The sequence below is a fragment of the Odocoileus virginianus genome, chromosome 30 (assembly GCF_023699985.2).
Source record: "Odocoileus virginianus isolate 20LAN1187 ecotype Illinois chromosome 30, Ovbor_1.2, whole genome shotgun sequence".
Lineage (NCBI taxonomy): Eukaryota > Metazoa > Chordata > Mammalia > Artiodactyla > Cervidae > Odocoileus > Odocoileus virginianus.
In genome coordinates, this window is record NC_069703.1 from 25450609 (window position 1) to 25522697 (window position 72089).

Sequence of the window (72089 nt, forward strand, 5' to 3'; positions counted from 1 at the left end):
TAACAGATTGTCTCCTTTGGTGGCTCTGAAGAAGCAAACTGGCATGTGGTGAGCTGCCTAAGGAGACAGTCACATGTCAGGGAGCCAGAGGTGGGGTGGGGGTTCTAGGAGCTGAGAGTGACGGCCAGCCAAGAGCTAGGAAAAAAGCGAAACTCTCCTTCCTACAACCACAAGGAATCAAATGCCTCCAATGAAACCACATGAGTGAGGAAGTGGATCCTTCCCCACACTAGTCTTGAATGAGACCACAGCCCCAGCTGAGACTTCAGTTGCTGCCTTGCACAGGACCCAGACTCCTGACCCACAGAAACTGAGATAACAAATATGCATTGTTTTAAATGTTTAAGCATGTACCAATTTGTTACACAGCACTAGAAACCTTTTACAGGAAGAGCCTGCTTATGTTTTTAGCCTAAAATTTTCCTGAACTTAAGAACTGAGTCTGCAATATTAAAGGATTTTCCAAGCAAGATTCATAAGATACTTTCATAGACCTATTCTTATAAAATGACTGCATCTCGGGGATAAAGAGATAATTTTACACTTCTTATGGAGAGAGAACAAATTACTTTAAAACAATAAAGGCTTATCACAGACCATAGAGCTGAGCTTCCTGTGCTATACAACAGGTTCCCACTAGCTATTTTACATGTACACGCAGTAGTGTATATATGTCAATTCTATTTTCTCAATGCGTCCCACCCTCTCCTTCCACCTCTGTGTTTATAAGTCTGTTCTCTTTGTCTGTGTCTCTATTCCTGCCTTGCAAATGGATGGGGGGGTTGGGGGTGGAAGACTCAAGAGGGAGGGGATATATGTATGCATATAGCTGATTCACATTGCGGTACAGTAGAGTAAACATTGTAAAGCAATTACACTTCAATTAAAAAGAAATAAACAAAGGCTTTACCTGGCACCACACTCTAAAGGCCACACTACCATCTAGCTCACTCAGGTACACTATTCCCAGCCTATATCTGAGTATTGGCATCAACAATACAGAATATCAGAGAGAGCTGTGGAGGGCTTTCTTCCCTATAGGCTGAGCTGTCTCATCATGGGGAAAAAGGCTCAGGCATTTATTTATTAAAGAATGTATTTAGAGAAATAATTTTTTAATAAATTTTGCTAGCACAACTGTTTATCTATGTAGAAGCAAATTAAATTGGACCCCAATCAGACACTGTAAAATAGTAAATTCTAGACATTTGTATGACTGAGAAAAAGACATATTGAGATATACACCACGATGGTTACTTATAACTTCAAAGAGGCAGGCATAAAGAAGGCAGAATAGAAGAGATTGCCTTTATATGTCTTTAAATGGCACAAAATAACTCATAAACATAAGTATATTTCAATTTAGTTTGAAATACATTTATTAAAAGTTTAAAATAAAAAAGAACAAGGTTTATTTTGCTTCCTTGCTTAAAAAAACACACACACGTTTCTCTTTTTATTTTATGCATGCTGTTTTTATTCACTTCATTAGAATTTGCAGATTGCAAAAGGAGTTCTTGGTTATGGAAACAAGTCAGTCTATACAAAGATGTTCTCTTCTTTTTCTCAATCTGCTTACTGATAACTCTCCTTGTTTCATTGTCATTGGAAACTCTTCAGCATATATTTTTCTAACTTTATATCCACACAAGCATAGAACATAATGGGGGAAAAATATTTGGAAAGTAAGGTGTGGAACTTAATATGTTCATTACTGCTGGATATCCCTACTTCTTAATCCTTTCAGTGGATGGAGCTAAGAATTAAGAGTTATAAATTACAAATTCATATTGATACTTTCAGATGCAGTGCTATAAAATACTTTCTTATCTCTCTTCATTCACATGTATATCTCCTTCTGCAGTTAGAATGCTGACTTCTAACATCAATGTATTTATTTATTTGTTTTGTTCTATAATACATACAAAATTGTTTCATATTTACAACACCAATACTATTATCAAAACAAACCTTCTAACTAAAGTTCAAGGTTTCTTTGCAATTCTTTTTAACCTTAGACTGTAACCTATTAAGGGTATACAATTAGATTATTGTGTGTAATCTACTTGGATTAATTATTTTATCTGTGTGATTATATTATCAGTTTGAAATATAGTCAGCTTCATTTATTTCTGCATACATTACATTTTAGAGTTGGCCCTTTTATCTTTTTTATTTACTGTGATTTTTGAACATGTAAAACATTTGCATATTTTGAAGGTCAAAACTATATAAAAAACATATGCTGGCGATATCTCACTACAATCCCTAGTCATTCTTCCATGTGACTACTTCCTCCCATAGATAGAACCATTTTTAGTTAGAATCTGAATTATCCATCCTATGTGTCCTTTAGCAAAAATAAAAACCCGCAGGTACACATACAAAATTATTGATTTTTTTTTCTGTTTTTTCTTGTATAAAACATAGCAACATGCACGTTTTATATTGTACCTTGTTCTTTTATTTGACAATGTTTTCTGGAAATCATTCCGTATCAGTTCACAATGGCTTTCCTCATTTTCACAACATCATGATGATGCACCATAGATAATAGATGTTCATATAGAGATAAATTTTATCTGAATTCAAATAGAGATAAATTTTAAAGTCCTAGCTGGAAAGAAAGAGGAAATGGAATATCAGAATGGTTAGCAAGTATAGTTACACTGCAGGTCCCTGGGAATGAACATACTAGTGGGAACCACAGGATTTGTGACCTAGAGGCATGAAATTTTATGCCTACAGTTCTTAGGTCTGTTTGAGACAGAGAGTTGAAACTTAGCATCCCCCGCCCCCCTCATATAATAAGGTCAAGATCCTCAAAGAACTGTACTCTTTATAAAAGGATAGGCCAGAGAAACGTTACTCATTGGTTTAGATGGACAACCAGAAACTTTATGTTTGCCTATGTATATGCTCTCGTTCTTTGATAAGCCTTAAATGAAGAATTTAACTTAAAAATAGATACTTCGACAGTAATAGCCAAGGTAGGTCCTAGGGGAAGTAATATAAAACTCATTCTTAAGATATAATTCCCCAAAAAGGTCACAAAGGATATTCCCAGGGGAAGGTTATGCGATGATAAAAGTAATTACAAAACCTGCTCCATAAATAGCAGGACCGGAATCTAATGAACTTCAGATAATAGAACAAAAATTGAAAGGGAGTATCAAATAAGGATATTTAAAATGATTGAAGGCAGAAAAGAGTCAAGAGTCTAAAAATGGATGAGGTATCATAAACAAAATACCAGTAGAAAAAGAGTCAAATGATACTTCTAGAAATAAAAATCTAAAGTCCTTGAAATGAAAAATTTAGTAAATAGGTTGAACATAATGATACAAAAAGTGAACACTGGAAAATAAATAAATTACACAGAATGAAGTTCAGAGAAATAAATAAATAAAAATTATAAAAAAGAAGTTAAGGTATATGTAGGACAGAATAAGAAAGTCTAGGATCCATTAGTAGCATTTCTGAAAAAAGAGGGTAAAGATAATAAAAAAAAAAAGGTAATTTTCAAAGATAAGAATGAAACATTTCCAAAACTGACCCAAAAAATTAATTCTTAAATTAAGGAAACAAAATAATTTCCTTGAAGGACAAATGAAAAATAATCCATACCTTGACTTCTAGTAACACTCCAGAATACCAAAGGTAAAGGTCAATCTTAGAAGTAATGATAAAGCAGATGTGTGTGTGTGTGTGTGTGTGAGTTGGTCAGTTGTGTCCAACTCTTCACAACCCCATGGACTGTAGCCCACCAGGCTCCTCTGTCCATGGAATTCCCCAGGCAAGGATACTGGATTGGGTTGCCATTCCCTTCTCCAGGGGATCTTCCCCACCCAGGGATCAAACCCAGGTCTCCTGCAATGCAGTCAGATTTGATACTGTCTGGGCCACCAGGGAAACCCATAAAGAAGATAGATTACCATCAAATAATAACTTAAAATAAGAATGACTTTAAAGAAAAAGCATAACCAGTTTTAAAAGCATTTTAAGAGATTCAGAAAAGCAATAATACATCATGCTAAAAAATATTATAAGAAAATTCCAAACTGATATGCCTCTAATAACACAGGCTCAAGAAAGTAAAGCAAAAATTGAGAGTCATGAGAGGAAATTGACAGATCCACACTCACAATGGGAGATTTTAACATAACTATTTTAGTAATAGGTAAAGGTAAATTAAATATTGGTATTATTTAAAATATAATCTATAAGCCTGTCAATAAATATTTATGAATACTGCTCCTAAAAATTAGAGCATATGTATTTTTAAAGCACATTTGGTACATATACACCATGGAATATTACTCAGCCATTAAAAAGAATTCATTTGAATCAGTTCTAATGAGATGGATGAAACTGGAGCCCATTATACAGAGTGAAGTAAGCCAGAAAGATAAGGACCATTACAGTATACTAACACATATATATGGAATTTAGAAAGATGGTAATGATAACCCTATATGCAAAACAGAAAAAGAGACTCAGATGTATAGAACAGACTTGTGAACTCTGGGAGAAGGCGAGGGTGGGATGTTTCAAGAGAACAGCATCGAAACATGTATATTATCTAGGGTGAAACAGATCACCAGCCCAGGTTGGGTGCATGAGACAAGTGCTCGGGCCTGGTGCACTGGGAAGACCCAGAGGGATCGGGTGGAGAGGGAGGTGGGAGGGGGGACCGGGATGGGGAATACATGTAAATCCATGGCTAATTCATTTCAATGTATGACAAAAACCACTGCAATGATGTAAAGTAATTAGCCTCCAACTAATAAAAATAAATGGAAAAAAAATTTTTTTTAATAAATAAATAAATAAATAAAATAAAATAAAATAAAATAAAATCTACTAAGAAAAAAAAAATAAAGCACATTTGGAATATATCAAAAAATTGAACACACATTATACCACAAAGGAAATCTCAAAAAATATTGAAGAATTCATACCATAGAGACTACCATGCTCTCTCAAAAGAAGTTAAAAAAAAAAAAAATGAGAGAGAAAGAGAGAGAGAGAGTGATTCTTGAATAGAAGTTTACCAAGATAGAGAAGAGGTGGGGAAGACTTGGAGAGCAAAACTATTCGAGGTCTAGAGAAAAGCTTACTGGATCTCCTTAAAGTGGTAGGGAGACCAGTGCAGTTGGAATTCACTAGTGAAGGAGGAAAGGAAGAGTATCGCATGGCTGAAAAGATCATTAGAACTAGACTAACAACTGCTTGCAAATCTTTTTTTTCTGATGAAGCAAGATTTGGGGTTTTATCTGAAAACAATGGAAAGGCATTAAGAGATTTAAGAAAGGAGGCAGGCATGACTCGATTTGGATGAGGAAAACTTGTTCTTTTATGCTGCAGGGAAATTGGATGACATCAGCTAAGAACGGAGGTCAGAGATCAGTTAGGACCCAAAGTCGTATTTCAGGTAAGAGTTGATGGGGCTTTGGACTAGGATTGGAGCAAGAAGAAGTGAAAATAAAAAGGGATAGATTAATGGGAGAGATATTTAGGAAATATTTACAGGATTCAGCCTTGCCTTTCCATAGTAGGAGGGAGGGCCAGAAGTGTCCAATTTGTTGAAATGAATAGATAATAAGTAATAACCAAAAAAGAAGACTGCCAGATGTAATGTTCCACAAACAGATTGAAATTTTTCTTGCTTCTGGGCCCTTTGTTTGGAACACTGAACTTCTTGCTTTTCTTTTAAATATACCACTCATCTCCTGCAAGACCCAAAGGATGTCTGATTTCTTCCATTCATAGTCATTTATATTCCTACAGCACAATCTGTCCTTTACAATTTCTCTTAATTGTTACAGGAATAGACTCAAGCCTGAAGGTCTACTAATGAGACAAGATGCTTAGCAATGTGAACCTGGGAAACTTGAGTGTTGATTCACAGTAAGCACTCAGACATTTACCAAAAATACCAGAGTTGTTCTGTTACTTGAGTCTAGCAACAAGGCGCACATATACCCAGTCTCCAGAAACACTGGGAAGGGACCAGAGACTATAAAACCCCTATTAAAATGACAAAGAGCTTCTCAAAGGACCTATGGGTTTCTTTCCCTAAGTGGTCGTAGCAGCAGCTTCTGGGCACCTTCAATTGAAAGCTGCCCTCTCACTTGCCCTGTGCAGCAGCCATCTGGGCATACTTAATTAATTTGTTTACCCATATTAAAGGAGCTCATATTCTTTTTGTGTCTTTTGACATTTTAAGGCTTCAGCTGGTGTTCAAAGAACTGCTGAGGGATTTATTCATGTGCAATCAAATCCTTGGAACTGCCTGCAACTTTAAACCATTTGGGTCTCCACCTATTTATTCAACTGATTAGTGATTCTTCTTTCTCCTTCCATGTCTATTAAGTTTAATAGTTTCTCATTTTTTTGTTGTTGTTGTTGATTATAGTTACCTTTATGTTGCTTCTTTTTTGTGATAATAGGGAGTGATTCCTTAATTGGAAAGCATCATGCCTGGGCTCAAATCTCTCCCAGTGGTTTTCCATCATCAGTTCAGTTCAGTTCAGTTCAGTTCAGCCGCTCAGTCGTGTCAGACTCTCTGCGACCCCATGAACTGCAGCACGCCAGGCCTCCCTGTCCGTCACCAACCCCCAGAGTCCACCCAAACTCACGTCCATCGAGTCGGTGATGCCATCCAACCATCTCATCCTCTGTCATCCCCTTTTCCTCCTGCCCTCAATCTTTCCCAGCATCAGGGTCTTTTCAAGTGAGTCAGCTCTTTGCATCAGGTGGCCAAAGTATTGGAGTTTTAGCTTCACCATCCGTCCTTCCAATGAACACCCAGGACTGATCTCCTTTAGGATGATTAGTTGGATCTCCTTGCAGTCCAAGGGACTCTCAAGAGTCTTCTCCAACTCCAGAGTTCAAAAGCATCAATTCTTTGGTGCTCAGCTTTCTTTATAGTCCAACTCTCACATCCATACATGACCATTGGAAAAATGATAACCTTCACTAGATGGACCTTTGTTGGCAAAGTAATGTCTCTGCTTTTTAATATGCTGTCTAGGTTGGTCATAACTTTCCTTCCAAGGAATAAGCATCTTTTAATTTCATGGCTGCAATCACCATCTGCAGTGATTTTTGGAGCTCAGAAAAATAAAGTCAGCCACTGTTTCCACTGTTTCCCCATTTATCTGCCATGATGTGATGGGACCGTATGCCATGATCTTAGTTTTCTGAATGTTGAGCTTTAAGCCAACTTTTTCACTCTCCTCTTTCATTCATCAAGAGGCTCTTTAGTTCTTCTTCACTTTCTGCTATAACGGTGGTGTCATCTGCATGTCTGAGGTTAATGATATTTCCCCTGGCAATCTTGATTCCAGTTTGTGCTTCATCCAGCCCAGTGTTTCTCATGATGTACTCTGCATTTAAGTTAAATAAGCAGGGTGACAATATACAACCTTGATGTATTCCTTTTCCTATTTGGAACCAGTCTATTGTTAGAACCATAATGATGGGTTATAAGACCCTCGATTTCCCTGGTGGCTCAGTGGTAAAGAACTCGTCTGCCAGTGTAGGAGATGTGCATTTGGTCTCTGGGTTAGGAAGATTCCCTGGAAAAGGAAACAGCAACCCACTCAAGTATTGTTGCCTGGGAAATCCCATGGACAGAGGAGTCTGGTGGGCTGCAGTCCATGGGGTTGCAGAAGAGTCTGACATGACTTAGTAACTAAAACAACAACATAAGACCTTACCTGATCTGACCTTTGACCATGTCTTGAAGCTCATTTTCCCTTTTCCTCTTAACCTACCATACTCTAGCCAGGTTGCTTACCTTCCCGGAACACAACAAACACATACAACCCTCAGGGCCATTGCAATTTCTGTCCCCTTTACTTGGAGAATGTTCCTCCAGATATTGACATGGCCGACTAAAGGGAATATCCCAGATATTCACTAATCTCTGGTTCTCTTTTACTTCCAGATGCACAAAGGATTACTTTGATGATAGACCAATGACTTGTGCGCAGAAAAATCATGTTACTTTTAAGTGAAGGCTTTAGTTACATTTAGTTGTGCTGCCTGACTCTCCAGCCTTCTGCCCTCTTGTCGTGGTCAGAAAGGCCACCTATTCTAGGCGACACTGCTACGAGATGACAGAGCCCGTCTGCAGGATGACTTCATGATGGCTATAGAATCCTCAACAACACAAGTGGGACATCACTGTGGGTGAGAAACAAATTCTCCTTTGTTGTTTTAAAGCACTGAAGTTCTGTGGTGGTTGGCTCCCCCAACATAACCAAGACTTCCCTGATTGGTAGATCTCATGTAAGTCTTTGCTCAAATATCATTTCTCCAAAAGATCTTTTTGTCCAAAATACTGGACTTCCTTCTGTTTCTCTCTGTGTATCAACTTGGCTTTACTTTTCTTCACTAGATATATTTTCCTCTAGAAAATCGAATGGAAGCTCTGTGAAGGTATGGAATTTGATTTGCTCATTGATGTACTAATTAACATTAAGAATAGTCCCAGGAACATAGTAGGCAATCGATAGTTATTTGTTGAATACATGAATATTTATTGTAAAAAGTAAAATATTGCAGATAAGTTGAATTTAGAAAGTAAACATGTAATTCCCTCTCCCAGAAATAATTACTATTTTTTATAGTTTTTTTCTAAATCATATTCCATTTATATACTAACTCATGTCTAACTACATGGAGTATACTGCTTTCTTTCTTAAATTAAAATGGAATATGCTTTCCAACATAAATCATTCTGAAACTTGTTTTCCCATAGAACAATCACTCATGGGTGGTTTAAGACAATGTTTAAAGATTTCTCACTCTTTTAAACTACTCAACAGTATTCACCTTCTTAATAACTATTAGTTTCCCAAGTTCCTGAAACCTATTATTCATCTATTTCAAATAAAATTTGTTGCATTCCTGCCTTTGCAGGATATGGATATTCAGCTATAAGTAAGAAGACGAGATTCTTACAATCAAGGAGCTTATGTTAAAGTTGTAAGAGACAGAAAATAAGCACACATAAGTCAAAATACAAATACCTCAGGTGGTGATAAGCCCGTCCAAGGACAGAAAAGCAAACATGGGAATGTGGCAGAGAGTGACTGAGGACAAAGATGGTCACAACAGTCTTCTGGAGGAATCTTCAAGCTCAGTTCAAAGGTGAGTGGGAGCTAGCGCTATATATATTCAGGGGAGGAGAGTTAGTTCCAAGCAAAAGGCACTTCCTGGTAGACTTGCCATGTCTGAGGAACAAAAAGGCCAGTCCAGCTAAAGTGTGGTTTGTGAGCAGAAGCATCACATGGAGCAAGGTCAACAAAGAAAGTAGTGATAATGTGGTACTCATAGTGGGAAAAAAGTGAAAGTGTTTGTCGTTCAGTTGTGTTTGGCTCTTTGTGACCCCATGGACTATAGCCCACCAGGCTCCTCTGTCCATGGGATTCTCCAAACAAGAATACTGGAGTGGGTAGCCATTCCCTTCTCCAGGGAATCCTCCCGACTCAGGAATCCAACCCAGATCTCCTGCGTTGCAGGCAGACTCTTTACCCTCTGAGCCACAGGGAAGCCTAGAGTTTAGTCGCTCAGTTGTGTCTGACTCTTTTGTGACCCCACAGACTGTACCCTGACAGCCTCCTCTGTCTATGGGATTTCCCAGGCAAGAATCCTGTAGCGGTACACATAGTAGGTGGTGGTAAAAAATATACCTGACATTCTTAGTTAACAGCAATACACACAATTTCAAGGTAAAATCCTACTAAATATTCAGAGTGGGAAAAACTTCCCATTTGAGTCTCTACTTATAGCATTCCACAAGCTATATTGAATCCAAAGTCTGAGCAGAACCTTAGAAGGTTTCAGCTCTTTTATAAGGCACTGTTAAGGTGGCCATAAAATGTTTAGCCCTTAAAAATATTTTCTACAGCTCGGCAGTATGTCTGAGATAACTTTAAATGTTAATGAAATGTTTCATAAGTCCACTGTTTTTTAAGGCTGTTAGGAGTTTAAGGAACTTCTTAAATACCATCTCATAAAAAAAAAAGATCTAACTTAAGATTAAGTTACATGGAGAAACTACATCACAGCAGATCTAGTATATGACTTGAATTCAATCATTATTTTCTTCTGAAAAGGAGACAGGATTGATTCCGTTCTGGCCTTAAGTAAGTTCTTGAAAAGGTTAATTTTTTTTTTCAAATAAAAACATATCAGTGGGAATAAAATTCTTTATAGCCTGTAATTCAGGAGTGAACTTTTATGCATTGTGGATACATGTCTGATGGAATCACATATAACTGAAGAATCTAGACTGTTTAGTTCCTTGTGATCCATTAGGGTAAAATTTGGGGTAGTGGAAACCGTATTTCTTGACACATCCTTCTATTCAACTTTAAGCAGAGAAAGGGAAAGAAAAGAAGCACTTTCTCATAGACACATTTTTTGTTTGTTATTGTTACTTATGTATTTAATGTGCTTTTTAATTTCCTGTGATGACAATGTTCTGAAGTAACACTAAACAACTAAGGGAGGAGTTATAGAAGTTTAACCCAGAACATTGAAGCTGAATAGCTGTTTCAGGAAAGTCAAAAACACCTTGAATTCCCTGGTGGTTCAGACAGTAAAAAATCTACCTGCAGTGCAGGAGAACCAGGTTCGATCCCTGGATCGGGAAGATCTCCTGGAGAAGGGAATGGCCATGCATTCCAGGGTTCTTGCCTGGAGAATCCTACGGACAGGGGAGCCTGGTAGGCCAGAATCTATGGGGTTGCAAAGAGTCTGATACAACTGAGCAACTAGGCACACACGTGAATTCATAAAATCTTTCATTTCTCTGGGAGAAGTTTCATGTGGATTTGCCTTGTTTAATTAACTTCCTTTAGTATACATTACCCCTTTCACACTGGAAGATGTATGTGAGTTAAATCAGGGCAGCATGACAGTAGTTTTGTCAATGCTGAAAAACCAAATTGCTCCTTTCAATTACCCAATTCCTTTCTCGCTGGGCCAATACACACAATCAAGTTAAAACTTACAGGAGACATAAATGTCATTCCTTCTTCCCCAAAGGATATTCTGACTTAAGAACTCTTATTTCCCTTCTGGTTTGGTTTGGTTTTGCTGCTCCCACTGAAGTAATGAAGGCGACATTCATCGTCCCTTGCCATTTAATAGAGGTAATAATTGCTAGCCAGCGTGGACTGTGATGCTGAAACCAAGAAAAAGCCTTTTCAATCATGGCCCCTGCATTTCAGTCCAAGCCCCCGCTGTAGAACACTGGAGAACAAGGTGTAAATCAGTTTAAAAACATAGTTCTGCATTCAAAGCATTGTGGTTTACAGCTCTCAAATGACCTCCATCTATCTTCCTTAGCTGTAGAGGTGTATAATTGAACTAAAGAGAGCCTTGAGTAATGAGGTTGAGAGTGGCAGCTCCATTGCTGTGGCTTAATAGTGTAACTGCCGCATGGTTTTTTATCTCCTAAAATGTAACAAAATAGTCCAGGAGGCCTGATTCTTCAGGGTGACACTTGCTGAGAGTCTATATTTTAAAATAAAAATAGGTTTTTTATAAGCCCCAAACTATAAATCTCTCTCTACAAGAGAGTTCCCCAAATACAATTATGTAAGCCATTCTCTGCTGGAGCAGAGACTGATATGAATACATGCAATAAGCTATACTTCCTTTTGTGGGGAAATCATTTTTAAGCCTTTATTTTTCTTATGCAACAAATGGCTCCTTTTTCGGGGGTTGGAGAATGATAACATTCTCATGTTATGTACTGCTGGGAGCTATAGCCAGAAGACACATGTTATTTCAAGTTTTCTTTTTAAGAAAATTTTATTTGGTTTAATCAGGGAAACTCAGGAGATATTGCTTTTAGAGGATCATTTTTTTTCCAAGGAACAGTTCACTTGCAAATGTATATATATATATATATATATATATATATATATATATATATATATTTTCTTTTCAGTATATATATTTTACATGCATTTATCAGACCCCAACCATACACAAATTACTGTGTGAGTAGGTTAGCAGAGCCTAAACACTGAACAAAGACATAACTACCTCCTCATGAAATCCTCTGGGAGTATTTTATTGACTGAACATAAAGAATGAGCTTATTAACATAGTCATTTCATATGCATAACTAGGATACCATGGATGACTTCAGGGGTTCTGAAATATCTGTCGTCCCCACAAACTAGACCCTAAAAAACTGAAAAACAAAACAAAACTGCTTGCTGACTGTGCTTGAAATTCTGTCACTTGGATATTCAATCCAATTGCACAAGATATTCCTGGCTAACATGAAAACTTCACTAGCAGGAGTAAATTATTAAATAGTAGTAACAGCAACAACTAATATTTGCTGATAGCTTACAAGTTAGGTATATCATAAACTCTTTTAGTCCTCAAAACAACCTATTACTTATCACCATTTTACAAATGCAAAAAAACTGAAGCAAGAACAGAGAAGTTAATTTGCCCAAAGTTGTAATTAATGTAAGGCAGAGCCAAGATGGTCCTTGGTCCGAATCAGTCTATTGGTGTGGATAAAATGATCAGTTACATCGGTGAGACGAGACAAGGAGAACTGGGACTGTTAAGAGAGATGATACTGGCACTGTACAGAGACTTCCTTCAGCACTTAAAACTCAGCCCGGGACAGGGAGTGGGGCGGTCTGTGTTGCACACCTGGTAATATCACCAAATTTTCCTTAAAACTAATACCATGTCATTCACACCATGTATGCCTAGTCCCTTGGTCGTGTCCAACTCTTTGCGACCCATCGACTATAGCCCACCATGCTCCTTTGTCCATGTGGATTCTCAAGGCAAGAATAATGGAGTGGGTTGCCATGCCCTCCTCTGGGGGATCGTTCCAACCCAGGAATCGAACCCAGGTCTCCCACATTGCAGGCAGACACTTTACCTTTTGAGCCATTGGAGTGTCACAAAAAGCTGGTGAGGTCAAAATTATTTTTATAATGATACATGTTATTTGCATTTTCACTTTGTTGATATTTCAGTGATGATACAAAAGCAAATGGTGGGTCAAATGGCTGACAACTCAGCATAAATGAAGGCAATGGAACCAAACATTGAATTCTTCTCCAACACACACTTGGAGTAAAAATGTGCCAGTTTCACTATGGAATGAGCTTAGTGAAGCAGTGAAAATCATTATTATTATTTTTAATATTGACCATAAGTCCATGTGCTTTTAAAATAGTTTCTGTAATAAATGGGGAATATGCATAAAGCACTTCTGCTAAGTAACCAAAGTTCTATGGTTGCCTTAAGGAGAAACACTCACATGATTATGTAAGTTACAAGCAAAACTAGCCGCATTTTTTCATAAAATAATTTTTTCACTTAAAAGAATGACAAACACATCAACTTGGATATGGTAAATATGTTATCTAAAACGAACACCAAGGAAAGTAACTGACAAGATTTGGTGCCAATGATAACACTTGAGGTTTTAAGTGAAAATTAAAATGCTGGAAAAACTTGTATTGGCCTTTGGGAGCTTCTCAGCTTCTTAACAGTTGAAGACTTTTCTGAGGAGCTCAGTGGTGGGATCAACAAATGTGACTTTTTAGTACTGCATAATAGAACATGTCAACAATTAGAATATATGCTTACATATGTATCCCAATGTTTATTGCAGCACTGTTTACAATATCTAGAACATGGAAGCAACCTAGATGTCCATCAGCAGATAAATGGATAAAGAAGTTGTAGTAACTATACACAATGAAACATTCAGTTCAGTTCAGTCACTCAGTTGTGTCCGACTCTTTGCGACCCCATGATCCGCAGCATGCCAGGCCTCCCTGTCCATCACCAATTCCCAGAGTCCACCCAAACCCATGTCCATTGAGTCGGTGATGCCATCCAACCATCTCATCCTCTGTCATCCCCTTCTCCTCCTGCCCTCAATCTTTCCCAGCATCAGGGTCTTTTCAAATGAGTCAGCTCTTCCTATCAGGTGGCCAAAGTATTGCAGTTTCAGCTTCAACATCCGTCCTTCCAATGAACACCCAGGACTGATTTCCTTTAGGATGGACTGGTTGGATCTCCTTGCAGTCCAAGGGACTCTCAAGAGTCTTCTCCAATACTACAGTTCAAAAGCATCAATTCTTCAGTGCTCAGCTTTCTTTATAGTCCAACTCTCACATCCATACATGACTACTGGAAAAACGATAGCCTTCACTAGATGTACCTTTGTTGACAAATAATGTCTCTGCTTTTTAATATGCTGTCTAGGTTGGTCATAACTTTCCTTCCAAGGAGTAAGCGTCTTTTAATTTCATGGCTGCAGTCACCATCTGCAGTGATTTTGGAGCCCATAAAAATAAAGTCAGCCACTGTTTCCACTGTTTCCCCATCTATTTGCCATGAAGTGATGGGACCGGATGCCATGATCTTAGTTTTCTGAACGTTGAGCTTTAAGCCAATTTTTTCACTCTCCTCTTTCACTTTCATCAAGAGGCTCTTTAGTTCTTCTTCACTTTCTGCCATAAGGGTGGTATCATCTGCATATCTGAGGTGGTTGATATTTCTCCTGGCAATCTTGATTTCAGTTTGTGCTTCATCCAGCCCAGCATTTCTCATGATGTACTCTGCATATAAGTTAAATAAACAGGGTGACAATATACAGCCTTGATGTACTCCTTTTCCTATTTGGAACCAATCTGTTGTTCCATGTCCAGTTCTAACTGTTGCTTCCTGACCTGTATACAGGTTTCTCAAGAGGCAGATCAGGTGATCTGGTTTTCCCATCCCTTTCAGAATTTTCCACAGTTTATTGTGACCCACACAATCAAAGGCTTTGGCATAGTCAATAAAGCAGAAAGAGATGATTTTCTGGATCTCTCTTGCTTTTTTGATGATCCAGTGGATGGAAATATTACTCAGCCATAAAGATGAATGCATTTGAGTCAGTGATAATGAGGTGGATGAACCTGGAGCCTATTATACAGGATGAAATAGGTCAGAAAGAGAAAGACAAATACCATATTTTAACACATATATAGGGAATCTAGAAAGATGGTACTGATGAACCCATCTGCAAGGCAGCAATGGGGACAGAGATCTAGAGAACAGACTTATGGACACAGTAGGGAAGGAGAGAATTCAGAGAGTAGCACTGAAGCACATGCAACCATGTATAAAAGTACCAGGTTGGTGCAAAAGTAATTTTGGTTTTGCATTGTTGAACTTTTCCTTTTGATTTTGGAACACATTCTTAAATAAGTGTGGTTATGTTAGATAAAAAAGATGCCCTTAACTCACTGGGCCATTTTTTTCTAGGTTATCAATGCACAATGTTATATGAATGATGTTACAAAACCATGCACAATAAGCATGAGTCATACCGAATCATACAGTGTATGACATTAAAGAATCATTCATGGGTGATAGACCCATTGATGGTGGATCTCTGAGGTAACAGAGTATGAAAGCACATGTATATAATTTTAAATTCCACACTGAAACTAATCTTGAAGAAACTATCATCTGTTGAATTTGACTAATGTGTAAAAAAAGAAACTCACAAGTATTTGAAAAATCCATTGAAATGCTTCTCCCTTTTCCAACTACATGTCAACATGAGGCTGAATTTTCTTCATATGCCTCAACCAAAACAACGTGTTGCAACACATTACAGAAGCAGATATAAAAATCCAGCTATCTTCTATCTAGTCAGACATCTAAGAGGTTTTCAAAAATGTACAACAATGCTGTTTTTTTTCAGTTGGGGGGAACATAGTTATAGATATCACATTTTTATAGTTGCAAATGTTTATGTTAATAAGTAGTGAGTTATTGTTACTTTTAAGTGAGTTATTAATAAGTAAGTAAATCTTGCTTTTTAATTTTGAAGACAATAAATATCAATAGATGTAATCTACATTAAAGTCCTTTGAAAACTGAAATATTTTTTTAAGAATGTAAAGGAATTCAAAGACCAAAAAGTTTTAGAACCACCAGAGCATCTTTTAGGATGGATTTGTCTTCTGACAATAGATGTCCAACTGACAGAAGCTCAATGGATAGAAAATATTATTCTCTCTGAAGAGTTTGAGCCAATTGTGAGAGTTAGAGGGAAGAGCTATCCACACAAGCCTGTCCCCTCAACCTCTGATATCCACTGCAGACTTGAAGGGTTCCTAAAGCCACCCTTAGTTTCAATAATTCACTAGAAGAACTCACAAAACAGACTAAAGTATAATATTCACAATTTATAATAAAAGAAAGCATACAGGTGAAAATCAGCCAAGGCAGGTCCAGGAAGTGGAGATTTCAGACATCCTCTCCCCATGGAGTCAAGGACAGTGTTAATTTCTCCTGGGCACTGTGTGAAAACACCTACATATTACTACTAACTAGGTGAAGCTCACCCAAGGCTCAGTGTCCAGAGTTTTTATCAGGACTCAATCACTCACTGCCCATGTGGCTGCTTTTCACTTTCCAACCATTCCAGAGATCAGGTGATACATTTCATCTTTAGCCCACCCAGAGGAAGAGTTGATACCATGATCTTGACCCAAAACCCACATTGTAAACCACATTACTATACAGCTAAAAACCAAAGCCCCCAGACAAACAGAGACACTTAAAGCAAGCATGACAGGACTGGTTCAGCATGTCAGTGATTGTCTCAAGGACCCAGGGTCTGATGTTTACTCTACCATCATCAATGTGTTGGCTTTTTCTCATTCTGTCACTTGGCTGGTACATAGGAGCCCCAGTCAGGGGATTTTGTCCTCTCACAGCACATAAAGGGATCCAGGAACATGTGTGGGAGGTGTGGGAAGAGGAAAAACATCCCCAGAAGCCTCCTGGTAGTGGTGAGAATGATGCCCTTGGAGCTTCAGAGTGCACCTGAGAAAGTAAACTTCTGATACTTCCCCTATGCTTCTGATATCATTTCCTGGGGAAGCAGGGGGGTGATGGTTGGCCTGGGATGATCATGACTCATGATCAATGTGAATTCATTGCACTCACAGCAAAAGCAGTAATTCAAAGCAGGAAGGAGAATCGCTGTTGTGCAGAAGAGTTTTCTTGAAGGTTAATATGCATACAAAACTCCCTGGGGACTTTGTTAAAATGCAGATTCTGATCCAATAGGTTTGGGATGGAGCCTAAGCTTCTACATTTCTTAAAAGCTTTCCCATAATTCTAATGCCAGTCTCTGGACTGCTCTTTTGGTAGCAAGGAATTAGGAGACAGTGCTTGCCACAGAGAGGCTGATGCAGGGCTACAGTATGGCTCCCATATGAACAGATTTGTCCCTTGAGCCACTACTCCTTGTATTAAACTAGACTGTAGAGTTATGGATGATAAAATTTCAGATCTGTCTATAATAGTCACTACAAAGAAGGCTGAGTGCCAAAGAATCGCTGTTCCTGAATTTTAGTGCTGGAAGACTCTTGAGAGTCCCTTGGACAGCAAGATCAAACCAGTCAATCCTAAAGGGAATCAATCCTGAATATTCATGGGAAGGACTGTTGCTGAAGCTGAAGCTCCAGCGCTTTGGCCACCCGGTGCAGAGTCAACTCATTGGAAAAGAACCTGATGCTGAGAAAGATTGAAGGCAAGAGAAGAGGGAGACAGGATGAGATGGTTAGATAGCATCACGGACTCAATGGATATGAATCTGAGTAAACTCCAGGGGATAATTAAGGACAAAGAACCCTGGTGTGCTACAGTCCACAAGGTCACAGAGAGTCAGACATGACTCAGCAACTGAACAACAACATAAATGTTATAGATAGAATTTAGAGGTATTTATGTACCAGGATGTTACACTTGCTCATTTAATCTTCCTAACAACTACATAAAGCAGATATTCTTTTGATCCCTATTGTCTGTCTGAAGAAATAAATATTGAAAAAGTTTTGGTAAATAATTCTCAGTGGCAAGACTTGAAACCAAATCTTTTGGTTTCAGATCCTAAATGCTATAATGCTAGAATATCAGCAGTCACTCTTATTGAATAGGTTTAAAAACAAATGGACTACCTGAGATTTCATAGTTAGTGACAGAGGTGGTCCTTGATCTCTACCCCACTCCCATGGTCCTCCTTCTGTGCCCCCACAACCCCCATCTCTCATGCAATTTTATCAGCCTAATTCCTACTATAACACACAATAGAATTCTAGGGTATTTTCCTTCTATTTGATATAAAACATCTTTTTTTCTAAACTGAGTATTCCATATATTTATCTTTTAAATACAGTTTGACTTCTTTCTATGCTTTCCCATCATGTTTCTGATCGTGGCAGAAATCACAATTCCTTTAAGGAACACATGTCCTAAGAAACTGAACACAAATAAGTGCCCATGGCATGGGCTTTGGGTTTTTCGGTTGATTTGTCTTGTTCCCTTTTATTCATTTTATAACAATGGATAATAAAGTTATCCATTTGCTCATTTCTTCTTTCCACAAGTATATGTTGAATAGCCTCTGTGTGCCAAACATCATTTTAGATGTAGACAATATGTATACATCTTAAAACAGTTTTTAAAATCAGTAGAATAAAAAAATATTTTATTGAAAACTTTGTCACTGTATTGAGGATGGTTCCCCTTTTTCACAGACTTCATCCAGGGAATAACCTACAGGGAGGGCTACATCAACAATCTTTCCCCAGATACTGATTCCCACAAAAACTAGGCAAAATGGACAATAAAGGAAAGGGTGTAGTCTTTCTCAAGGGCACAACTATGTATGAAGCTGTTTATTGCAGCATCCTTCTCTAAAAGCAACATATGTCAAAACTGACTAGTAGCTTATACGTCTAATGATAGAGAAATGCTTAAGCAAATGATGGTATATCACCTTGATTGGCTTTTATATTATAAAACAATTACAAAGAGTAATGATGAATTCTAACAGCACTATGAAAAATATTTAAGACAAGAAAAGTATGGCAGGTGGTTAAGATATATAATACTAGGTGGTAAGCATTATATTATTTTCTATATTGCTGCATGTTTGATGTAATTCAAAATGCAAACAGATAAAAATTAACCAATGAACTGAAAAGCAGATGTGGTTTGCTAAAGCTTCATACTCTAGAGAATTCATCCTACCATTCCCGTCCCCACTGGGACTATCTTAATTCCAGCCTTACTACATCTTGCCTAGGTTATTGTAACAGTTCCTTTACTCATCCATGTGTACAATTAAAAAAATTGGCTAGGCTCTGAAGCTACAGAAATGGAAGACTTGTACCTGCCCCAAATTATGTAGACTAGGTTTTAGACACTGTTGCTTAATCTCCCAGCCTCTGACCTCTATCCTGCCTCTAGGAATGATCTTTCTAAAATACTACTTTGATCATGTTTAGAATCCCTTACAGGTTAGCCACTGCCTGTGCATAAAGTCCAAAGTCCTCTGTGCAATGTACACCACCCTTCTCATATGACTGCTGTTTGCTTTAGTTAAATCTGTCGCCTCTGTTCTCCATTCCAACCTAAGTACCACCTCCACTAAACCTCATGACATTCAATGAGTGCAAAGGACCACCATCTGCTTACTCACACTTGCACTGCTCTTCATTTTCACTCAGAAGACTTCAGAGCCCTTACTCACCAGGTCAACTATAATTCAGTCCCAGAATTCACCCCAAGGTGTTTTCTAGGGTGTCTCCCTCTCTCCAGACTGGGTCAGCTGTCCCTCTGCCCCAGTATCCTTCTCATTAGTAAACCAATACTAACCAATGTCATTGTGATTATTATTCTGTACTTCATTTATCTACTAATTAATGATCATCTTTGGGACAAGGACAGTATGCCTCATTTCAGACAGTGTAGTGACTACACAGAGATTTTGGAATCATAAAGCTTAGGTTTGTATCCCAACCATCTGGTTACTCTAAAATAACTGAGTTACTGTGTGTGATTAAATAAGATAATATAGGTACAACATATAGGGATCACTCAAATCATTTAAGCTATTATTCTTTCTATTGCTTTTTAATACTTCTTCTGTCTCCATGGTAAATAACAAATACTCAATGAGCAACTGATGAATGAAAGCATGAATGAAATAAATAGTTACATCCTAATTTAGGGATGATTACTTTTGATCTGGACATTTTGGCTGCTGCTTTTGTCCTTTGAAAAATACCTGAAAAGGGCATCCCAAAGAGAAGGAGTCATTGAAAAGGAAAAGATTATAAGAGAGGAGAATGATCAAGGGAAAGAGATATTGGGTGCAGATTCACAAGTTGGGGCAAGAAGGAAAAGAAAAAAAAAATGGAAGAGGATAATTGGAAGGTAATTTAGACTTCTAAAACTCACTAATTATAGTGTTGCCATTTCCTACTTGCAGTAGAAATTTGTGGAATTATCTGTACAGCACTGCCCTCTCTGCCCCTTTCTTCTTCCAGGAAATGTCTGTCTCTAATCTCTGACCAAATTGATTGGTTTGAGATGGGTTCCTGACCCAGGCTGAGTCAATGAGCCCAGCGTTGTAGCATATAAAACCCATGACTATGTGGGTCACTGTATTCATGCAGACTGGAGATGCATAGGCTGCCATTCTGGGAGGACAGAGAAGAATCAAATAACCCTGACATTCAAGGAATTGTTTCTCATTCTTTCAGAGACTCATGTTCCCATGAACCCTGTCACTCAGGCAGTCCATGAAATAAGCAAGCCTGAATCCTTCCACTGACTTCTTTTTGCTTACACTGGTTGAGCTTGGATTTCTATCACATGCACTCAAAAAACTAATAACTAAATTTTGTCTATTTGGGTTTGTTTATGCCTGCATATATATTCTGTTCTACTCATTCTAAACTACTCTGCATACCCTTAGAAAAATAACTCATGCATTTTCATGTGCCTTTGCCCTCTTCTAAACTGCTATTTCAGTTCAGAACTATTTTTCTATGAAGATCCTTTCTTTCCCCAAGGCTGAAGTCCAATACCACCTACTGAACTAAACCTTCCTTATCACACTTCTCATAGCACACATCCCTCTGTGCTGCAGGCAAAGGATTCCATTCTCACCCCAGGAGGAACAGATACAGCAGTGGGGTTGGCCGGGTGCCGTGTGATGCACACACTTAAGCAGAACAAAGAAGTATACACCAAGTACCAAAAAAAAAAAAAAATCTCAAAGACTTTGCCCAGCACAGGCTGCAAGGACTCTGCATTTCTGTAAGGAAATGATCTGGACTCAAGGCCTATTCTCCTGTAAACACTGTTGCTGTTGTTCAGCCACTCAGTTGTGTCCAACTCTTTGCGACCCCATGGACTGCAGCATTCCAGGTTTCCCCATCCTTTTTTGCTCCAACTCATGTCCACTGAGTCGGTGAAGCCATCCAACCATCTCATCCTCTTCCCCACACTCCTTCTCCTTCTGCCCTCAATATGTGACCATGCAGGGTCTGAAAAGACTACGTGCCAGCACCTGCCTTTTGCAACACGGATTCTGTGGCTTAAGACATGATGCTCATAGGAAGCAACCCCACAGCAGCCATGGAATGAAATCAGCCTCTGGGCTGTACATTCTAAGTGGAACTTTTTGTACAGGACAGTAGAGGCTTGTAATTCTTTTTTCAAAAGCACCTACCTTTATGGTCTTCTACTCTTTTTGTAATTACCTCTCTTTTTCTGGCAAACCTTGATAACTTAATATAGCGGTGCTCAGAAGAGCCACAAAAATTATCATTAAAATTGATTAACTGCAGTCATTTCCCACGTCCCAGGGAAAATTAAGTTTATAGATATCATCTTTTCCATTTTGAGTATTTCCTCCACAGTTTTGACTGGAACCTTCAGTACATAGTCTCATTGGTCGCTACTAGAGTATAGTTTACTGTGATGTGTGATTTAGTGCAGACGTATTTATTTTGTAATATAAACTTGATTACCTCATGGAGTTCTTTAAAAATCCCATTACTTTTGGTGGCTGTGCCAACTGAAATTGTTTGAAACGCAATCCTAGTGGAGCCTATTTTAGCTGTTGTTCATTTCATTTAACTTTCTAAATATTTGTGTGTTTTACAGGAACTTCCCCAGTGCTAAGGGAGAATCAAAGTGGTGGAAAAATTATAATCTGGAAGACTTCTCTTCTCCAATACTTTGGCCACCTCATGTGAAGAGCCAACTCATTGGGAAAGACTCTGATGCTGGGAAAGATTGAAGGCAAAAGGAGAAGGGGGCAGTGGAGGGCTGAGGTAGTTAGATAGCATCACCAACTCAATAGACATGAGTTTTAGCAAACTCCGTGAGATAGTGGAGGACAGAGGAGCCTGGTGGGCTACAGCCCCTGGGGTCACAAAGAGCTGGATCCAACTTAAGCACTGAATAACAACAGATTTCTCTGCAAGTCTTCTGACTTCAAATCCTCTTCTGTTTCCTCCAGTTGCCTCTAGCAGGAGCTTGAGAGAAAGATCTAGAAAGGAACTGGCCTTCTTTCAAAGCAACTCCATCACCTTCCACAGTCACTCCTTATTGGAATGGCCTTATTCACAACCAGGTAATCACTGGACGTGATGATGGCATAATACAGTGCAAATTGAAGGGAGTGATTCTGCAGAAACAACTTACTCTAAGAGAAGAATAGACTTCTTTTCAAGGGGGTAAGAAGCTTTGTATCTTAAGAAGCCACATCAGGTCATGTGGGAATGATACACTTCAGGACCAGAGAAGTCAGAGGTGTATGCAAGGCAGGAATTGTCCAACTGAATGAGCTGAGTGGACTAGGTATTCCATATTCCGTAAGAGGGCAAGACCACCGCTGGTGTATCCAGGGAATTGGGGGCAAAAACAAGGAAACAAGTGGACTCTCCTTAGCAAATGCTGTAAATGCTTCAGTAATTTGAGCTCTGAAAGTGTCCTGCAAACTTTCCACCATAGCCAGAGCCCTTTCTTCAAGTCAAATCCCAGAGAGTGATCCAACCAGAGCTATTCTACTTGAATCAAGAGGTGATGACCTGAAGTTCCTGTTCTGGTTTATTTTATGTTGTCAACATGACTAGTGTGTCAACCTTACCACAGAGTGTCAGATATTTCATTAAACATTATTTTTGCGTGTGTCTGCACTGGTATTTCTGGATGAGATTAGCAATTGAGTCAGTAGACTGAGTAAAGCAAATTGTTCTCTCCCATATGGGTGTACTTCATCTATCGAAGCCCTGAATAGAACTAAAAACGTGAGGTAGGAGAGGATTCCTTCTCTTTCTGCCTGACAATCTTTAAGCTGAGACATAAGTCTTCTCCTGTCTTCATACTGAGACTCAGATTGGAACTTAGACCATCAGATCTCTTGGTTCTCAAATGTTTAGTCTCAGACTGGAAGTATACTCCAGCTTGGTGACTGAATATTTTGGAATCTCTCAGCCTCCATCATCATGTGAGCTGATTCCTTATAATCAATCACTTATCACTTGGTTCTGTTTCCCTGGAGAACCTAGACTAATATATCCCCCTAATCTCCCTCCCCATTTCCTGCCCTACTCAACCTCCCCAGGAACTAGTTATGAGTGTATTCAGGCAGATTTCTGCGTGGAAGCTCTAGCCAAAGAAATGTGATAAATTCCTAGAATATATACCAGTCCTTCATGTCAAAGCAGCCTCTGGCATGAGGATTACACTACGATTTACTGAACTTGGTTCATCTATCTTCCTGGATTGCCTTTGACTGCCTGTCAACCCTGGAAATTATTTACCTCCCCAGAGTTTAGACTAATCCCTAGTTTTCTCCCTTTCATTGCCACACTGCTTATTCACCTGTCACATGGCAACTATATTTCTTTTAGCTTCAGGGAGTCTACTTGCTTTGAACCTACTGGGCAGATTATAGGGTCTGCATATCTTAATTTCTGGGAATTCCACAGCCTCCTTTTAGCCATTGGAGAAATCTGATCAACAGCTTTTCAATTTGATCTGTCTTTCATGTTTCTTTTCTTTCTTTTTTTTTTAGCCTCTATTGATTTTATTTTTACATAATTTTACCTAATAGTTTTTTTTTTCTTCCATTTATTTTTATTTGTTTCTTTAAATCTGAACCTATCACTATATAAACATAAGGAGAGAAGTCGTGGGTTCACAGCATAATTTTCCAAGTATTGCTCTCCAAGGGAGAATCCAGGTGGTCACCATAAAGTCCAGAAATCAGGGGTGTAGAAGGAGAGTTTCCAGTTCTTGGTGATATTGGGGGATAGGAGGTGAGGGTTGGACCCTGTTGTCAAACCAGAACCCTGTTATCAGTCTTGACCCTCCTTACCTCTGGCGCCCAGGTCAAGCCATCATAAGATGCTGTCAGTTCCACCAACTCAATATCTCTCCAACTCCCCAACTTTTCTCTTTCCAGTGTTACTGTAGGGAAGTCACACCTCACTTGAGGATTAGGATCTAAACAGTTGAGGCTTGATGTAAGTCATGTAGAGTTAGGATTACTTTGGATAATTGCTCAGGAAGACACCCCCATGGAAAAAGACATACTGCCTCTCAGCAAATTCAACACAGTTCATTTTGTCTCTACTGTTGAAACAAATGATTGTTTCTTCAGTTGAGCAGTAGATGAAAACATTGATTTGTATTTAGGGGCTGCGTTGGGTGAACACACGTACATATATGAACACCAGAATGGCATTTAACTTGATGAGCTGTCTGGGCTTTCTCTGGGGGGGTACATACTCCTTCTATGGAATGGATGAGTAGGACTGTTACTATTCCTCTTTTCAAAATGCTATTTCTCAAGACTTCCCTGTTGGTCCAGTGGGTAAGAATCCACAGGACTTGGGTTTGATCACTGGTTCGGGAACTCAGATCCCATATGTTGCAATCCCATGCACTGCAACTCCTGCGCCCACGCACTCCAGCATGCTGCAAGTGAGAACCTACACAGGCAAATAAATAAATAGATACTCTTTTTTTTTTTTAAGTGTTATTTCTCTGTGTCTGATTTTTATCTCCAATTCCCTCCTCTCACTTTGTCACTTCAGGCATATCATTGAACTCCACTGAACACATGACAGAACTGAACTGTGTTTATTTTAAGGCACCCACATCTCTTCTCTGAATGACAATGAAAGGCTTCTAAATAGACTCTCACCCTCCAGTAGTAATTTTCCTCAAAACGTTCACCACGTTGTAGTCAAAGTGATACTCAAAAGCACAGATGTGACCATGACTCACTCTTACTTTGCGGCATAAAATCTTTTGACTGTTTCTCAGTGTTCTCAGAATGAACATGACCTCTCAAGCATGACATCAGAGCCCATTACTATCTTCTCCCTGTTCTTTGCAAGTCTCTTCTCTCAGCACCCTTCCACCTATCCTGCTGCTGCTTCCAATGAAATTGAACTACCTGCACTTGTAAAAGGGTAATACTTCCCCTTACCTCTGGGCCTTTGCAAATGCCCTCTGTCTCTACCTTTACCTAACTAACTTCTTCTCATCCTGAAGATCTCAATTTAGACAACATCTCCCCTGGAACCTTTTCACATACCTATAGTACTGCCATATCTCCTACTGGCTAAGCTCTTCATGCTTCTTTCTCTCTCTCTCTCTCTCTTTGTATTTTTGACCACACTGTGTGGCATGTGGAACTTCCCCAACCTGGAGAACCAGGGACCAAACCCGTGACCCCTGCAGTGGAAGCTCAAAGTCCTAATCACTGAGCCACCGGGGAAGTTTCTAACCCATGGCTGGCCACTCAAGGTCCCCAGGAAAAACAATCACTTCATATTTTTAATACTCTAAGGAAAGTGAGAGATTTAGAAACTGCTTTGTTCCATGGTGCCATGTTGCTGATTTGCTTTCCTGTAATGCCAGCTCATTTACAACTCAGCAACAATAATTATTTTAATTACAACAGCAATGAAAACAATGATGTTTGCGGTATACATACCAGGCCTCTTTAAAGATATCTATATTGGTATGCAATAAATATATTCATTTATACATATGCATGTGTCTGTATGGGAAAAGGAAATGGCAAACCACTCCAGAATTCTTGCCTGGAGAATCCCAAGGACAGTGAAAACTGGCAGGCTACAGTCCATGGGGTTGCAAGAGTCGGACCCAACTTAGCAACTAAATCACCACCACCACATGTCTATATATTTTATACATTAGATCTCTCTGTATTTACTCTTTTAATATGCACAGAATTGCTATTATATTCTCATCTAACAGATGGGGAACCTGGGTCGCAGTTGATGAATTAACTTGCCTGGTGGAGACAGAGAATACACAAACTGCTTTTCAGTAAATCCAACACAGTCAGTCTTCCTTCCAGTGCTGGAAGAAACTGAAAAAATCAGGATGTTCGCCCGGGATGTCTGGTTCAAGAACATGCTCAAACAATGTGAACTTGGCATCTCTCATTTGTTTGAACTAAATTCTAGTAGAGATTTCAATTTGCCATTCGTTCTAATTGATGGTTACCACCTACCCTGCTCAGTGGAAGTCCATGCTGCCTTGAAAAGAGAAAATATTGGGGGGAAAAAAAGCTTTAACCTTAAAAGACTTATTATACAAGCACAAATAAATTGCTCCCCATGCACCCCCATCCCAGTCACCATTGTGTTCACAGTAACCAGGGGCCCTTTTTACCCCAACAGTCTCTCTTTTAAAAAATTGTTGAATTCCACCCACGAACCATGCTGAACATTTCCCTGGACTCCCCTGGTCCAGGCATTATGCTATTTGTATTCATTAAAACTGATTAAGGTTTTCCTCATATTTATCACCGGTTTGACTTCCATAGCTGAGGCTTACTCTGCTATCAGCAGGATTCCTCTTTTCCTTTGGAAATTTTCAAAGTGAAAATACATGAACACAAATGAATTCTGGCAGCCAGAAGTCCTTAATTTAGTGTGTGGGTTCCAGGGAGAGGAGAGGAGCTATATTTTAGGATAAAACAATTAGATAACCCTGAATTAAACCTATGGTATACTCATCACATTCTTTTCTTGGATTCATGTGCAATGTAAATGCATTTGACGTGATCCAATTATATCTTAAGTTCCTGGTTGCCAACGCTAATCGAATAACAGAAGTGTAATACACCAGTCATATTTACAAAAGTTGTGTAGAGCTATTAAGCCCAGAAAGGGCATCTTACCTCTAATTGTGCATTATGGGCCATGTGGCCCCTACAAATCATAAGGAGTAATCATTAAAATGTTAAAACACAATTATGAGTTCAACAAAAGGTAGGGACTCTCCATTACATTTTATTAATATTGAAGGAGCAAAAAGAGCATGAATGGACCCAGGCCATAGCATCTTTTTTTTTTTTTCTGGTCTGTTGTGTGACTCCAACCTCAGGACCCTTACTTACTCTGATTACCAAATACCTATCTGAACAGTTTCACTACAGAGAAAGGCATCCTTCTTGGGATTTTTCTGTTAGAGTAAGTAGAAGACTTCAGTTTAAGAAGAATATTATGTGTCTATTCAGGGCCTTTCAATTTCACATCTCAGCAAACTGCCCACTGTGGTTGGAAACAATGGTTGCCAAGTGAAGTTTGAGATGTGCTTGCCCTTTGCAGGGACACAGGTTTGCTAGTAGGGCTTCCCTGATAGCTCAGATAGTAAAGAATCCATCTGCAATGCAAGAGACCCAGGTTAAATCCCTGGGTTAGGAGGATCCCCTGGAGAAGGGAATGACAATTCACTTCAGTATTCTTGCCTGAGAATTCCATGAACAGAGCTACAGTCCATGGGGTCACAAAGAGTCAGACACAACCAAGCAACTAACATTTTCGCTTTTTTTTTATATGGTTGTTACTAATATTTATAAGGATGTCTTGTGGGCTGTTTCTCTTCAGCACTCTGCCACCAAACATGCCTCAAGGAAAAGAGAAATCTGACAGCAAGCTGTCACTTTCTGGAGTCCATCTAATGCTTTGCGTGGGTTTGTATATAAAGATAGACACAGGCACTGTATTGCTTTTCTCAGAAGTGCATTCTTCCTTTAGCTTGTACTTCTTCACTAGAGGGAACTTTCTTTTTCTCCTGATGATGCTTCCTGAATGACTTAGATTCAAAGAACATGAAGCTCTATAATTTGGAAATAAATCCTGACCATCTTTCAGACTTGGCAGTAATCTTACCTTTCTGTCCCTTAAGCACCTGGCTATTATAAATTCTCATTAATCTGATACTGTCCCTCCTCTGTTAGAACCTTATTCACTTTTCAGGTGTTTTTATCTTATCTTTCCAACTAGACCATGAACTCCTTGAAGGTAAGGACTGGTGTGTTTTGCATCCCCACAGTGCCTAAGCTCAGCACTTAACACATCACAGGCCCCTGGTTATGACCTTTGATGAATGAATTTGCTAGGAATTAATTAGTCAGGAAGAGCTACTGGCTGAACACAAATGTAAGCTCCAACTTGGAGCCACTGTGTCTTAGATTAGGGCTTCTTACACTTGACTCTGCACATCGCTCACCTGGGGATTCTGTTAATAACTTCTGATTCCCCGGACTGTGATAGTGCCTGAGATTCTGTGTTTAGCAGGGAATGCCAATGCTGTTGTTTCAAGGATCTCACTTTGAGTAGCAAGATCTTAGACATGAAAATTAGGCATGAATAAATCATTTAGAAGCCATTTCTTTGCTTTCTATGCTTTTTTAGAGGCACACTTGGATCACATTTCTGGTTGATGTGAAGCTATGCCACTTAGAGACTTTTAGAAATATTCAATAACCAATAGAAGGTCTTCTGTACCATAATAAGAGCTAGTGTGGCAGGGTAATTCACCGAGGTATAATCTGCATCTGTTCCCCTTTATTTCTCATTCATTTGTTCTGAGCAGGTAGTCAAGCTCATTCAAATTCTTTGCTTCTGAGACTTTGAGAGGCAGAGGGTGGGAGAGTCAGGGCTGCTGAAGGCAACCCTTCCTCCTGTCTCTTTTGAAATCTGAGTGATTGAAAAGATCTTTGTGGAGAGGGAAGGGAGGAAGAAGTCTGGATGATTGATAAGACCTCTGGGGACGGGGAGGGAAGGAAGAAAGAAAAACAAGAAGAAACTTGTCCCCAGGCTTGAGAAAAAGAGGAAAACATACCCATAAATTTAAGAACTACCTGGGAAATGTGACAGAATAGCTACAAGTGGCACCAAGGGGGCAAGACACCACATGTGGGGCTCCCACTCAGCCAAGAGCCTGCGCTGTGGGATGCCTGGAAGCCACAGTTTTCTGGGATTACTTGGGCTCTGAAAATGGGCGTCTCAGTAACAGCCAGAGTGAATTAATGCCTGGAAGGGCCTCCAAAGCTTTGGAACTGCACAACGGCACCATCACACAAAAACACTGAATTCAATAATTGGCTAAAAATGTCAAAAAGGAAAAATAAATAAAAGGAAGAGGATCATAATAATGTTTGGGACTACATGACTTAGTCTCAAATGGTAAACAAATGGGTAAATACATTTCTTGTTAACCTAGCAGATGGAGTTAGGAACTGGGTTCAATTTGATCTTAAAGAAATAAATCAGGGAGATGTTTTTCCTTTAACTAAGTGTGTAAAGCAAAATTCACCCTTGATGAAACATCTATTGAGTGATGATTTAAAGATGAGATGAAATCATGTCACCTTATCATGCCCCCCCAACAAACACAAACCTTCCTCAGTCAACTTTTAACTCTCCAAAGTCTTCTTATTTCATTTACAATAAAATCTGAATTCTTTTCCATGAACTACAATGCTCTGTGTTCTATGTTTGCACCATCCAGGATGGGAGCCATGGCCACATTCAGCAGCTGAGCACTTTGAAATGTGGCTGGTCTAAAATGGGATGTGCTGTAAGGGGAAAATGCCCAGCAGGTTTCAAAGAGGAAGGAAGGAAAGAAGGAAAGAAGGAGGGAGGGAGGAAGGAGAATGTATTCATACATTTCTGGATAATATCTTCTACAGTGATCGTGTGTTGCAAGGATGTGTTGGATATATTGGGTTAATTTCACCTGTTTCTTTTTTAATTTTTAAAAATGTAGCTGCTAGAAAACACAACATTGTATATATAGCTCACATTTTACTTCTGTTGTATCACACTCTTCGCCAAGCCCCGCTCTCACTAGACCTCACCTCCCACCTTGGTTTCCCTGCAAGCATCTACCAGCAGAGACAGGACGGGTGTGGTTAGCTGTGTCTAGAAGCTGTTCCCCACACATTCCTGCCTGGCTTTCTCATTTTATTCAGCTAAACCTCTGCTCAGAAGTCACCTCTTCAGGGAGACGTTTCCTCACCATTCCATCTAAGCCAACTCACGTCCTTCTCAATGTCCTGGACCTGCTCTGCTTTCAGCACACAGCCTTATAAACATTACCACTTGTTTCCTGTCTCACCCCACTAGGATGCAGATGTCAGTTTGCTTCACCAACATACCTGCAGTTACTAGGAAAGTGTCTGGTGTGTGGTGGGTGCATGATAAATATTTCCTCAGCGATTACATTAAGTAGTGATTCAGTGAGCCCTTGCAATAGACTAGTCATTTTGCACACAGTGTTAAATGCTTTTTTTGTACTTAATTCTCACAGTCTGATCATCTTGTTGTTCACTCGCTGAGTTGTATCAGACTCTTTGCCACCCTACGGACCTCCAGTACCCCAGGCTTCCCTGTCCTTCACTATTTTCCAGAGTTTGCTTAAACTCGTGTCCATTGAGTCGATGATGCCACCCAATCATCTCATCCTCTGTCTGCCCCTTCTCCTCCTGCCAACAATCTTTCCCAGCATCAGGGTCTTTTCTAATGAGTCTGCTCTTTGCATCAGGTGGCCAAAGTATTAGAGCTTTAGCATCAGTTCTTCCAATGAATATTCAGGGTTGCTTTCCTTTAGGATTGACTGGTTTGATCTCCTTGTTGTCCAGGAGACTCTCAAGAATCTTCTCCAGCACCAGAGCTTGAAAACATCAATTCTTCAGCACTCAGCCTTCTTTACAGTCCAACTCTCACATCTGTACATGACTACTGGAGAAACCATAGCTTTGACTATACCAACCTCTGTTAACAAAGTGATGTCTCTGCTTTGTAATATGCTCTATAGGTTTGCCATAGCTTTTCTTCCATGGAGCAACTGTCTAACCATAAGTAAATACCATTTCAATCCTAATTTTATGAACAGAAAAACAGGCTTAGCAAAGTTAATAAAAATAGTTTAGTGTGTCCCAAACACTTCACATGGACTTGTTTCTTAAGTTCTGAGAGGTGGGCACTATTATTTTCTATTTTTATAGGAGGGAATCGAGGCATGGTTGGATAAGTAACTTGCCTGAGGTAATGCAATCAGCATGTGACAGGACTGAGAGATAAAGCCAGGCAGATCTCCCCTCAAAACCCAAGCTCTCCTGCTCCAGGCCAAGTACACACATCAGTGAGTGCAAAGCATGCCTGACTAGCCTCCTACTCTCTACCCTGAACACAGACATGATGTAACCTAGCAGGACTCCATGGGGTCTTCCCCAGGGCAGACCCCTCCACCATATCATCTGCTTTATCTCCTCTCTGAAGTACCTGGATAACAGTATTTGACGCAGATTTCTTGAGCTGTTTTGCAAATACGAACACCCCCTACTTAATGACCATAAACACATAGCCACTGTAGCACAGGCCTCCTGGAGCCTAAGGACTGATAAAGTTCACCCCTGGGACACCACCCCCTTCCCTCATCATCAGTCGATTCAGTTCAGTCACTCAATCGTGTCCAACTCTTTGTGAACCTATGGACTGCGGCACACCAGTCTTCCCTGTCCATCACCAACTCCCGGAGCTTTCTCAAACACATGTCCATTGAGTCGGTGATGCCATCCAACCGTCTCATCCTCTGTCCTCCTCTTCTCCTCTTGCCTTCAATCTTTCCCAACATCAGGGTCTTTTCCAATGAGTCAGTTCTTTGCATCAGGTGGCCAAAGTACTAGAGTTTCAGCTTCAGCATCGGTTCTTCCAATGAACATTCAGGACTGATCTCCTTTAGAATTGCTTGATCTCCTTGCAGTCCAAGGGACTCTCATGAATCTTCTCCAATACCGCAGTTCAAAAGCATCAGTTCTTCAGCACTCAGCTTTCTTTATAGTCCAAACTCTCACATTCATACATGACTACTGGAAAAACCATGGCTTTGACTAGATAGACCTTTGCTGGCAATGTCTCTGTTTTTGAATATGCTGTCTATGTTGGTCATCGCTTTTCTTCCAAGGAGCAAACGTCTTGTAAGTTCATGGCTGCACTCACCATCTGCAGTGATTTTGGAGCCCAAGAAAATAAAGTCTGTCACTGTTTGCATTGTTTCTCCATCTATTTGCCATGAAGTGATGACCAGATGCCATGATCTTAGTTTTTTAGAGAATTGTGCATGATTTGATCATGCACCCAGAAACACCCTCTCCCTCACCTGGCTTTTAAAAATGCTTTGCCAAAACCTTTCTGAGAGCTCAAGGCTTTTTGAATGGCCATGTCATATCCTTGCATGGCCTTGCAATAACCTTTCTCTGCTCCAAGCTCTGATGTTTCAGTTTGTTTGGCCTCACTTTGCACCAGGCACACAAAACTTTCATTAACAATGATCACCTTCTGGCACTCCTACCGATGTTGCCCCTTTTTAAACTCTCTTTCCATTGTCCAAATTCTCTATCTAAAAAACTGAAGATCTAATTGAAAGAAAGCATGACAGTGTTAGTCGCTCAGACATGTCCAACTCTTTGAGACCCCATGGACTATAGCCTGCCAGGTTCCTCTGTCCATGGGGTTTTCCAGGCAAGAATACTGGAATGGGTTGCTGGTCCCTTCTCCAGAGGATCTTCCTGACCCAGGGATGAAACAGGGGTCTCCTGCATCGCAGGCAGATTCTTTATGGTCTGAACCACCAAGGAAGTTCAAAGACCTGGCTAGGCTCCTCAAAACTTAAATATGCTTCCCTGTACTTCTCTTTTTATGAGTATCACTAATTTGCCTAATTTTCCAGTCCTAAAACCTCACAGGCACTTGTGGCTTATTTCTCTCACTTGTTGCTCCTGCTTAGATAATTTACTCTTCCCAATATTTTGCTTTTCTGTCTTTCTTTCAATCCTTACTGCCACCCACTGGGTTCAGGATTTCGTCAATGCAGATCTGGGCTTTGGGTAAAAATGTGTTAATTTTTCTGCTTGCCATCACTCTCTCCTCTTTAAACTCATTCTGATGAATGATGGAAATGTGATGGAAATGAGTGATGGAAATTAAAATTAAAAGATTTCCATCCGTTGCTGTCTTTTTAAAAGTTTTGAGTGTGTTCCTACTGCCTGAAGGATAAAGTCCTTTGAAGTTCATCCATTCAATGTCATTCAATGTCATCCCCAGTTAGGGCTAACCTGTTTTTCAAACCTTATCTCCCACCACCACCCTATCTGACCTTCTTCTGCAATCTGACTGCTTTATTCTCTGTCAGAAAAGCATCTTTTGTATCTACCCACCTTTGCACTATTACTCTTGGCATCTTCTACCAACGTACATTTCACATTCTTTAATACGTTTTAACTCGTATCAAACTCTTCTATACAGCTTTCTCTGGGCATCTCAGTTTGAAATGTCATCCCTTCCTTAAGCTCCTTTACCCAATGTTTGTCTAATTTACTCATGAAATTTCTCCGATTAAACTTAGATTCTTTGCATTGAAGTTTTAATTCCTGTTCCATTGTCAAGCATCTCATGCCACGTGTCCAGTAAATTTTCCAATAAAAATAATTTTTGGATTATCTATGTCAATAGGGAGCATTCAATATCAGGAGAATTTCAGAATGAAAGATCATATTTATGTTTGAGAAACTGGCTTTTTTTTTTTTTTTTTTTTTTAACCTCAGAGATGCTTTGATTTTGTGTGATGGTTTATTCATGAGATGTTCCCTTTCTCCCTATCTCCTTCTGTAACAAGATTGGAATCAGAGTGATCTTATTTATAAATTGTTTTTTTCTCCACTCTAATAAAACTGAAAAAAAGTTGGTGGATTTCTTATAGAATATTTTTTCATTGTTTTCCCTTCCACTTTTATGCAAATGAAAGGTCTGGAAGCTAAACATTGCAACACTTTGTTTACTTGTAGAAACAAAACAGTTTAGAAACCAAATTGTCCAACCTCCTAATTTCATACACACACAAAAGTGAAGATTAGACACAAAGCCCATGGCCAGTTCAGAATCTGAACCCAGATTTTCTTAATTCCAGGACATACTCTATTCTACTTTACGTGTGTGCTAAGTCGCTTCAGTCATGTCTGACTCTTTGCCACACTATAGACTGTAGCCCACCAGGCTCCTCTGTCCATGGAATTCTCCAGGCAAGAATACTATAGTGGGCTGCCATGCCCTCCTCCAAGGGACCTTCCTGACCCAGGGATCAAACCAGTGTCTCTTGCATATCCTGCATTGACAGAATGGTTCTTTAGCACTAGCGCCACCTGGGAAGCTTGTATTCTACCTTACGACTTCTCACCTGGAAGACTCCATCTACTGATTGATGGATCATCTAAACTCATCTTATAGACATATTTTGTTTGGGACCTCTGACTGTAATCTTGCAACATTAATCATTTGCAGTCAGCACACAATTTACACAGCCTACAACAAATTTCCATATACATTATCGAATGTAATACTCAAACAGTGTTGTCAGCTAGTCTAAAAGCAGAAGTGAGATGGACTGCAAGAATGTGGATGCATCACATGTGGCTATTTAAGTCCCTTTAGGACAAATGTATCTCTTCTTGACTCCTTGATCAACAAAATGCATCAGGTATCTATTTTGTGGCGATATTACTTGCCCACAAGGCTCTGAGACAAAATAGCCACACCACGTGACAGGGTATGCATGTAAAATGTCAAATTGTGGTTCTGTACGTCAGTAGAAAAGAAAGTTAGGTGCTGGCATGTATTGTAAGCTTCTTCATAGAGGGGAGACAGGCTGTACCTTGGAGCCCAGCAGGATTTATGTAACAGTGATGCTCAAATGGAATGTGTGCATTCATTCTTTTTTTCGTATAAAATCTGTACTTCACAAAGCATTCTGATATTCTTTAGCCCATTTAATCCTTTAGAGATCCTGACCCTTTAAATGAACAGTTCTCTTGGGATTAAGAGAAACGTTGTAATCTCTGAGTATTAACCATTCTAGAGAAAATTCTGTCGACTGCTGGCTTCCTTTATTAAGGTGAAATTAAATTCTCAAAAAGTAGGGCATGGATGGGGGGAGGAAAAAAGTTTGCTCATTGTAGCCCAGAGTCCCTTGGCTAAACTTTGTCATTCTAATGAGGCAGTCACCTTCTAAAGGCAGTAGATTTAAGCCATGGAATGGAGCCTGCTGGTGTTAACTGTATATACTAAACTCATGTTAGACTACCAAAGTGCTGGGTCAACAATCAGAAACGAGTTCCTTCATCTTTTATTAACATGAAACTTTTCTTGTCCTTGGCTAGAAATGCCAGGATGAGGTGTCATTTTGCAAGATGTTGACTTCATGAGTTAAGTTTTTGGAAAGGACTTCCAAAAAGTTTATGGTAGAATAAACAAACTTTCCAAAACTGTATAGGGCTTCTCTGGTGGCTCAGATGATAAAGCATCTGCCTACAATGCGAGAGACCTGGGTTCAATACCTGGGTTGGGAAGATCCCCTGGAGAAGGAAATGGCAACCCACTCCAGGACTGTTGCCTGGAAAATCCCATGGATGGAGGAGCCTGGTAAGCTATAGTCCATGTGGTCGCAAAGAGTCAGACACGACTGAGTGACTTCACTTTCACTTTTTTTCCCTAAAACTGGAAGAGCTTCAGACTAGTCTAGAAATGGTTACCTGCCACTTTTCACATTAATTAAAATGCTAGTTATAATTTTTAAAACTTCACAGCTGTAGCACATTAGAGGAAATAAGTATTAAAACCTTTATTATTATATTTCAATTTTCTACATTGAGCTATCCACAGAAATTCCATATTATCTTTGGCCTTTATACTTCAACTTGACCCCCAGGATTTGTGTACTTTTGTCTTCTACACTTCTGGGGCTGCTCCTGTTAACATAGCTATCAAATGGCTAACTATAGGGCTGGTTTCTATGGTTTCAGAGCGAAAGATGCATTTTCTATTATGTTTTTCTAGCACAACGTGAGCAAGAAGAACAGCCAAGCCTGTTGGAGAAATTTCAAATCACAAATCCTGACACAGAGCCAGGAATTGAGAATGGGCTGGAAAACAGAAGCACAAAGCTGGACATGGTTGGGTATGGGATTCAGTTGAGAATGGATCAGGTGTCTGGTGTGCAGGTGGCCTGAGCCAACTTGGATGTCCTGGAGCAGAAGAGCCAGCACAGGATCCAGCATGAAGAATAAGCCTAGGTCCTCGGATTAGTAATGGTGGCCTCCGCCAGGCTCAGAAGTCATGACTTGAATGGCAAAGAGCACTTCTCTGTAGGTTGATCCTTGGAAAATAGTCATGAGAAAATTCAGTTCTTGGCTGTAGGAGGGCTGAGTGAAGCAGAGAACAGATGAATGAGTGAGACCCCATCACCTACTGATGATGGGTCACAGTGGCCAATTTGTTTATTGAGAAAAACACACTTTGTACCCTTTCTCTATGGACTGCTTTCACTTCCAGCCCAGACCCACTACACAGGTGTGATTAAAATGTGGTGGCCCATCTTATTCAGAGAAACACCCATACCACAGCCAATCTTCAATGACTTCATGACAGGATTTCCCAAATGGCTGGTGATATTCCAGACTTGAGCTAAGAATGTGGTTCCAGGGGGAAATTTAAGGACCATATTACTTAGTACATTGGAATTGTAATTTACTAAATAGGACATCAGTGCCTTGTAAGAGTTAACACAACCTCCCCAGTGCCTTGCTTAGTTATACTGGAATAGCAAGGCTACCTATCCCTTTTAATAAATGGAATGTTAAGATTATGATGTAACAAGACATCAAAGCCCTACTGTATAGTCACACCCTGATAATAGTTTTGCTTCTTTATTAACACTGCTTTAAGATTGAGGGCAATAACGTTCCTGAGAAACATTGATGGACATTTTTGAGATTATGCTAAAGTAGTCAAGACATTCATATCACCTCAACAACTTTCATTACAAGAAAAAAAAGCTAATCACTGGGAAACTATACATGATATCTAAAGAGAATTTTCTTATTATTTCCTTTTTCATGTTACAAATGTATAAAACATGTCCTTTAAGGGCAAACTATTGACTTAAGTTATAATTTAGATTTCTAGGGCTCTGGGGAGCTGTCTTTCAGGCAAGACAAATCACAGTGCTTTTCATTTCCTTTTTTGGTACATCAGCCAAATATACTGAATACCCATTGTGTGCAAAGGCTTGTGATCAGGCAACGCCTTCCTTTGCTTAGAAACAAAAAATAATTCGTAAATGGGCTTCCCAGGTGGTGCTAGTAGTAAAGAACCTGCCTGCCAATGCAGGAGACACTAGAGATACGAGTTCAATACCTGAGTTGGGAAGATCCCCTGGAGAAGGGCATGGCAATCCACTCCAGTATTCTTGGCTGGAAAATTCCATGGACAGAGGAGCCTGGCAGGCTACAGTTCTTGAGTCCACATAAGAACCAGACATGACTGAGCACCTGGACAATTGTAAATAAGAAAGGTATAAAAATGATGGTAAGCAGCTGTTCACAGGGCTCAGTAGACCACTGTACTGCAGGGCAAGGGGGCACTGAAACAGTAGTGATGGAAGGTCATGCCACATTGCTGCCATTTTTGTGGCACCTAGAGCCAATGACACATACTTTGGGCCAGAGAAATATCAAAGATTAAAAAAAAAAAAGAAGAAACTGTCCTTGACTGAACAGCTGACCCTAAATATGATCTGTTCCATAGAAGAACTGACCCTCTTCCACCAAAGCCCCTCTGTATTTGTACTCCCGAGGGAGTCACACATTTACTCTATTCTCAGTTTTGCTAACCCTGGTTGTATCCTTCACCCCCGCAACAGTGTGGGGGGCCACGGCCATACTCCAACTTTATAAGAAGTACACTGTTATATATTGAGGACCATTTAGGATTTAGAGTCAGACAGAGTTAGTGGAAACCCTTGATACACTTCTAACCCAGAGGAACTTGAGCTAGTTTCTTAACCCCTCTGTGTCTCATTGTTCTCATCTGTAAGATGGGAACATTAACAGCTATCACATAGCATTATTATGAGGACTTAATGAGAGGCTACATGGATCAGAGGCAGCTTGGCATATACTGAATTATCATGTGTGTGTGTGTGTGTGTGTGTGTGTGTGATCGTGTCCGATGCTTTGTGATCCCTGGGACTGCAGCCCGCCAGGCTCCTCTGTCTATGGGATTCTCCAGGCAAGAATACTGGAGAGGGTTGCCTTTCCTTTCTCCAGGGGATCTTCCCAACCCAGGGGTCAAACCACCATCTCTTCCTTCTCCTCCATTGGCAAGTGAATTCTTTACCACTGCACCACTTGAAAAGCCTAGTTATCATTAAAGGATAGTTATTATTCATTGACTCTTTGAAGGGAAAATGTGCTTGAACGCCACACTTGTCAACTTGGAAATGAATTTACAGCAAACAGCCCTTTTTTTTTTTTTTGGTTTTGATACTTAGGCGCATGCTCAGTCTATTCAGTTGGGTCTGACTCTTTGCAACACTGTGGACTATAGCCCACCAGGCTCCTCACTTCATGGGATTTTCCAGGCGAGAATGCTGGAGTGGGTTGTCATGCTCTCCTCCGAGGGATCTTCCTGACCCAGGGACTGAAACTGAGTGTCCTGCATCACATGCAGATTCTTTACTGCAGAGCCACTGGGTTTTGAAGAACACCTGTCAAATACACCTGTGAGAATGAATATGCAAACAGACCATGGGCAGATTATATATAAATATAGAGCTCTGACCTACAACCCACAGTGACCAGACAGGAAAGCAACCAGTCTACAGTAACCAGTCCAAGGAGTCAAACTATCATCTGCAACAACTAGTCCACAGAGCCCAACAATGGTCCCTGTGACCATCAGCTCTAAAATGAAACGGGTCACACAAAGCCAGTGCAGTGGGATGAGCCTGAGGGATGGGATGGGGAGGGAGTGGGAGGGGGTCAGGATGGGGGAACATGTACACCCATGGCTGATTCATGTCAATGTATGGCAAAAACCACTACAATATTGTAAAGCAATTAGCCACCAATTAAAATAAATAAATAAATTTTTTAAAAGTTCACTCTTGATGAATAATTAACAGCTTCCCTAATTTTTGCCCCACCTTCCAACTTAGATCCAACTGGAGAAAGCCAAATATGTACCTCTAACCAACCATGTGGAACTTCCTGTTTCTAGTCAGCCTGCCTCCGGCTTCCTCAGGCCACAGCCTCCAGGTCAGGGCACATCTGAAGCCTTCTCTTTCGTCTCTTTCATCCACTCTAAAGTTTCCCCACTCCTCTGTTTGCCTTTGAGTCTGCCAAAGGGAAGTGGTGGTGACTGACTGCCTTGCTATGCAGACTCTAAATAGATAGCCTTACTTTTTCTCATCTGAGTGGTCTTCACTTACTTCCACACACCCCTCAAACCACAGAGCTAGACTGTCATAATCATGGTTAGCAATTGAATCTGCTTGGGGCTCACTGCTATAGCCCCGATGTCTAGCACAGTGTCTGATTCACAGAGATGTGAATGGATGAGCAGAAAGTCTTCTCTTCAAAACCAGTAGGATGGCCTCCAGCATACAAGTGAAGGAAATGAAAAATGTAACAAAGGAGGGGCTTTTCTTACTAGAGGAGGTCATTTAGGTAAAAAGAGCCTGGGGAAGATGCAGCTCTTCTATGATGTGACCATTCAATTTTGCTCTAATCACTAATTTCTGGGAGCCATGTGGGTCCCTTATCCATAACAGTAAGACAACAGTAATGCCCACTCATGAGGGATTTCTGAGGCTTTAATGCAATCTGGTGCATCAAAGAACTTGAATGAGTGTCTGGAGAATGAGGGTAATTTGCTTTTGTCTTATATCCCAATGTCCTGTTGACATTTGTTACTATATGTATGGACTGTAGATCCTTGAACAACATGGGTTTGAACTGTGCAAGTCAGCTTATACATGTATTTTTTTTCAATAGAGAACTACAACACAATACTATCCAAGGTTGCTGGAATCTCAGAACTATGGATATGGAGGGCTAAGTGGAAAGATACACTTGAACATACTCTTTCAACAGTGTGGAGGGTGGTTTTTCCAACCCCCACATTGTTTAAGGGTCAGTTGCAAAATTTTTAAAATACATGCTTTGAAAAAACAAGACAAGCCATTCTTAATTTGACACTGCTGTACATACATTGATTATTTCTTTGAGATATACAAAGTAACATTTTATTTGAATATCCTATATTGGGTGTACATTATTAATTCAACAATAAACAACATTAACATTATGAAATAATAATGTTTTGATACATCAGAGACAGAGTTGTGTAATGTGGATTTGAACATAAATTATTTAGTTAGCTAATATTTATTGTGAACCTCTATTTGCAAGGTATCATAGCAGGCACATGGTTTCCAAAGTTGTGGGAGACTGGCCCCTGCCATGGAGAAAAATTTTTAAAAACTTTCTCATGAAAGCAACTCAGGTTCAGCCTTGAATGAGGAAAGTGGTAACCGATATGCCACTGAGTGCAAAGGAAAGAGAGACTGCTTCCTGTAGTGATGAGGAGAGAAGATCTCATGTAGGAAGACACGAGTTTGTGTGCGGGGTTGATTAGGGCTTTTAATACAGAAATAAGGAAAGGGTGTGCTAAAAAGAGGGCGAGACAAAGAGGTCAGAACAAGCAGGAATGTGCAACAGACTCTTTTGCTATATACTTCATAACACTGGCACCTTCTTTCTCATAGCATTTATTACAGCTGTAATTAATTTACTATTTGAGCATCTTTTAAAATGTCTCCTTGTTAAACATAAGCTTTATAAGTGCAGGGAATATGTATGTCCTATTCACTGTTATATACTTAGTGTCTTACACATTTTTGGAAGTATAACTTATGCTCAATACACACTAGTCAAATGGAAATGGAAGGTGTTTGTAAATGGCTAAAATGTAGGGTTAATATACAGAAACATAAGTGACCCCCTCACTTACAACTTAATTTGGATTCTGGGTAAAAAGTGGCAACTTCCTTTAAAATAAATGAAAGTTAAGCTCAACACATGTAGGAGTGTTTTAAATGGAATAGTTACAAATTGAGGTATGCTAATATAATAGTCTTTTATTTTTTATTAACCTGTATGCAGGTCAAGAAGCAACTGTCAGAACCTAGAAAAACAGACATAGAAAAACAGATTGATTCAAAACTGGGAAAGGAGTACATCAAAGCTGCATATTATCACTCTGCTTACTAAACTTTTAGCAGAGTACATCATGAGAAATGCCAGGCTGGATGAAGCACAAGCTGCAATCAAGATTGCCAAGAGAAATATCCAAACCTCAGAAATACAGATGACACCACCTTTATGGCAGAAAGTGAAGAAGAACTAAAGAGCCTCTTGATGAAGATGAAAGAGGAGAGTGGAAAAGCTGGCTTAAAACTCAACAAACAAACAAAAAATAAGATCATGCCATCTGGTCCCATCACTTAATGGCAAATAGATGGGGAGACAGTGGGAACAGTGAGACTTTATTTTCTTGGGCTCCAAAATCACTGTGGACAGTGACTGCAGCCATGAAATTAAAAGACACTTTTTCCTTGGAAGAAAAGCTATCACAAACATATACAGTATATTAAAAAGCAGAGGCATTAGTTGCCAAAAAAGGTCTGTCTATTCAAAGCTATGGTTTTTCCAGTAGTCATATATGGATGTGAGAGTTGGACTATAAAGAAAACTGAGCACCGGAGAATTGATGGTTTTGAACTGTGGTGTTGGAGAAGACTCCTGAGAGCTCCTTGGACTGTAAGGAGATCAAACCAGTCCATCCTAAATGAAATCAATCCTGAATATTCATGGAAGGACTGGTGCTGAAGCTCCAAGACTTTGGCCACCTGATGCAAAGAGTTGACCCATTTGAAAAGACCATAATGCTGGGAAAAACTGAAGGCAGGAGGAAAAGGGGATGACAGAGGATGAGATGGTTGGATGGCATCACCAACTCAATGGACATGAGTTTAAGCAGGCTCCTGGAGATGGTGAAGGACAGGGAAGACTGGCATGCTGCAGTCCACAGGGTCACAAAGACTGGGACATGGCTGAGTGACTGAACAATAAGAGACTTTTTATTAATGAACTCAGCTCAGTTTTGGAGGCCATATTTCTGCTTGCTCAGTCATTAGTTGTGTCTGAGTCTTTGTGATTCTATGGACTGTAGCCCACCAGTCTCCTCTGTCCATGGGATTTCCCAGGCAAAAATATTGGAGTGGATTGTCTGTTGCTTCTCCAGGGGATGTGCCTGACCCAGGGATTGAGCTGTATTTCTTGCATTTCCTGCAGTGACAGGTGGATTCTTTACCACTAGCACCACCTGGGAAGCCCCATGTGTCTGCTTGGGAGTGGGAAAAAAATACTGCCCATTCAGGGTAATTGGGTTCATTTCTGACTTGACACCCAGTCTCTGCTGGAATCCCATGGATTGAGGAGACTGGCTGACACCCTGGCTGCAGGAGAAGGTCCAGAGCACAGATTCACTCATCCTTGTGCTAGCACCCAATTCCCCCTGGCCCCCAATGACCTCCAGGTGAGGTGGACTTCACCTTTCCTGACCTTTGGACGGCAGCTTCTGTGGTCAATACCCTAGTGTTGGTGGCTGGTGCAGCACATGAGTTATTTTGGGGTGATCTCAATTCAAAATTGCTTGCTGATACTGCTGTATTCTCAGACTTAGTCCGGTCCTCCAGCCAAATGTTAGATTTGGACTGTCCCATGGCTGCCTCTGCTGTTGTATCCCACCATTACTCTTGAGACCAAGGAGAGGAGATACAGCTCAGCTCCATACACACAGGCAGGGCCACGTGATCAGTTCTATGAATGAACTCTATGAATGGACTCTGAGAAGACGCTGTGTCCTTTTGGTGCTACGACAGTGGGGAAAGTTTATGCCATCCTCTGGAATCTTTCTTCTCTGCCATGATGAGCACAGCAACCTTGAGTCAAGGCAACAGACTGTCCTGATGTAAGCAGGATGGATCATTTAGCTACAGTATGAGGGCAAGCTACACAGAGTTAGCCAGACCCACAGGCAATTTTGTGAGAATGGGAAATAAAAGATGTTTTAAATTTATGTATTCCCACAACATAACTTAACCTGCCCTGACATATTACAGTGTACTATCCAAGTCTTTTATTTTCTGTATTTTTATGCTTGGACATGTGGCACCTTGCTCACCCTGAAAGACTGCCCCTTCCAGGGTAGCCAATTCCTAGGGATGTAAACAAATCACTCACGAGAATCTTTTCAACTGCAAACCAGCTAATTCAAAACCCAGTTCCCAGCTACCTCCTTTATTGGCTCTTATAGTCAGGGCCACTATCCATCTGCCCTAATCACCCCAGGGTCAGGTACTAAACAACTAGGAACAAACTCTATTCCCCAGAGCATGCTGAATTTATTTGAACTAGCCAATCCTAAACCCTGCTTGCTTACCCTACTTCACCAGTTCCTGTTTACGGAGCCCACATGAAAGTCTAGGACCCACAGTTCTCCGTCCTTTCTGAACAACCACAGTTCTTTATCCTGTGCACTCCCCCTGCCGTGGAGCGGCATGCCACAGTTTCTCGGAAATTTTAAGTAACAAACTATCTTTTCGATGGCAATCATTTTCTTATCTGTTGGCCATACTCTATCTTGTTTTGTGTTAGTAATTACATTTGAAGACATAAAATGACTATCTTCACCAATAGGATGGTGAGCAACTTGACTGTAGACACACAACATACTTTTCTTTAATTCAGTGTTTGTAACATAACAGGTTCTCAGTAACTACATATTCCATGAACTAATGGCAATAACATAATCAATATGGTCAATATATTTTCTTCAAGGTAGGAGCATAGCAATGATAAAAACCTTTAGGAATACCCACATTTGAAGGTGGTTGGGAGAAAGTAAAAGCAAACAAAATGCTTTGAAGAAAACTATTACATCATAGAGTCACAGATGCCAGACAAAGAATTTCAACAAGAAGTGGTGATAAATATGTAGAGATGTTAAGATGGGTGGTAAAGAAACACAATAGCAATAGTGAACATGAGTATTGAGTATTGTGGGTACTTTGAGGCAACGATGATGGACTCATCATCATCATCCTGTCCCATGCTCAATTTGGAAGTAAAAAAACATTACCTTTGGTAGTTAAATTTTAAGATCAATGTGTAATGGATCATATTACAAACATGCAAATTAAGATGTTTAGGTGGGAGACAGACAACAGACAGATGAAAACACAAATAAATGCACTATTACAAATTTTGAAAATTGCTCTTGAGGAAAATGTGCAGATTGATATGACAGTGTCATAAAAGACTAAATTTAGATTGATGTCAAAGAAGTTTTCTGATGAAGTGACATTAAAGCTGAGGCCTACAGAACTAACTATAACCTAATTGAATATATTAACATATCTAACAAGCAAAGTTAGGTGTACTCAGCCATGGAAACACAGAAATGAAAAGTCACAGAGGAGAGGTCTTAGTCTCCAGACTTGGGGTGTGGCCATAGCCATCACTAGCACGCTGGCAGATGCAACTTTCCCCTGGAAAGATTCCTATTCTTAACTCTTAGCCTCAGCCATTAAACCTTAGCTTCAGTCATCAGACTTTTAATTCATCTACCACCCCCTATTCTGAATCCATGCCAAAACTTCTGATTATAATTTGGCTTCCCATGTGGGTCTGTTTAGGGAGGAAAGATGCACCGATCATGTGAACCTTGAGTTATTTCTGATTCCTAATGGTAGGTTCTCATGGCTAATTAATAAAATAAGTTCTGAATGTGATTTGGCTTTGCATAAAAATGACAATGGGGAGAAAATGATAAAAACAGATATTTTGTTTCCTCTGCCTATTGAGTATGTCACTGCAGATGAACGAACTGGAGTTCAAGTTCCTCCCTGAAACTCAGGATCATGGAAATAAGCTTCAGTCAAACAGCACTTTGGATCCTCATTCTCAAGAGATCCCTGAAGCCTCATAACAGTCAAAGAGCCTTCAAAGCGGGAAAACTGACCTTGGGACACAAGTGACCTACTTGAGAAGTCCTACCTCTCATCGGAGGACAGCTATTTCCACCTTTCCACCACTCACTTCTTCAACTACCAGTAAAACAATGGGGGTAGAAATAAAATTATATATGCTTAGATAGTTGCTTGGCATTACAAAAGCTAAAATAGAGATTAGATGAACATTTATCACCTATTAAGATGCTTTCAAGGCTCTTAGATGAGATATAACCTAAGGTCATTCCAGCCTCTGAATGAATGAATGAGTAATGATGTGTTTTGACTCAAGATTTTTCCTCCCTTCTGATGACTGAGACGGGCTAGGTGCTAACTTTCTCATTCCTTCAGATGAGGTCTTTCCCACATCCTTAGGATGTGTTCTTCATATCAATAGACTTCATCAAGGATCATCCACATGTCTCCCAGAAATATTCTGACACATCAGAATCCCAGCAGGGAATATAGCTTGGACCCAAACTACCCTGCACATTACACAGTAGATCCCAGTTCAGTTCAGTTCAGTTCAGCCGCTCAGTTGTGTCTGACTCTTTCCGACCCCATGGACTGCAGCACACCAGGCTTCCCTGTCTATCACCAACTCGCGGGGCTTGCTCAAACTCATCACCATTCATTGAGTCAGCATTGCCACCCAACCATCTCATCCTCTGTCCTCCCCTTTCCTCCTGCCTTCAACCTTTCCCGACATTAGGGTCTTTACCAATGAGTCAGTTCTTCGAACCAGGTGGCCAAAGTATTGGAACTTCAGCTTCAGCATCAGTCCTTCCAATGAATATTCAGGACTGATTTCCTTTAGGATGGACTGGTTTGATCTCCTTGCAGTCCAAGGGACTCTCAAGAGTCTTCTCTAACACCACAGTTCAAAACCATCAGTTCTTTGGTGCTCAGCTTTCTTTATGGTCCAACTCTTACATCCATACATGACTATTGGAAAACCCATAGCTTTGACTAGATGGAACTTTATCGCCAAAGTAATGATCCCAGGAACAAGGCTAAATAGAAAAGTTTAAGATCTAAGTGAAAAAGTGTTAGTAGCTCAGTCATGTCCAACTCTTTGCAATCCCACCAACTGTGGTCCGCCAGGCTCCTCTGTCCATGGAATTCTCCAGGCAAGAATACGGGAGTGGGTAGACATTCCCTTCTCCAGGGTCTCTTCTTGACCCAGGAATCAAACCCAAGTCTACTGCACTGCAGGCCGCTTCTTTACCATCTTAGTCACCAAGCAAGCTTGATGGTAATTACAGAATGTATAGAAGTAGAGGCAAGGCTGGATAACAGAAACTAAGGAGTTATGACATTGAGAAGTTGGTTGAAAGTACAGTAAGTGGTAAGAAGCAGAAAATTGCTGAATGGTCAGTTTGATATCTGGGGAAAAAATTGAAAGTTGAGAATTTCCATTTTTTTGCTGGAATGTCCAAATGGTGGATGGTTCCCGTGGCTGTTGGCAGATGGTGCAGGCCACTGAATTTCACTTTCCTAGAGTAAAATTCCTAGGGCCTGGCGGCATTACACTATGTCCATCCCTGATTCAGTAAATAGTAGCTTTTATTACTGAAAGTGCTCTGTCTTATAATATATAAATGGTAAAACAGCAGCACACATAATGCAAATTGATGGTTGTAATTAATCTCATATGGCACATGAACAGGCAAGAGATGCCAGCACAGATCACCACTCTCGAGCCCTGATGTCTTGCTGCCCTTGGAGTCAGAGACACAGATTTTGCTACAGGTGAAACTGCAACATAACAAGATCCTTCTGGTGGATTTGGTCACTACGTCCTCTTGGATGATCTATTCATAGCACATGATGCTGAATTCCACGTGCTGAGTAGTCATCTCTGAATATTGGATATTTTAATGATGTCCATCAATTTTTAAAGTTCCATTCAAGTGGATAAATATATGGCTATATATTTGACTCTATTCCTTTCTCTAATATATGCTAAAACTTGATGTAATAAAACTTTATACAACACTGGTGACCTTCCAGTTTTGAGTTAAAGTTTATGTAGTTGAGATATGAAACTGACTACAGGTTAATGCTGAAGTTATTTACATTTAGTAGTAATAATGATAATGATAAAGGCTTACATTTGTGGAATGCTTACAATGTGCAAAATAGCTGTCTAAATGCTCCAGGTGCATTACCTTCCCTTCATCCTTCCAAAACCAATAAGCAGTTACGTTTATTTCCATTTTAAGATAAGAAGCTAAATCTTCACTCTCCCAAAAATGTATGTGTAGAAATAGAAATCTGAATCCAAGCCTATCAGACCTCAGAGCCTGGTTCTTGACTTAATATTGCTCCTTTTTTCTCAACAAAATGAGAGCAAATATCTCCAATATTATTTTGTAGCTATAGGTCCCATTCCTGAGAAAACAGAACCATTAAAATCTGCTAGGCTTAATCAGTAAATATTTCTTGAACATCTAATATGTGTTCAGCAAAAAGAAAAAGAAAAGTATAAGAAATGATCAAATAAGGCAGATTTCTTACTGATAAGCCACTGTGGAAGCCCAAACTTTTATTACATGAAGTAAAAACTATGAATGAGGGCTCAACAGTTATATTCCTGGCAAATTAGATTTTTTGCTAAATTAGAAGTAACTTCGGGCACAGGTAAAATAAAATTCTAACTGTGTCTTAAAAAACAGAAAGCCTTGCTGGTCATCAGGTTGGTCTAAATCCAAGTGGTATCTCACAGTGAATAACTGATGAACAAGAATTTTCTTAAGTAACTTTCCAGGTCCTGTTGATAGAGACATCCTTTGGCTGCCGTGACAAATAGGGCAGAATTGAGTAAATGGCTGGCATGTGACACAAAGGTGGCCGTGCACATTTTGGCAAGACCCTACCATTCAGCAACAGAACCCCCAGGCTGAAGAATCTGAATGAACAAGGGTGAAAGCACTCCTGCAAGAGCAGCTGTAATCCCATCTCAGCTGGGGCTCGGTAGGTTTAAGGACTAAAACAGTCATATTTTCTGAAACACATAGCAACAAGAAAAGCCTAATTAGTGAGCAAAGGGTAGAAGTTTAGCAGCTCTAATAAATATGATGTGCTGAATGCATTATCTATTTGGCAGAAAACAAATTATGGAGTAAGCTGCAGTATTCAGACATTCTAATTTGTGGCAGCCCATTTGAGGAAATGCTTTAACCCAGCATCCTGAGATCATAAAGCGCATTTTAACAAGTGCAAGCATACTCTTCTGGAATGGAGAGAGACCTTTAAGGAATGACTATTTTCTGGAATATATTGAGACTGTTTTAAAGATTTTTACTATTAATGCGTGTAAAACATAAATACTATTTCAGGAATTTGATATTACAAATGATGGGGGAAACACCTCTTCATATTTTTCTCCTGAAATATATGGAAAATGGTTCATTGGACCATTGTTTATTGGATTCGTTTGATATTTGATCAGTGTTGCTTAAAAATCCTGCAGTTGTTTTTTGTTGTTCTCATAAACCCAACGGTCAGCTCTCCGACCCCATTCTTTCCCCAACTCTCGCTACCAATTAGGCTTCCGCAGCAGTGTGCACTTTATGGTACTGCATAATGCTACTTCCGGTGCTGAGGAGTGGAACAGTTTTAGCCCTGGCTTCTCATCTCTAGCTGAAAAAACTTTCCCGCAGATCCTGGTTTGTTCTCAGGGTTCAGCTCTAGTATCTCTTTTGCAGGGATATCTTCTCTAACCACTCTTCAGTGAAGTTTGCCCCAACACTCTCCTGCTCCCATTTGCTTCAATAGGCTTAATCAGTAAATATTTCTTGAACATCTAATATGTGTTCAGCAAAAAGAAAAAGAAAAGTATAAGAAATGATCAAATAAGGCAGATTTCTTACTGATAAGCCACTGTGGGAACCCAAACTTTTATTACATGAAGTAAAAACTATGAATGAGGGCTCAACAGTTATATTCCTGGCAAATTAGTTTTTTTGCTAAATTAGAAGTAACTTCAGGCACAGGTAAAATGAAATTCTAACTGTGTCTTAAAAAACAGAAAGCCTTGCTGGTCATCAGGTTGGTCTAAATCCAAGTGGTATCTCACAGTCAATAACTGATGAACAACAACTTAACGACCGCCTGAAATTAACTCACTAGCTTATTTATCCCCTGTCTCTCCTATTAGGCGGTGTATTCCATTGAGCAGTGACTATGTCTTGCTCATCATCTTTGATCTCCTCTATCAAAAACAGGACATGGAAGATGGTAGGTGCCCACCATATTAATATAAATATGAATTAGTGAGTGAAAAAACGAAATGAAATGTAGGTATATTTTAGTCTAGGAATATGAAAAATAATACAATTTCACAGAAGTGTTTTTTCACAAGATGTATTTTTGTTCATAATTTGCTTAGGAAAAATTACTTAATAGTGTCACTGCACCAAGTAATATCTTATGTATAATTGCAAAAACTTGCCTTTGACTGGCTTAAAAACAAGTAATATCTTCTTGTGTATAATTGTAACAATTTGCTTTCACAGGTTTAAAAACCCACTGCAAGTTCATCTTTTTCTTGCCAGTGGGAAAATAAGGTCCAGATTGGCCCCTATTGTTCCAGCCACAGCACATCAGAGACAAAACCAAAGTTTGGATTCAATGAGTTTATTTACAAACCCTGCATTTGTCTTCCCACAATTTTCTCTGGTTGGAAATACACAAAATGGATGATAATGAAGAAATAGTCATACAATATCTCAGTGACTCGGTAATAAGGATAGTTAGTAAATTTGCCTTGAGCTATCAGTTTTTAAAAAGTATTGGTTTTTAAAAAAAAATTATTGGTTTTTTATTCTTTTTGTAAACAAAGTGAACCTTCTCTTGCTCTCTATTATAATATATGCAAATTTAAAAATTGATTCCCATTATAATACTTTTTGTCACCTTAACAAAATGACTTTCAGTGACTGAAAGATAGTCAATTGTTCACATTAAAGTATCATTACTGGGCAGTTCATTGTTTATACAATTGCTATAAATTGAGACATTCCACTAAATATGTGCTTGGTATGCAAATCACATTTGTCTAAGTTACATATAAAATATACTATTTCCCACCATCATATTATGCTGCCTTTGTGATTACAGAGAGAGGCAAATAATGAACTACTTCTCATACATATAAAACCAACTCCAGTTGCTTGTTGTAAATGCTAGTAGGTTGGTCATTTTTCTTCATACCGCCCACAACATTTCAATCACACAGGTGCCTAGTGGCAAGCGTTCTACCAATAGTTATAGGAAGTCTCTGGAATATTTACCTCATGCCAAGACAAAAGACTAACATGAGTTGTCATTTTTATTGACTTCACAAAGATCAATAAAAATCATTACATGCTTAAAAATTTCAGTAGTCCCTTTGGAAGTCCAAGAAAACAGACTCAATTTGTTTTGTGTCTTAGCCCTTTACCTCCTTGATTATACTGATACTGGCAAATGCTTTTTCACCATAAATACTCCTACCCGCTTTTAGCTATAGTCAAGGTTCATATTCCATCTTACATTCAATTCAATTCAGTTCACTCAGCCGTGTCCAACTCTTTGCGACCCCATGGACTGTAGCACGCCAGGCCTCCCTGTTCATTGCCAATTCCCAGAGTTTACTCAAACTCATGTCCATTGATTCGGTGATGCCATCCAACCATCTTGTCCTCTGTCATCCCCTTCTCCTCCCACCTCTAATCTTTCCCAGCATCAGGGTCTTTTCCAATGAGTCAGTTCTTCATATCAGGTGGCCAAAGTACTGGAGTTTCAGCTTCATCTTCAGTCCTTCCAATGAATATTCAGGACTGATTTCCTTTAGGATGGACTGGTTGGATTGCTTGCATTAAGGGGAGCATATTCTTAGAGAAGGTTTAGGTTTTGCTCATTTTAGCACAACTTGTGCTCTGAGGCCATAGCTACATGCAATTGATTTGACTGTTTTAGCTTCATGGAACCTCTAACAAGTTAGAATAAACAGTTAGCAGTTGGACAATGTACTATCTTACCAATAGTAATAATGTAGACACTTAAATTCATTATGCATGTGCGGATGTAGCTAATGGCTTTGTCTGCACCATGATTCTTGGATTCCATCACATATTTGCTCAAACAGTACATCAAATACTCTAGATTTCATAGAGATAGTCTTGCTTAAAAAAAAAAAACCCACAAACAATGCAGAAAGAATAAATTAACACCTAAGGAAAATCACTAAAATTTAGCATAAATTTTAAAAATTATGTAAAACAATGTTGCATTGTACGTAATCAAATATACATCTGTAATTTTATCAATGAAAGCATAGCATTCTTGTATGTCTACACAGTTACTTGTTTAAGCATTCCTTTTTTAAACGTTTAAATTGTCACCTTGTTTTCTGTTGTTTCTATTTCACTTTCATAAATAAAGCTGCAAAAGCATTCTGAAAGATATATGTTTCAGCATATTCACAGTTACTTACCTTGCGTTACATTAAAATGAGAGATGGTACACATAATCAAAGAGTTTATTTGACCTAGAAGTAAAAGAAGTATTGCATTGTAATTATGATCTTTTCAGTGATTAGGAATTTTAGCTAATAATAGTAACAATAGCAATTATTATTTTTCCTGTTGCTATGATTTTCATTTTTTGAACATGCAGGTGACAAATACTATGCTAAGTATTTTAAAACAAAACCAAACTTAATACTTATAATGCTTTCATGAAGTAGGTATTGTTATCAATAATATCTGAAAAAGAATTAGCAAAAACAATCTGAGTACATCACAGGCTTTAAGTAAGCCACCTTAGTATCAACATATTGCTTTTATCTATTCAGTTGTTGACATTGTCTATACTGTACATAGCCACATATACAACCTTTACATTATGAAAAATTCAAATATAGACTGCTCTCAGTTTTTCACCTTTGCTTATGCCCAGACTCTTTGTCACATAACTTTGTAGTACTCTCCCCCTCTTTGCTATATGACTTGCTGAAGCCAATAGAATGAATCTATTTCTAAACCTAGCCCTCAAGAGGCTTACTATGTTTCATTTGCCTTCTTGCACTTCTCTCAGAGGTATAAGACATTCCTGACTATCTTGTTGAAGAATGAGACTTCTAGCTCAAAGTGAGTCACCTCAGTGCTTCAGCCATGGCCATCCTGGGTCAGACAGCTGACCAACAGCAGACATATGAGTAAGCCTAGCCAAGATGGGCAGTGCCACCTAGACAATCCACAGATGATCTCAGAAGTGTAAGCAACATAGATTTGCTATTATATACTACTGGGAAGTTATGTGGTTGCTTGTTATGATACACTGTTATAATAGCTAACTGATACATGTAGAAAAATAGAGATAATAATATAATACATCACCATATATCAATCACTCAGCTTCAACATTTATCTATAGATGGCCCATCTTGTTTCATATACTCCTCACATCCATCTTAATATTTTGAACCAAATGTCAGACATATACTTTCAACCATAATGCTTCAGTCTCTATCTGTAAAAGATATTCTTTTCAAAAATATATATAGCCAAATGCCATATCACATCAAAATAATAATAATCTGGTAATATAATCAAATATCCCATGAGAATTACAAATTTTTGCTTATAACAGTTTTTATAGTTGCAGTATTTGAGTCAGGATCCACATTTTTAACCTGTTATGTCTGTTAAATATGTTTTAATTTATAAGTTTCTCCAACTTTTTTCTTTGCAGTTTATTTGTGAAAGAAACTAGGTCATTTGCTCTTAAAAATTCCCACATTCTGCATTTTGTTGATCACATTCCCATGGTGTTATTTACTATGCTGTTGGTCCTCTTTTATTTCCCATAACTGGTAAATTTTTAATTGAAGTATAGTAGATTTGCAATATTATGTTAGCTTCCTGTGTCCAGCATAGTGATTCAGTATTTTTACAAAGTGTACTCCATTAAAATTATTATATGATAATGGCTATAATTCCCTGTGCCGTACAATATACACTTGTTGCTCATCTATTTTATGCATACTAGTTTGTATCTCTTAATTTCATATCCCTAATTTGCCCCTCCCTCCTTCCCTCACCCTTTTGGTAACCAATAGTTCGTTTTCACGGAGAAGGCAATGGCACCCCACTCCAGTACTCCTGCCTGGAAAATCCCATGGACGGAGGAGCCTGGCAGGCTGCAGTCCATGGGGTCGCTAGGAGTCATACTTGACTGAGCGACTTCACTTTCACTTTTCACTTTCATGCATTGGAGAAGGAAATGGCAACCCACTCCAGTATTCTTGCCTGGAGAATCCCAGGGATGGGGGAGCCTGGTGGGCTGCCGTCTATGGGGTCGCAGAGTCAGGCACGACTGAAGTGACTTAGCAGCAGCAGAAGTTTGTTTTCTGTATCTGTGAGTCTGTTTCTATTTTGCATACACAACCATTGTATTATTTTTTAGGTTCCAGATATAAGTGCTATCTTACAGTATTTGTCTTTCTCTGTCTAACTTATTTAACTAATCACAATATTCTCTTAGGTTCACCACATTACTGCAAGTGGCAGAAGTTTTTATTGCAAAGTAATATTTCATTATGTGTGTGTGTGTGTGTATATATATACACACACACACGCTTAGTTGCTCAGTCATGTCCGATTCTCAGCAACCCCATGGACTATAGCCCACCAGACTCCTCTGCTCCTGGGGATTCTCCAGTCAAGAATACTGGAGTGGGTTGCCATTTCCTCCTCCAGGGATCTTCCCAAGGCAAGGATCAAACCCAGGTCTCCCACATTGCTGGTGGATTCTTTACCATCTGAGCCACCAGGGAAGTAGACACACACCACATCTTCTTTATTCACGGGTTTGTTGATGGAAATTTGGGTTGCATCCATACCTTAGCTACTGTAAATAGTGTTACTATGAACATTGGAGTACATGTATTTTTTGAATTTATTTATTTATTTGCAAATGCTTTCCAGGTATATTTTCAGGTGCTCTCATTTATTTCCAGGTGCATACCTAGGAACAGAATTGCTGGATCATATGGTAGTTCTACTTTTAGTTTTTTTGAGGAAACTCCATACTGTCTCCCACACTGCACAAATTTACATTCCCAGTAACAATGTACAAGTGTTCCCTTTTCTCCACATCCTCTCCGACATTCATTATTTGTAGACTCTTTGATGATAGCCATTCTGACAGGTGTGAAGTGATATCTCATTTTTGATTTGCATCTCTCTAATAATTAGTGATGCTGAGCATCTCTTCATGTACCTGCTGGCCATCTGTATGTCTTCTTTGGAAAAATCTCTATTCAGGTGCTCTGCCGATTTTTTTTTTTATTGGCTTGTTTGCTTTTTTGATATTGAGTTCTGTGAGCTGTTTATATATTTTTGATATTAACCCCTTGTTGGTCATATCATTTGCAAGTATTTTCTCCCATTCCATATGTTGTAATGTTGTTCTGTTGATGACTTCCTTTGCTGTGCAAAAACTTTAATTTTAATTAGGTCCTATTGGTTTATTTTTGCTTTTATTTTTTTTGCCTTATGAAGCAGATCCAAAAAAAGTGTTGTCAGAGGGTGTTGTGTTTCTGTTTTGTTCTAGGAGTTTTATGATTTCAGGTCTTACTTTTAGGTCTATAATCCATCATCAACTGGTAATTTGATCTAAAGATTCAGCTAGTTTCAAATTTCCTTTTTAGGCAGCAATATTTCAGAATTCATTATAAATTTATTTTGTATCACATGAGGAGCTTATCACGTCTGGTTCTCTCTTTTTGAGGTGTTAATACTAAGCAAGGGTTTCAGGTGTTACCGGTTATCTATTCTTTTAAGAATCTCCATCATCATTTCATCTAACAGTCTTAGTAGCTTTTAATAGTTATCTAATCTATTATTTCATTCAGAGATGTCAAATGGTGATATTTTAATTGTATTATCCCATATGCATTTATTACCTAAAATTTGTCTGTGAAAAAGAACTTTATCTCCAGGACTAGTTAGATATTCTAAGGTATAGATTGCATAGATTTAATTCTTCTCTTTCATTGACCAGTTTTCAGAAGAGTAAATTGGCTCCTACAAATTCTCTAAATATGATTAATGAGTTTTAGTGCTTTTGAGAATCATAATTAACTCAGTGATGTTAGCTTATTTTGTGTATTTCAACCCATCAGAGTTACATGGGCATTTTTTAAAAGGAGGAAAATTTTATAAGCATCATGTTTTAATTCTTCTATATCACCACTTCTAGTATGATTTGACTTCAATCAATCCTATCTTTAAAGAATATCATAAGTAGGACTACTAATTCTATTCTATTTTTTAGCTGTAAAAGGATATTCTATTTGTAAGGAAAATCATTCTGCTGTCAATCAGTCTTCTGGATATGCATTGTGAGTAGCAATGTCTTCTCTTGGGGATATTTTAAAAAATTATCTATTCATAGAGCTTGTTAATTGACTTAATATTTATTGAGTGCTATATAATTCAGACATCATCATCATGGCATGTCACACAAGGGAAGATTTTGTTTTTTTCTTTTATTTAGAAATCTATTTGGGCATTATTATTTCAAAGAAAGTGCTAGGGAGAAGAACAGAAATGATGCATGCGTTTTTGTGTGTCTGTGATTCCAGCGAATAGAAGCAATTGATTTACAATATGGTTTTAGACCCCTTTAAGATATTATGACCGCAAGGTCAAAGAACTCTAAAATTTCCGAAATGTGGTCCTGGCAACATTAAATTTATTACTAGAGTGGTGAAATTTAATTTATTACTAAAGGGAGGCAAAATAGAGGATGTAAGCTACTTTTTACACCTCCTTCTATCAGGAAAAAAAATATGGTAAGTAGAAACTGGCTCTTTATTTTTTTCTTTATTTTTAGCTTAAGTATAGTTAATTTTAGGGAAGCTCCCTGTTGGCTCAGACAGGAAAGATTCTGCCTGCAAAGCAGGAGACCCAAGTTTGATCCCCTGGAGAAGAGAATGGCACCCACTCCAGTATTCTTGCCTGGAGAATTCTATGGACAGAAGAGCCTGGCAACATACAGCCCATGGGGTTGCAAAGAGTCAGACATGGCTGAGCAACTAACACTTCACTTCATAGTTAATTTACAATGTTGTGTTAGTTTCAAATGTTCAGCAAAAAAATATAGATAGATAGATAGATTCTTTTTTGGATTAATTTCTATTATAGGTTGTTCAGTTCAGTCACTCAGTCATTGTCTGACTCTGCAATCCCATGTACTACAGCATGCCAGGCTTTCCTGTCTGTCACCAAGCCCCAAAGCTTACTCAAACTCATGTCCACTGAGTCAGTGATACCATCCAACCGTCTCATCCTCTGCCATCCCCTTCTCCTCCTGCTCAATCTTTCCCAGCATCAGGGTCTTTTCCAATGAGTCAGTTCTTTATCACAAGATATTAAATATAGTTCCCTGTGCTATACAGAAGGCCCTTGTTGGTTACCTATTTTATATATATTAGTGTGTATCTGTTAATCTCCAAATCCTAATTTATTCCCCCTCCTGCTATCCCCCTTGATAAATTTGTCTTCTATGTCCGAGTCTAACATCTGTTTTGTAAGTAAGTTCTGGAGGTGGTGATGGACAGGGAGGCCTGGTGTGCTGCGGTTCATGGGGTCGCAAAGAGTCAGACATGACTGAGTGACTGAACTGAACTGAACTGATCATTTTGTTTTACATTTCACATGTAAGTGATGTTGTATGATGTTTGTCTTTGACTTACTTAACTTAGTATGATGATCTCTAGGTCCATCCATATATTGCTGCAAATGGCATTTTCCCATCCCTTTTCATGGCTGAGTAGCATTCCATTATATCTATGTAAGTATATATACCACATCTTTATCCATTCATTTGTTGATGGACATTTAGGTTGCTTCCATGTCTTGGCTATTGTCTGGTTCTTAAAATGCAACTTACTCCCCTCTCCTATATCAGGATACTCTCATAATGTGTCTGGCTTCATTTTCAAGCCTCCACCTTTCCTATTTTGTAGGGACATTTAGCTAACAGGATTAATTTATACCAATTCATTCACCAGTGTACCATTTTGGTCCAAAAAGCATTTTGTTTCCTCTCTGCAAACTGTAGCTCATTTAACTCTATACTAAACCTGTCATGAGACTGAAATGATTCAATTTTCCTTTTGGGATTATAGGAGGACATTTACATAAGCAATATGTATTTATTATAGAAATATTGGAAAATACTAAATAAAGAGCACGCAGAATAAAAATCATACCACTCTCAGTTACTGCGCTTATCACACTGAGGTTTTCTTTCCTGTTATTTTTCTAATGTAATATCAGTTTTTGACAATCTACCTTAATTAATTACTAACATTAGATGACAAATAGAATTTGAAGCTTTGCTAGTAGTCAGTGATACTTCCTCCTTTACATATAATCACAATGCTGTCTCATGATAAAACCTAAAATGTGTTGTATGGATACAGAGGGAAGATCTGGGAATGTAGGTAAGAATTTCAGAAAATGTAGTTTGGATCCAATTTAAGTGAACTTGGCTTTTCTAACATTTTAAGATCACAAATAATGGGTATGCTCTGCCAACTTGTACTGATTTGTGAAAAAAAAAAAAGTTAACTTTTAAGAAATTATAAAGCAAGGAGACTGCCTTCAGACTGCCATTAACACTGACTGTGGGGGTATTTACATTCTGAAAACTGCTGAATACTATAACCAGAGCTTCCTACTCTATCTCCAGCATATCCTCACTTACAGAGCTTAGGAAGGTAATGTATATGACTGAATCTGACCAGGTATATAAGAAGTGGGAGTGATCCAGACTATGGCAAACTGGAGAGTTCTCTACATGTTTCCATGTGCGAAAGTATTTTTCAATCTCACGATTTTGTGGGAAAACCCAGAAACATGGACTTTTTACAAGCGTGAAATGCTCTGAATTTTAAAACACTCTTAGAGAGAGGGAAAAAATTATCATTGAAAGCTAAATACAAACTATGGGCCACCAGTTTTCAAATCTGGATGACAAATTGTGGTTTCTTTTATCTGGCTATGTTCTAGCACAGGCTGAGTGTTCTTTTGTCAGGCATGGTATAGAGAGGATTCTTGCTTTGAATAGGGATTGACTGCATAATCTGTCCATTGCTTTCCACTGAGAAGGTCCTTCCCAAATCAGAACCCCATTACTTAATGACTCTACACTTCTTTGAAATGGCTTTTATTTTGTGGGGGCACCAATCATTTACAGCCATATGATATTTAATTGTGGCTATGTCAAACTCTACTAGCTTTTGCATCAAAGGATGCTAAGATTCTGGGAGGTCTGGAGACTTCTGATATTATAGAATCTTAAAATATCAGGGCTGGTAGTGGCTTGATAAATCAATCAGCCTAAGGGTTATTAACCCTGAATCCATGACTAAGACTGGATGGTAGTTGTGAATCCCTTGAAGTTTTCTAAGAAAAAGGTCCATAGATTTTACCCACCACTTAAGTATCCATGATCCCCAAATGAGTAAGAACCATCCATGTATCAGGCTTCTCCAGTCATTCAACAAATATTTATTGAGTGCTAGATATTTGTGAGATTCTATGAATAAAAATTAGCAAACAAGCAAATAGACACCATCATCTCAATTTAAAGCATAAAAGAGAAGATGCACAACTAAATAAGCGATTATAATAAACCATGACTGTCCTGTAGCAAAAGAAGTAAATTGGGTAACTATGTTTGCCTGGAATGGGTTGGGTGAAGTGTTGTCAGAATGGAGGATTGGAAGAAGTAATATTTAAGTTAATATTGGGAGGATGAATAGTAACTAACTGATTGAAGAAGTGATAATCCCCCCAGATAGGTAAGAATCAGAGGATATACATTATGCTTTCACTCAACATAAGAAACTGAGACCCAGCAAATCTTTCTTAAGTGAACAGAATAGAGCAGATAGTAAAGAAAAATTCAATAGTCAGTGTATTAAAAAACAATGACATCACTTTTCCAACAAAGGTCCACATAGTCAAAGCTACAGTTTTTCCAGTAGTCATATATGGATATGATAATTGGACCATAAACAAGGCTGAGCACCAAAGAATTGATGCTTTTGAACTGTGGTGTTGGAAAAGACTCCTGAGTGTCCCTTGGACAGCAAGAAGATCAAACCAGTCAACCCTAAAGGAAATCACCCTGAGTATTCATTGAAAGGACTGATGCTGAAGCTGAAGCTTCAATACTTGTGGCCACCTGATGCAAAGAGCTGACTCATTGGAAAAGCTCCTGATGCTGGGAAAGATTGAGGGCAGGAGGAGAGGGGGGTGACAGAGGATGAGATGGTTGGATGGCATCATTGACTCAATGGACATGAGTCTGAAAAAACTTCAGGAGATAGTGAAGGACAGGGAAGCCTGGTGTGCTGCAATCCTTGGGTTTGCCAAGAGTCAAACATGACTGAGTGGCTGGACAACAAAACAAATAATGAAAGCAGAGGCCCCTCTGTTGCAGAACACTGATGATGCTCATTGTCTTCTCCCCTGGGCTTATCCACTTATGTTGGCAATTGGGAATGAAATGTCCCAACATCATGAGGGGGATCAATCAACCCAATGGGGCCAGTTTTTCCATAGATTATGGTTTGACTGATCTGGCCTCTTTCTTTGCTATTGAAATTTTTCCTACCCCTACTTGAGGCTTACTCTTGACCCATCATGTGTTTAAGCAAGAGATATGGAACTTAGTGGCCTCTACTTTTAGGGTCCCCAATCCTTTCCTTGTGTAACCAAGTAGGATTCTACAGGGACTTCCCGGAACAGACCTCCTCATGACCTCCACCAGCCTCCTGTCTGTAGAAAAGCTTTAGTGTCCCACGCTTCCCTTATGTCCCAAAAGTCTCTTTCAAGAATTAATATGGAATCTAAAATATGCCACAAATTAACTTGGCTCTCTATATAGAATGTATTCAATTCAATATATGTATTGAATACCGGGTTTGTTACTGGGAAACATTATTTGTGTAGCCTGCAATTCTAAAGGACTTCTGAGGTGACCACTCTACTCATTCTTCTTGACATTTTTCTCCACATCAGGTCTTTTCAGCCCTGCTTTTAAAAAGTTCAGTCATAGAAATATTCAGTCTCTCTTCCTTTTCTTCTTCCTCATGACACAAACTATATGTTACCCCCAAACCTTTGGGGTACTCACTCTTAAGGAAATAAATATTAATAATAATAGTACCTGTATGTTACATAAAACTTTTTCTGTTGTCTTTTAGATCATTGGTTACTAAACATCCAGAGACTCTAAAGAAATGTTTTATTCACCTTCCCCCAAAACTAGCTAAATGTTTGGTAACAGCCTAATTTTGGGTGCTCATGTAACTTATCCCAACTGGGACTGTTTTCAAAAGGAGAGCAGGGTAGGGACTATGAAAAATGACACTGGTCAAGAGGTATAAAGCAGAATACACACTCACTTTACCCTTAACTCTAGGCAAATGAGACAGAGAGGTACTTAATTAACTTCCTGAAAGCTGTATGAGAGGAAATCCAAGAATAATCATGATGCTTTTTTCCTTGTTTTTTCCCTACCTGGTGAGATAAAGGAACTCACACACCATAGTTGAATGGCAGCCCTCAGAACTGTTGAATGTGACCTTGTCAGGGAAAAGGGTCTTCACAGATATAATTAAGGTTCTTGAGATGAGATCATCCTGGATTATCCAGATGGACCCTAAATCCAACAAGTGTCCTTATAAGAGACAGAAAAGGAAATGACACTAGCAGAGGAGAAATCCTTGTGAAGAGAGAGGCAAATATTGGAATTATGAAGTCATGAGCCAAGTATACCTGGAGCTACCAGGAGCTGGAAGAAGAAAGGAAAGATTCTCCCCTAGAATTTTTGGAGGGAACATGGCATTACTGACACTTGATTTTAGAATTCTGCTTTCAGACTATCAGAGAATAAGTTTCTGTTGTTTTAAGCTATTGAGTTTGTGGGACTTTGTCACAGCCGCCTTAGAAAACTAACACACAGGCCCATCCTAAAATAAGCACAGAAGAATGCTTGGAAGATTAATGTTTGTTGAAGTCTGGGGTTACAAAGCTTGGTGCCTGCCCCATGCCTCATCAAGGAGAGGAAGAGAAAGCTACAGTCAGAGCAATCTGCACTTTCCACTTTCACAGAGGGCAGGCCAAGGATCATGCTGTCTTTGGACTAAGTGAAGACTTCTAAGGAAAACCGGGTTAGATTTGTAAGGAAAGTCATTGGCAAGAGACTGCAACCCCAGGCATGTTCTGTTAGGGCCAAGGCTGAGGAAGTATATTAGTATTTACTGCTGTGTAACAAATTATCCCCCAACTTAGCAGCATAAAGAAGCAAACGTAATATCTCACAGAATTTCTAAGGTGCGGGGTTTCTTTGAGGTTGCGCTCGAGTTGTCAGCTGGGGTTACCATCATCAGAAGTCTTGACTGGTCTTTAGGATCTGTTTTCATCCTCATTCACAAGGCGGGAGCTTCCTTGTTGGCTCAGCTGGTAAAGAACCTGCTTGCCAATTCAGGAGACAAGAGACGCAGATTTAATCCCTCTGTCGGGAAGATCCCCTGGAGAGGGAAAAGGCAACCTGCTCCAGTATTCTTGCCTAGAAAATTCCATGAACAGAAGAGCCTGGCAGGCTATAGTCATTCGGGTTGCAAAATAGTCAGACATGACTGAGCACACACATACACATTCATTCTCACCCACGTGACTGTCAGAAGGCAACTTCAATGCCTCAGCTTATTGGCCTTGCCATAGAGTTGCTTCATCTTGGTAGGTGACTTGCCTTGGAGCAAGTCATGAGACAGAGGAAAAGACCAAGATGGAAGCTGCAGTGTGTTTTATAACCTAATCTTGGAAGTGATGTAACATTATTTGTCTTGTGTTCCATAGCAACCCTGGTACAGTGTAGTGGGAGGCTCCCCAAAGGAGTGGGGATCACTGGGACACATATGACTAGTTATCAAGGGTAGAGTTGTAAGAACCCAGGGAGAATGGTCTGTGGGCATCAGGGATTGGTGTAGTCAATAGCCAAGAGAGAATTACAGATGGTACCTGCTGAGTAAAACAGCCTCCACCTTTCCTCCTTAAAGTCTTAGTCCTGCTATTCTCCTCCCTGAGAAAGTCAAAAGCAGCAGAGATAGTTGAAAAGAAAATGAATCAAAGAAAAAAACAGTCCAAAAATGCCCTTTACTTCATTGATGTTCAGCAGAAATACAGGAGAGGTATGAACTGATGGGTAAGTAGAATGAATGTGATGAGAAGGTACAGTTTTGTTTTGTTTACTTTATTATGTAAAAGTAGGGAAGAAGGCATAATGAGTCCAGTTTCAGTAGTTGTTGACCTTTTGCTCCTCTTCCCTTGTTCCTGAACATTTTCTCTTTCCCTTGCTATATTCATCTTCTCTCATACTCTACAATGTCTTAACCTTTACTGATAAACATAACCCAAAAGCCTTCCTCTCTTTGGAACTTATGGCAAGTTTCAGTAGAGCCTGGAGCCCAAACCCGAGGCCCTCATGCTTCTCTTCCATTATCTGGAGGGTCCCAATTAATGTCATTGTGTACTGTCCAGGTTCTAAAAAAGGAACAGGGGGAAGAAAAGGACAGGTTAGATGATGGATGCCAGCAGGCAGGTTCAGATGCAGCCTCCCTGGACTAGGGAGGGAGGTTATGGGCAACTTGTGCTTAGGCCCAGTGAGAGTTGGACTATAAAGAAAGCTGAGCGCTCAAGAATTGATGCTTTGAACTGTGGTGTTGGAAAAGACTCTTGAGAGTCCCTTGGACTGGAAGGAGATCAAACCAGTCATTCCTAAAGGAAATCAACCCTGGAATATTCATTGGAAGAACTGATGCTGAAGCTGAAACTCCAATACTTTGGCCACCTGATGTGAAGAGCTGACTTATTTGAAAATACCCTGATGCTAAGAAAGATTGAAGGCAGGAAGAAAAAGGGAGGACAGAGGATGAGATGGTTGGATGGCATCACCAACTCGATAGACATGAGTTTGAGCAAGCTCTGGGAGTTAGTAATGGACACGGAAGCCTGGCGTGCTGCAGTCCATGGGTTCTCAAAGAGTCAGATATGACTGAGTAACTGAACTGACTGTGCTTAGGCTTGTCCAATACACAGTAGTGCTGAAAAGCCCAGGAGAGATTTCCTATTCAAGATGCCAAGACAAATCTGAATAAGCTGAACAGTGAAAAGAATTACAAATGAAAGACAAGAGTGGGTGTTCATCCCAGATCTCCTCCTAATTTGCGATGTCACCTAGGTCAAGTCATGTCATCTCTCTGGTCTCCACAGTCTTCTTTGGCAAAAATCAGCAGGTGAAATTGACAAGTGAATTCCAAAGTTCATCTCAAATAGCATCGTTAGATCTTTTTATTACCATTGCTATTATTATTGTCACTATTAATGTTGTGTGCTTAGTCACTCTGTTGTGTCTGACTCTTTGTGACCCCATGGACGTAGCCTGCCAGGCTCCTCTGCCCACGGGGATTCTCAAGGCAAGAATACTGGAGTGGGTTGCCATGCCCTCCTCCAGGGGATCTTCCCAACCAGAGGTCAAACCCAGGTCTCCTACATTGCAGGCAGATTCTTTACCATCTGAGCCACCGGGGAAGCGACTACAAATATTATCATTATCCTAAGAAGGCTTTTGAATATTTTTTCCTAATCACAGGTATGGAACATATTTGTTGAGCTGCTGTATGTCAATCAGAGCTTATACGTAAAAATGGGCAAGGTTTTTCAGTCCTCAAGAACTAAAATTTGTCCTCTTAGGGATATCACCCCCATCAAGAATGTATGATCTAGAATTTATAAGGTAGAATAAAGTAGAACTAGGGCAGAGGTTAATTTTTCAAATTAAAAATTTGAAAAAATAGAGAGCAAGAAGATTATGAAACTGTTAAAGTCAAATAAAGTGAGGTTCTTGTTTTTATTGCTGAGTGAAAAAAAAGCGAGTATATGATACAGCAGCATGTCTGGTGATACAACCCCATTTATATAAAAACAAAATTTTAAAACACTGTGGTTTTATAGACCTTCTTATGTGGGTCCCTTTGTCTAATTTTCTAAGTGAAAGGTATCATGTCATACACCAGCTCCATGACCTTGAGCAAGCTTCATATCCTCTCTGTGCTTCAGATTGTTCATTCTCACCCATTAGTGAAAGAGAAATAGTAATGGAAAATGCTTTCTGGGATTTTGTGAAGATGTATGAGTTGATCTAGGTCAACAGTTTAGATCACATCTGGAACTTGTTTGATATTATTCTTTTCTCTATATATAATGAATAGAAAAAAGTCTGGAAAGGTATTTGCCAAACTATTTATGGCAATCATCTCAGGACAGAAAAGGATGATTGGGTAGAGGACTAAAGGTTCGATGTCACCTTTTACCCTGTGAAAACTTAGAATTGTTAAACTATAAATTCAGAAAATATATTTATGTGATACTTAACATAATTTTAAAATAAAAAAATAAAATATTTGCTCTAAAAGACATGTCCTCTCAGTGATAACCTTCTATAAATCTTCTAATACTTACTGGGCTTTTTTTGCCACTTATCATCCACCTGCTGATACTAGCCCTTGTTTTATAATCTTGTACCATGAGTTTTCTATGTAAAATTTTTGTCTTTCCAAGTAGATTCTCAGCTACTTCAATGCCAGCACTATCTCTCACCTCTGTAACCCACCATGATAAGTGCAATGTGGCGAATATGGTCAATATCTAGGTTAATTTATGAGCCACCTCTTAAATCCAGAGATACAGAATAGACCAACTCATTTTAACTCAGCTTAGGCATTAAATCCTCAAGTTTCCTTTACCATACTGGCTTTTCTGAGTCTCTAACAGAATCCCTACCACAACAATCTAGCTTTCAGCTCTCCAATAACAATAATAGTAACAGTTAACTTTTCGATAGTTCCTATAGGTATCAACTAGTGTTCCAGTTTCATTGTTCTCAAACTTGTTGGTCTTCAGCCCCCTTTACATTCCTCCATGAAAGGCTACCAAAGAGCTTTTGTTTATGTGGGTCACATCTATCATCATTTGTAATATTATAAATTAAAACTGAGAAAACTTCAAAATATCCATTTGACAGTGAAAGTGTTAGGCACTCAGTTACGTCCTACTCTTTGTGATCCCATAGACTATAGCCTGTCATTCTCCTCTGTTCACGGGATTCTTCAGGCCAGAATACTGGAGTGGGTTGCCATTGCCTTCTCCAGGGGATCTTCCTGGCCCAGGGGTTGAACCTGGGTCTCCTGGTTTGCAGGCAGATTTTTTTAAATGTCTGAGCCACCACATTTGAGATAAAATGATGATAAACATGCTGCATTTATATTTTAATAAAGTAATATATCATTAAGACAAAAAATAGATTTCTGTAAACCTCTTTGATGTCTTAATAGAACACATCTGGGTTTTTCCATCTTTTCCTGCATTCAGTCCATTGAGACATCACATGGCCTCTTAAAAACTGCACTGTATACTCATGAAAGAATAACAGGGAAGAGGCACATATCATCCTAATACTGCTATAAAAATAAAAGGAGAGTTAAAAGGTAAATATTTCTTAACATTATTATGAAAATAGTTTTGAGATTCCTGCAGATTTCTTAAAAATTCCTTGCAGATTCCTGAAAAATTCTCAGGGACCCCAGGGAGTCCCCAGGCCATGCTTGAAAAGATCACAATGGCTGTTCTAATTTAATCCTCAAAAATATTCTGAAAAGTGAATAATATTATCATTTCTTTCACAGACGAGAACAGTAATGCTCAGGATGATCAGGGAATTTGCCTCAAGTTTACTGCAACTACTATGTGGAAGAGTCACGGTTGGAGACCAGATTGAAACCCCTAACCACTAGGCTAAGTGGCCTTTATTGTAGCCTGTGCCTACTTGCAGGTCCTGCTACACTAACCATATTGAAGGCAGTGGTTGCCTTTGTCTGTCTTATTCACTTAACAGTCTATTATCTGTCTACTTATCTGTCTCCCTACTTATTAAAGTCACCATTCATAATTCATCTTTGTATCTCTTTTCCTGACAGTTTCAAGTAATACAAATTCAGTGAATGGATGACTAAAAGCATGAGCTTTTTTACATTCACACAAGTAATATATGGACTGAAAGATAACTTCTTCAATGCTTACTCCAATCCCGACTACTGCCCCAACTATGTGACACATGATTCTTTGTCTTAAAGTTAGGAGTAGATGTAGGCAGGGTAGCCTGTGCAGTAGATTCTAGAGCAAGCGGTGTTGGAAATGCAGTCAGAGAAAGGAGAGATGGAAGGCTGTTTCAACACCCTGCCTATGATTCAGAAATACAACAGTTTATTTGAAGTCCACATTCTTAGCGGAATATCATTTGCTTTTTCAGTATTAAGTTTTTGTCAGATGGCTCCAAATTATACATCATTTTAGGCTTAGGTTTGTTCCCAGGCTTTCAGTTCAACTCCATAAATATCCATGGGTCCTTTGTGCATTCAGTTGTGAACATCAATTATTTAATAGAATCAGAACTTGAGAAGCAGGAAAGAAAATCCTTGAGCTCATATATCCGACAGTATTTCATTATAGTCAACCTCATTCGAATGCCAGTGTTAGGGAACAAACACTTTGTTTATACTTTATGGTGAATTGATTGTTGAGAGTGATACTTTGTACATCACCACAAATATGGGGGTCTGATGCCAACCACAAGTTGAAACATGGGGCTTTATGGGTTGGAGTTTTAATCAGGAGAGCCACATTTTAGCTCGGCCATTGTTTTACCTTCCCACTCTCATGTTTTCTAAAAGAACACGTTAGTGTGTAAAACTGACACGCAGGAGAAGGAAGAGAAAGAGGAGGAACATTCAGTTCAGTTCAGTTCAGTTCAGTTCAGCTGCTCAGTCGTGTCCAACTCTTTGCGACCCCATGAACCGCAGCAAGCCAGGCCTCCCTGTCCATCACAAACTCCCGGAGTTTACTCAAACTCATGCCCATTGAGTCGGTGATGCCATCTAGCCATCTCATCCTCTGTCGTCCCCTTCTCCTCCTGCCCCCAATCCCTCCCAGCGTCAGGGTCTTTTCCAATGAGTCAGCTCTTCGCATGAGGTGGCCGAAGTACTGGAGTTTCAGCTTCAGCATCAGTCCTTCCTTCTAATGAATACCCAGGACTGACCTCCTTTAGGATGGACTGGTTGGATCTCCTTGCAGTCCAAGGGACTCTCAAGAATCATCTCCAACACCACGGTTCAAAAACATTACTTCAAATCAAATAAGCTACCAAATAATTTACTTCTCCATGTTATTCTCAAAGAATATGCTGAGTCCTCTCCTGTCAAATTCTTATTCTCACTGCAAGCACCCTGAGTGTTTTTTAAATCTAAGTCATGTGGATTTAGACCTGTAAGTACTCCAGGGTCAGGAGGAGTTTTGTTAATCTCATCCTTCTGATAAGGAAAGAGCCCAAGGAACCAGAGTTCAAGGTGATAACTTTGGCTAGATGAAGGTGGATCAGCCAAACTCAGAGGATCTAACAAGTCCAAAAATTGCTGTAACTGTAGTCATGACAATCTTTCCAGCCCATACGCTCTCATACAATCTCAGGACAGAATTGAAGCCAACAAGGCAAATGTCGCTCCCACAGAGAAAATCCCTCTTTGTGGGAGCAATTGCACTCAGTACCTAAAGCCAGATGATTTACGCCCATTTGCAACACTTTTATCACCTCCTGCTCTGCAAAATATGAAATGATGACTACAGTCCATTTAGGGTAAGCAGAAACATCCTCTAACCAGAGACAAGAGAGTGGAGCCTCCGGGTGATCAGCTACCAGGTGACTTTTCTTAAAAACACAACTCATAACAAAAAGATGAAGAGTAACATGATGCAGAGATATGATAAACAGAAACAACCAACTAGAAATAAATGACTTGGAAAAGCATTATCTGATGAGAAAGTGTTATTAAATATTAATAAGAAAAAATATGTAAATGATTTCTGTTTTATGATAGTAATTCACTTAAATTTATAATCCAAGAAGACAGAAAAATGAGCAGATATTTTCGTAGGAAATGGTCATTTGACAGAAATGCACATTACTTATATTTTTACCATCTCCTAGGGTATGAGACGTAGAGTCATACCTTGTTGAACAGTTTTGTTCTGAGCAATGTGTTTTGGAACAGAGAATGTATGTGATGAGTAATATGACCTTTTATACCCTATTATCTGTCTCTTTTAAAGTTCAACAGATGTATTACCACAATTAAATATTTCCATCTAAAATACCAATTTTGGGGGAAATTACCATATTCATTATGAAACCTTCCCACTTTCTAATTTCTCTTGTCTGGAAAGATCTGAGCATCCTATGATTCTCTTATGGGCCACAGTTTTGAGCCATTGGACCACTCCTTCCAGCAGGTGGTATTTCAATAGAGCACTCGTGGCTGTCTGTTAGGCCATACACTCGGACGACATCCAAACACCCCAACTTCTGATGATTTTCCTACTCTTCCATTTCAAACTTCACCCCTCACATTGGACTTAATGCTTATCCCTGCCTTCCTAACCATGATCCTTCTGTTGTGTTGCTCAGTGAGTCAATCAAGATGCTGAAGCATAAAGAACAAAATGACTCTGACTGATTTCAGTAGAAAAAAAAATAATATTCAATGTATACTGAGTAGCTTATGGAATCTCTGAGATGTCTGAAGGTCTGGAGATTGTGTAGTGAAGTCTAATGTCTAAAATCATGGTACAAAACTAGTCTGGTGAAAACAGTTCTGCTATTCCCATCTTGTACAAGCAATGCTCCTGGCACTGTATAAAGGATGCTTCTCTTACAAGTCAATGTGGCTGAGCCTATTCATAATTGCCACCACTGCCATCCTGACCACTTGATTTTAGGGTTTCCCCAAGGCTTATGCTATGTGCTATGTGCTAAGTCACGTCAGTCACGTCCGACTCTTTGCGACCCTGTGGACTGTAGCCCTCCCAGGCTCCTCCGTCCATGGGGTTCCCCAGGCGACAATACTGGAGTGGGTTGCCATTTCCTTCTCCATATATGGCCACACCCTCTAGTAAATGCCCATATGAGCAACAGAAGCAAGCAACACTGAATCCCAATGCAGCATTATTCTTAAAAGAGGGGCGTTTGGACTGGACAAGGGCACAAGGAGTCATTAATAAACTAGTTTCTGGTCTTTTTTCTCCATTCTTCTTTTCTCTGTTTCTCTTTGCTGCTGCTGCTGCTAAGTCGCTTCAGTTGTGTCTGACTCTGTGCGACCCCATAGACGGCAGCCCACCAGGCTCCCCTGTCCCTGGGATTCTCCAGGCAAGAACACTGGAGTGGGTTGCCATTTCCTTCTCCGATGCATGAAAGTGAAAAGTGAAAGTGAAGTTGCTCAGTTGTGTCGAACTCTTAGCGACCCCATGGACTGCAGCCTACCAGGCTCCTCCGTCCATGGGATTTTCCAGGCTAGAATACTGGAGTGGGGTGCCATTGCCTTCTCCACAGTTTCTCTTTACTTTTATCTAATTTCCTTTTTTATATCAATTAATCATAGTTGTGCTATTAAGTAATGGTGGACTTCAGCTTCTATAACTTAATCAAGACAACAGACCTACCAGTCCTTTCATTAGGATTTCATTTCAAGACACATTCCCACCATCACACAGCTCTTCTGCTGAAGTGGCACTAATGAATCATAGTGTTGGAACCTTGTTTCTTCTTGGCAGAGTTTGAGTTTGAAGGTATAAACCTCTGCATTTTATTACCCCAATCCCCATGTCAGCAGCAAAACCTTGGAAGCACTGGTTAAGAGAGATTTATGGATTTCCTGAATGCCTGCATCTGGTTTCCTAGGATGGCTTTTTTCTCTAGATTACTCCTAAAGAATCAACATATAACTCATACATACATATAACTGATGAACCAAGGAAACGGGGGCAACAAGAGAAAATAATCAGACAAGCCCAAATCAACTCTTCTAGGACTTTTTAGTTGTAAGTAACAGAAACCCAACTCAAAACAAGTTAAGCAAAAATTGGAGTTTGTTGATTTACATGAACTGGAAAGAATATGGGTGAACAGGTATGTCTAAACCCAGGGACTCAGATGATATTTCCAGTTTGTCTTCTGCCTCACAGGTTTGCTGCTTGCTGTGGCTGGTTTCAGGATGTCCCATGTGTGTTGTGGACATTGGAGGAAGCGTGGCCACAGAAGCCTTAGGTTTACATTATTCCAGCTTAGTTACTCCACAGGGAAAGGGAAAGTCTTAATTTTCCCAAGATCTGTCTAGAAAATCTCAGGGAAGAACTGATTGGTTTGGACTAGGTCACATGCTCATCCTTGGACTTATCACTATGGTCAGGGGGGAAGAGTCATTTTGATTGGCCTAACTTGTGTGATATTCCTATATCTGTGGCCCAGGGATGGGAGTGTATAAATGGAAGCCTCACTCTAACTACCTAATGGAGGGAAAGAGTGTTTCTTCTGAAAGGAGCAACATCCAATGAAACAAAATTCAGTTCTAGAAGATAGGGGGTAATGCATACTGACACAATGAAATGCCAAGATGTCTGCTCAGTGGTGTGTTGGTGAAACTTTAACTACCATCCTCCTCTCCCACAAAAGAAGCTCTGACTTGTAGCATTTGCCAATCTCTGTTGAGTGAACATTGCTACCTTAGCTAGAGTCAAGCTACCCATGTGACTTCACTTGATGTTGAGTTGGGAAGATAATCACAACAGCATGCCATTTTAGTTTTTCCTCTAAACAGATGCAACATAAGTAAGTAACTCCAAGAGGCTAAATCATAGGACAATGCAGTAAAGTAATTGGAAGCAACAAGTTTGAGCATTTTTTCCTTTGTCTTTGATACAATCTATTTAATGGCAAGTTTATATAATTCAATAGATTTGCCGTGTTCTACAACTGGTTCACAAATTTCCTGAAAATTAAACAAGTGGCCATGCAAGCTGGCTCCAGCACACCACATGAGATTAAAACAAAATTAGACTCTCAATTCATCACACCCTCCCTTTCCCCCTTGATGTCCATATGTCTGTTCTCTATGTCTGTGTCTCTATTTCTTCTTTGCAAATAGGTTGATCTATACCATTTTTCTGGTGACTGAGACAGTAAAGAATCTGCCAGCAATTCAGGAGACCTGGGTTTCATCCCTGGGTTGGGAGGATCCCCTGGAGGAGGGTATGGCAACCCACTCCAGTATTCTTGCCTGGAGAATCCCCATGGACAGAGAAGCCTGGAGAGCTACAGTCCATGGGGTCACAAAGAGTCGGACACAACTGAGCAACTAAGCATTCGCACATACTATTTTTCTAGATTCCACATGTAGATGTAAATATGTGATATTTATTTTTTACTTTCTGATTGGGATTGACATATATACACTGCTATTCATAAAATAGATAGCTGATGAGAACCTACTGCATAGCACTGGGAATTCTACTTAATGCTCTGTGGTGACAAACAGGGAATATAGATATAAGTGTAGCTGATTCCCTTTGCTGAATATCAGAAACTAACACAACATTATAAAGCAACTAAACATCAATAAAAAATAAATTAAAATCTTTTTAAAAACAAAACTAGTCAAAATATGATGTCAAATAAATCGAAATTATCACACACACACAAAGATAGAGGCAATCACAGTTAATGTACATAACAAATACTCTACCCAAGATAACCCTGAAGTTCCTTCCTTCCTTCTCCCCTTTCTCCTTCCCTCCCTTCTTCTTGCCTTCCTTCCAGACTTATTGATAGCTTACTATGTGTCTAGCGCCTTATCAGAGATGGAGTTGTAATGTGGTGTGTAAATATAA